General features: G+C 42.9%; 1 protein-coding gene across 1 annotated transcript; it reads right to left on the reverse strand.

Moving 5' to 3' along the window:
• Nucleotides 1–2,069: 2,069 nt before the first annotated feature.
• YIPF4 (Yip1 domain family member 4) lies at nucleotides 2,070–43,519 on the reverse strand. The gene is made up of 6 exons (XM_088474516.1): nucleotides 43,285–43,519; nucleotides 30,829–30,982; nucleotides 26,811–26,982; nucleotides 25,693–25,770; nucleotides 14,027–14,140; nucleotides 2,070–4,129 (listed from the first exon to the last, which is right to left on the reverse strand). Exons 1-6 carry the CDS (start codon nucleotides 43,364–43,366, stop codon nucleotides 3,992–3,994), a joined length of 738 nt encoding a protein of 245 aa, XP_088330642.1. The 5' UTR covers nucleotides 43,367–43,519; the 3' UTR covers nucleotides 2,070–3,991.
• Between the last annotated feature and the right edge of the window lie 28,570 nt (nucleotides 43,520–72,089).

The following is a 72,089-nucleotide window of genomic DNA, read 5'->3' on the forward strand; positions in this document are numbered from 1 at the left end:
CCTGAATCACGCAGTCTCTTCTGAACAGTTGATGTTGAGATTTGTCTGCTACTTGAACTCTGTGAAGACTTTATGAGGTCTCTAATCTGAGGTGCTGTTAAGTAGCGGTTTCTGAGGCTGGTAATGCTAATGAACTTATCCTCTGCAGCAGAGGTAACTCTTGGTCTTCCTTTCCTGGGGCAGTCCTCAAGAGAGCCAGTTTCATCATAGCGTTTGATGGTTATTGCAACTGCACTTGAGGATCCATTCAAAGTTATTGAAATTTTCCGTATCGACTGACCTTCTTGTCTTAAAGTAATGATGGACTGTTGTTTCTCTTTACTGGGTAGAGTGGTGCCATAACATTGATTACAACAGTAGTCAAATAGTGGTGTCCACTGTGTACTAACCCTACCTCTGCACAACACAACTGATGATCTCAAACACATTAAGAAGGCAAGTAATTCCACAGATTGACTCTTAACAAGGCACACCTGTTAATTCAAAACCATTCCAGGAGACTACCTCATGAAGCTGATTGAGAGAATGCCAAGAGTGTGCAAAGCTGTTATCAAAGCAAAAGGGGGCTACTTTGAGGAATCTAAAATATAAAACACATTTTGGTTTGCAACATAAATCCATGAGTGCTCTTTTATAGTTTTGATGTCCTCAGTATTAACCCATGTTGAATATTTAAATAAACAAAAACCATTGAATGAGAAGGTATGTCCAAACTTTTGAGTATATGTGTGTGTATATATATATATATATATATATATATATATATATATATATATATATATATATATATATATATATATACATATACATATATACACATACACACACACACTCTCTCTCAATGTGAGATTTACCAAGGTGCCACTTGGCAGAAAACTTTGTGCATTTTTTTTTTTTCATTCTGGCACCCTCCACCTGTTACAACCTGTGCAGTTCCTCTTTCCTGCCTGGGGTGTCGCTCTCTACTCTGGTTCTTGCAGCACACTCAGCTGATGCAACAGACTGCTAAGATACAGACCAGAGCAGACAGCAACAACCCAGACAGGAAAGAGGAACTACATGGGTTGTGACAGGTACAGGGTTCTAGAATTAACACAATATAAAATCTCAGTTTCCAAACATATGACTGCAACTGGCTGAATGGTGACTCATTCTCAGTACATCATGTATATAACTGATACGTTTTCATTTAAACCGTGGGTCACACCCACAGGTCTTCAACCTTTGGCCCTCCAGCTGCTGTGGAACTACACATCCCAGCATGCCCTGCCACCGTTTTGATATAACAGCATGCTAAAACTGTGGCAGGGCATCCTGGGATCTGTAGTTCCACAGCAGCTGGAGGGCCAAAAGTTGAAGACCCATGCACTACAGTGTCACTTCCATGTCAAACCTTTTCAAATCCATTTCCCACTGATAACACAGACAGCGTCTTGCTTACTCAACTATTCGCTTTAAACAGCATTGTCTACAAACAGATGTGTCATCAATTGACTAGTCAATGACACAAGAAGAATATGTTTCTCCAATAAACCGGCCCCTCAGCGTAGATGCTGAGAGCAAGCAAAACTTAAATGATTGTGAAAAAAAAAAAATTGCTTTGTAAACAATTATAGAATATGAAGAAATATTTTTTTAGTGGCAAAAAAAATAAAATTAGTCCACTATTAGGAATATACATTGACAAAAGTTTAGAAAACTTATACTTTTTTTTAGGGGTCGATCTAATTAGGTGCGAGATACTCGCAGCCGTGATTAAGTACGGCTGTATGCCGCACTTACTGTACCTCCGGACTTGCACATTTCTGTTCGCAGCCCAATAGGGCTGCGAGCAAAAATGTGCGAGTTTGATGCGAGATTGGGCCGCGAGATGTGAATTGCTGCTTCTATGCCGTTTTAACTGCAATTCGCTCCCTTCGCACCTAATTGGATTGACTCCTTAGACTCCTGGTAGTGGTAAAGTAGCACGCCATTTACAAAAATATTGCACTGTAATTCGAATACAGACTTGTGAAAGTTATAAGACATGATTAATACACACTGTAGTAAAAAATCAATACAAATGCATGTTTATTCTCTGCAGTTTATTTTTTGCATTGAATCAGAAATTAAATCTGTAAAAAAACTTCCATATGTAACAGCAGAATTAAAGAAATGATGGGCATCACATTAAAAATTGTTACATCGGTGGAGAGCCATCGAATTCATAAATATTTATTTACCATATCTACAGAATTGTTTGAATATTTAAAAAAAAAAAGAAAATCTCATCTTTAACCACCAAAGAATACACCGTTCCACATGCATTGCACTTGAATTTAAGGGTAATTAGGTCTAATTTTTGATCAGAGCAGCACTGTAATATTTTTTATGATAGGAAAAAGGACAACTTTATATTTGAAAGAAAAATCAATAGCATTAACATGGAATAATGTAAGTGGTGAAATATAAGAAACTTCATGTTTGGAGAGTGTAAAATACTTCAGAGACTTCTGAACATTGTGACAAGCACAAAACGATCATCATTAACTTCTAGTTTCACTGCTCAAGAATGATAAAGCACTCATCAGTGCCAAATGAAAGATTTCAGGTATAGGATCTTTTATCCAGAAACCTGGTAAACATGTACTTACAAAAACCACAAATCATGAAAAAAATATTTTTGCTGCTGTTCTGTGGTTCCGATTACAAAACGATTGTTTCTAGATACTATGAGGAGTGTCGCCAAGCATCTGAACAAGGAGTAAAATAGTAAGGCAAGGTGGGGAAATATGGGGGGGTCTTTATAAAAGGTGTCGGAGTAGATTTTAAGAATGGTGCTCCAAACTACTTAAAGACACCTTAACCGGAAACCCAAGAAAGATGGATAACTGGTCTCATGCCTATGTATGCTTTCTAAGAGTCTACGAAAAGCAAATCCTCATGATGTACTTATCTCAGTACAGGTATACTAATCCACAATAATGACAGAAACAAGGTAGTTGAGTATAGATTTATATGTACTTGGTAGTTGCTTACTAATCTTGTATGATTGCATCTTACTAGACCTAGAAGTTGCTGGTACTGGAACCATGCATAGTTCAGCAACTGCTCCTTAAGGTTTTTTTTGTCCAGCACAAGTGGATGTTTCTTTAGGCTGACACATCCCCAATCATGAAAATCTGACCACTCCAACATTTGGAGAGGTTCTTCAGGTTTCTTGTTTAAACAAAGAATTTAGGTGGGACAAAACCTGTGTGAAATTATTCCTAAAATAAAATAGAATTAGCCTTCTTAATAAGACAATAGATTTTGACACATTTTGTTAAAATAAAAACATCTAAAACTGAACAATTCATACACTGTACATTTTGAGGGTGATAAAAACCCTCACATGATAGAGGAACAGACTAAAATACCATGTAGGTCTACCATCCCATAAAGAGTACTAAAGTGACTTTTAAGTTTGGTACTAGGGGACACATGGGTGTCTATATCTTATTATTTCATATTAAATAGGCTTGTCTGTGCAATTTCAATCAATTTCAACAAGTAGATTTCTACACATAGACATAAAGAACAGTCATGGGCTGTAGCTATATATAGTGCATATACAAAACACCAGGTGAGGTATCACAACCCACCAACCATATGAAAAACAGATCCATTAAATGCATCTTTCTTGGAAGATGTTCAATAAATTTCAGCTGAAGACAAAAAAAAAAAAAAAAAAAAAAGCCGAATGTTTTCATTTTTATTTAAAAAAACAAACAAACAAAAAAAAGCAACACATTAGAGTTTTAAATTTACTTTGATCCCTTCCATGCCAGATGGGCCTACCCCATATTGCCATATAGAGTGAGCCCCTTACACAGAGCTTGAGAGGTAATATATACACATGGGCGTAATACACACCAATGATTTGTAAAGGAGCTCTACGATAAGAGTCTCCTCTCACCAACCCATCCGGCTTTATACTTAACCAAATGAACGAAGCATCTGCGAAATGCCATCACACTCCAGTGTACAAAGATAAAAAATAAATGTACAATAAAAAGATGGGGTAAATTAGGAGGGGCTTCTTTGTCTTGAATTCTTCTCCGGCTAATAAAGATGCAGCACTGTAGGCAGCCCAGAACACACCAAAAAGCTGCAAGGAACAATAATACACATTAGGATAATATGCCCCAAGATTGACTTTCAGTTAAAAAAAAACCACACACACACACACACACACTAGTACTGGCATAACACAAACTACACAGAAAAAAAAATAATAATAGGATCAAGTAGTTCCTAACTCTTAATGCTGTTTTTATTACAGAAAGTCCATACATACCAATCCTGAAATCGCACAATATAGCCCTGTTTGGTGCGCCATTACCAATAAATTTGTAATAAGAAAAACAGTTTTTGCGAGTTCATCTGGGAGACAATTACAACCCTCACATTATGCCCTAAGGAGCCAATAGAATTAATTCTAAACTTAAAGCCCATAAGAAATCCTTCCACACAAAAACCCTCAAAACAGAACAACACGGATTTAAAGGAGAGTACCAAAAAATGGTTCTCCATGACACTTGCACCTTGTGTTCAAAGCTACCACTAGAGAAAAGTATGCTCAGCCAAAAGGATGGTCTTTGCAATGCAGATAGAACCAAATTAAGAGCCTGATTCAGACCTGCTCGCGAGCGCTGTGCGCTCACAAGTGGGTCGATGGTGGCCCAGTGCGCATGCGCGAGACCAGGATAGCGACGGGCAAACCATTGCTCCGGGTCTCGTACCAAAGGGGGCGTGCTGTCGATGTTGAGTGGGCGGGCCGGGGGATGTTGGTGGGCGGGCCGGGGGAGTGGCTGCCCACCATGGGAACGCCTAGCGTCTGGGGCCGGCGCCACTGACATCACAAGTGATGTCAGTGGGAGTGCTTTCGGCTCTGTTAGAGCCGAAAGCACTCTAGGGCTTGCGGCAACGAGACCCTACCACAAGGGTCTCGTCGCAAGCCCGATGGTCTTGACCATCGCGACCATCTTCCTGGCCACTTGCTATAGCTGTGGGTGGTCACCCACAGCTATGCGAGCAGCCAGGAGGCTGCTTTAAAAAAACAGAAGGCTGGCCCTGATTCAGAGAGAGCGCTCTGTCAGAGCATCCTAAGATCCCAAAGCATCCACAGTGGAACATAAAGTAGTTGGACATGCCACACACCTTGAAGGAACATTTGAATACCCGGAATGGAAGTAAATTTCATTTTAAATAAAATAGAGAGAGCAGACACTTGTATGGGTAAACCCACAGGGCTCAAATCACCTTCTAAGCCATCTTCCAAAAATGACAGAATGTAAGCCAACTTTAACGCCGAGATGTGTATCTACTTCCATTTGCACTAGGAGATGCATATCTACAAGACTCTGTGGTAGTTGTTTGAATATACCAGTTTCCTTGGACTTATCAGTTGAATGACCAGATCAGAAAACCCCTTAGTCCAGAGGATCATGCCTTTAACAGTCAGGTTTTAAAACCCAACCAAGCGAAATCTTGATAGAAGAAGAGACCTTTACTTAGAAGACTTGCTCATCTGGGTAGTGTCCACAAAGGTTCTACCGCCAAAAGTAGTACATTGGCGTTCCTTTACGGCAAATCCGGAGCCACTAGATTACAGGGGCCTTTCTACACCTTAACCTTCATCAGGACACAAGTAATCATTGGAACTGGTAGGAAAAAAATAAATAAATACCTTGAGGGGTGTGGCCACAGCTGCAATGGAGTAGGAAGCTACTTGCTGGAGCTCCCTGACCAATTATCCTGACATGCCATACTGAACCCAGATACCTGGCTGTCTGTTGGTGTGTAGCACTTCTTCAATGTGCTGACACTGTTGGGAGTGTCCTGAAGCTGCTTAGACTGAGTGGTGAGCCTGTGCAGAATCCCTCTCCTCTCCCCTGCCAGAGTTCTCACAGTCATACTTGTGGTGCTGCCCATCTCCTTCCTCCTGCTGTTTACTGCTGGTAGTGCAGAACAACCAGCTCCCTCTCCTTGTTATCAAACATTGCAGTTGGAATATAACTACAGAGCTGCCTGACTTTTATCCCGTCTTCATGTATTTATTATTGGCAGCATTAAAAACAAAACAAAAACAAACAACTTTGCTCCTTCTGCCCTTCACACTGTGCTGCTATATACTAAGGTGCTTGCTTCCTCTCCCCACTTACTGTGAACACTGTTGGCAGCACAGTGCACAAGTACATGCTACAGTTGTGACCCACGATCAGTGTGTTCACATACAGTCTATATAGGACTGCTACCTCTTCTTGCCCTCCTGTGCTGAATCTTTGTTTATATCTCCTAATAATATGGGGATGCTTGGGCTTCTTGCTGCTAAGCTGGACAAATATGCATGCTTCTATGCCCCACAGTCACCCCCTGTGGGTGCTGCCCAAGGCCCCTCTTCACCCCCTGCTTCTAAATCTTCTGGCTCTATGAAATTTCTACACCTGAAGCAGATTCTAGAAGCTGTCACCTCCTCCGAAAAGAGTGTCTGATAAAATGGAGAAGGTACAACTGGATCTTTCGTTATTATGCCAAGATCTTCAAAGAGTTGAAGAACGGGTTGGGGAGGCTGAGACACGCATCTCCACACTGGAGGACTCTCACTCTTTTTTAAAGGAACAGGTAACCACCTTGGCAACTCAGAGGATTGCCATGCACAGTAAAATTTTGGATATGGAAGGCTGCTGAGGGCAGAACAACGTGCGCTTTGTTGGTCTTCCTGAAAAAAGGTTATGCCCAAGAGGATTTTCTGGTGAATTGCTGGTTGAAACTTTTGGCTGTGTACCTTTTATTTCTCAACTTGCTGTGGAAAAAGCACATTGCATACCTACTAGGCATCTCCCACCGGGCGCTCCTCCACGTACATCGCAAAGTTTCTACATTAACAAGATCAGGACACAGTGCTTCGACTGGCCCATACTGAGGGTCCACTGGAGCGAAAATGAGTCTCTTTCGTCCCTGAATATGTGATGGAGGTCCAGAAGGACAGGGCCCAGTTTCTTCCTATAAAACGACATCTTCATGAATTGAACTTGCCATATGCTAGGTTGTTCCCATCCAAACTTTGTGTGGTAGTTAATGGTGAAGCCAAGATTTTTGCGACCCCAAAAGAAGCATCAGCATGGTTAGATCAATACGCACCAGGAAGAGGGGTACTCGCTGCGGACTGATCCTCTGACTCTGCTTTGGAATACTTTTGCATCTTTGGATGGTGGAGCTGGATTACGGGTTTCGTTGTCTTCTTGCATACGAAGCTCAAATATTTCTCTATTGCCTCCGATTGTATACAGCAGTATATATTATGCAAACCAGTATTCGCAAATACGCGCTATAGCGCGTTTTACCCGGGATTGAGTAGTGGGGACTCACTTTTAAGAAGAAGCCGGGTCCCCGGGGTCGTGCTGTGCTGTGGCCAATCCCTGACAGCTGGCTGCAACACAGCGCATCCCCCTTAGAAAGACAACGCTGCCTGTTAGAGCAGCCAATGAGAGTCAGATAGACTCATTTGCTGTTGCTGTAGAAAGCCACGCTGGGATCAAGTGTCTGATCTCAGCATCGGCAGAGCATCTGTGCCCGGCTCTGCGACAGTGTGTTTATTCTAGGGATGTGCAGGCTCGGTTTTACTCGGATTTACTCGGTTCTTATCGCCACTTTACCGCAAATTCGGATTTATTATATTGGCTATCCAAAACACATGATAGGCGATAGCCAATAAAATGCTGTTTAAAGATCCGAGTAAAACCGAACCCGCGCACCCCTAGTTTATTCCCAGAGCCGGGTAAGCCTATGCGATTTTAGCTGGATTTGTGACTGTAGTTCCGTACCCATGTCCATTCTTTGTGTTTCAAACAATTCTCCTCTTGTTGTTCATCCTCAGTAGTGGCTTCTTCGCAGCAATACGACCATGAAGGCCTGATTCATGCAGTCTCTTCTGAACAGTTGATGTTGAGATTTGTCTGCTACTTGAACTCTGAAGACTTTGGGTCTCATTCAGACCCTGTCGCAAGCACCGATACGCTCGCAACCAGGTCGATTGTCCCCACAGAGCATGCGCACGACGGAGCCGGCTCAGTCATGCGCGAGACCCGGCTAGTGACGGGCGCTCCGTCGCTAGGGGTCTCGTAGCAGATGGGGCGAGCTGTCGATGTTGAGTGACAGCTCGCCCCGTTTGCTGGGCGGGCCAGGGACGTGCCCGGCCAAATGGAGGCATTCCAGTCGGAACTCTTGCCGTTTGGGGGCGGCCCCACTGACATCATACAGAGCAGGAAGTTCCCTGGGGCTTACGAGAGCCCAGACCCAACCTTAGGGTCTGGTCGTAAGCCTCGATGGTCGCGATGGTGATGACCATCGCGACCATCACCCTGATCACAAGCTAAGCTGTGGGTGGTAACCCACAGCTTAGCTTGCGACCTGGAGGCAGCACTTCAAAACAAGAAGTGCCCGCCCTCATTCAGAATGAGCGATCGCTTCTTGGGATCGACTCTGGTCTCTAATCTGAGGTGCTGTTAAGTACCGGTTTCTGAGGCTGGTAACTCTAATGAACTTATCCTCTGCAGCAGAGGTAACTCTTGGTCTTCCTTTCCTGGGGCAGTCCTCATGAGAGCCAGTTTCATCATAGCGTTTGATGGTTATTGCAACTGCACTTGAGGATCCATTCAAAGTTATTGAAATTTTCTGTATCGACTGACCCTTTACTGGGTTGAGTGGTGCCATAAAACTGATTACAACAGTAGTCAAATAGTGGTGTCCACTGTGTACTAACCCTACCTCTGCACAACACAACTGATGATCTCAAACACATTAAGAAGGCAAGTAATTCCACAGATTGACTCTTGACAAGGCACACCTGTTAATCCAAAACCATTCCAGGAGACTACCTCATGAAGCGGATTGAGAGAATGCCAAGAGTGTGCAAAGCTGTCATCAAAGCAAAAGGGGGCTACTTTGTGGAATCTAAAATATAAAACATATTTTGATTTGTTTAACACTTTTTTATTTACAACATAATTCCATATGTGTTCTTTCACAGTTTTGATGTATTCAGTATTAATTTATAGTTGAAAATAATTTAAATTAGCAAAAACCATTGAATGAGAAGGTGTGTCCAAACTTTTGACTGGTACTGTAGATATAGTCTCTCTAATATGCTCCAATAACACAAGCAACTCAGAGCCGTGGCCTAACCCATCAGAGGCCCTTATCTAAATTATCTGCTTTAGTCATCATGGCTGAGAAATGTAAAGGCAATAGCGAGGCTCCTGTAGCCGGAAAACTTGAGGGTAGCTTCAACCTTACTATGAATGCTGTCTCCAAGAGTAGACGAATTAGAAAATGGAATAGTCAGTGTCTTAGATAGGCAAACATTGGGAGTATCCACTGGCTGGGGAAATATTCCCTTCTAGTCCTATCTGCAGCTGAAAGCGGTTAAAATGATGCTAGTTTTCTTGAGACCTGAAACCTTTTATTGTGATATAGCCACATCTCCCTTAAATTTTTCAACTGAGGGGAAGAAGATAGATAATCACGTTTCTTTTTTCCTTTTAAAGAAATATCAGGAGACTGAAATTCCTCACTACCTTTAATGTTAAGCACCCATTTCATGGCATGAACTATAGCTTCTACACCAATAGTACTGCAGAGGTCTTCAACTGCCACTGTGGACAGTCTGGTGGATAGTAATACTCAATCTTGTAAGCTGCATCTGTTAAGGTAGAGCTCCCAGAGCTGCTTACCTGAATTGATCTGGTGCGTGTCTCGTAACCGATAGGAAAAGGAGCACCTCTGAAGTGAAATTCAAGGCTCCTTTGTGAGGTCCTGGACTGTTGGCTGGTGTATAGAGGCAGAGGAGCCAGACTTGAGAGATTAATTTGAAAGTGCCAGTGTCCTCCACTGGCAGAAGAACTATTAGCCACGTGACAAGTAACAGGTATGAGCTATAAAGGAGTTCCATAAAGTACCAAACACATGACAGAACAGCAAGAATGTAAGTAACACAACCCTCTTCCTTTTGCTTATAGCATGAATAGAGGGAAAACATAAAATTATATCTAACATACAGTGGCTTTTCTCCCCGCGGTGTCACCCGGTGCGGGGAGGGACGATGTGCACGCGGTGCAGCGCCGGAAAGGGGGCATGGCCACATACACGGGTGTGGTCTTGTGGTAAGGGGGTGTGGTCAAACCCCCGTACTGAGTGGCAGGGGGGGTTGCCGGAGGTGTGAAGTGCCCTGTGCCGACCGGCTCCCTCACAGTTGTCAGGAGCCGGGTGTTGCACTTAATTATACAGTGCAGCACCCAGCTCCTGTCACGGAGGAGTCTGCACCTTGGTGTCACCCCTCGGCGGGTGACACCCGGGTGCGGTCCGCACCCCCCTTGGGACGCCACTGCTAACATACATCCATCAGCCATAACATTAAAACCACTGACAGGTGAAGTGAATAACACTGATTATCACATTACAATGGCACCTGTAAAGAGGTGGAATATATTAAGTAGCAAGTGAACAGTCAGTTCTTGAAGGTGAGGTGTTGGAAGCAGGAAAAAATGGGCAAGCGTATGGCTCTGAGCGACTTTATCAAGGGCCAAATTGTGATAGCTTTTTTTTTTCAGAGCTTCTCCAAAACGGCAGGTCTTAAGGGGTGTTCCCGATATCTAGTGCTTAGTACCTACCAAAAGTGGTCCAAGAAATATCAACCGGTGAACCGGCGACAGGGTCATGAGTGCCAAAGGCTCATTGATGCGCGTGGGAAGCGAAGCATAGCCTGTCTCATCCGATCCCACAAAGAGCTACAAAATTGCTGAAAAAGTTAATGCTGGCTATGATAGAAATTTGTCAGAACACACAGAGCATTGCAGCCTGCTGCGTAGCCACAGACTGCCTATGCCAGGGGTGGCCAACCTGCGTCTCTCAAACCGCATGCAGCTCTTTTGGTTTTGAGATGCGGCTCCCTTACCCCGATTCAGAGGCCAGTGTTCCCAGTGATGCAGTGCACGGGCGACATCATGACGTCACCTGCAATGTGAGGAATCTGTCCTGTGTGTCTGCTGGATCTAGTTAGATCCAGTCAAAGGCAGCGGCAGCCAGCGTCGTCAGGCAAGTACTGGGCTGGGGGAACTGCATAAGAGGCAGAAATATAGGGGGGGGGCACTGCATAAGGGGCACTATTGCCTGAGAGCCAGTGGGAGGATGATGACTGCATTCATGCTTATGGAGGCAGAGTGGGGCTGTTGAGATAGCTCCTGGGGGAAGGGGGGGGGTGGCTGGAGTGATACATGAGGGGCCATTGCAGTGGCATGGGGGTCTGTAATGACACATGTGGGCTGGAATGGCTGGGGAGGGGGGGCTGGAGTGACACATGGAGAAGCTGAAGTGTGTATTACGTGAATCTTGCTTTTTCAATTTATTTTATGTGGTTCTGGGTTTCAAAATGTAATTTAAGTGGATGTGGTTTTTTAAACATTTTGTGTCGCTCTGGCTTTTTCAATGCATTTTATGTGGAATTAGTTTCTAAAACATTTTATGTGGATCTGGCCTTTTCAATTTATTTTATGTGGTTCTGGATTTCAAAATGTATTTATGTGGATGTGGTTTTTAAAATGTATTTTATATGGATCTGGCTTGTTTCAGTGTATTTAGGAGAAGGTGGCTTTTTCAATGCTTTCTATATTGCTCTGGCTTTTTCTTTCACTTCAAGTCACCTCCACGGCGAATGTGTGCGTGCACTAACAGCGTGAACTACTGTGAAGGCAGAATAACGTGACGTCCTGAGGAACCCTTTCTAGACTTGACACTGCAGCAATGTAAGAGCTGTGGTTGTTTTTTTAAGTTTTTTTTTTTTTTTGAAGAAGAAGAAGAAGCTGCTGACTGACGTTAAGACGGAGAAACGCGTAGAAGGCTGCACGGCGGCAAGCTGTGAGTGTGATCACACTGCCTATGTTGGTTATTACACCGGACATCAGCACTTAAAGCTATTAACGCTTTGGACACTGTGCGAGGACAAACCTCCGTGTATCAGAGGAAAAAGTCCCGACCTTCAAAACGTGAGTGTACCACGTATTTGTTGTAGTAACTTACTGCTGATCGGATCCATGCCTTGGTCTCCATACAATTAGGAGGAGTTTATACATTGGAGCTTATTTTCAACGGAATTGCTTACATTGCCATGCTTTATGTCAATTGACATTCTACTAGACTATTCAGTCTGCTACACAAAGGGACCTTGAAACGCTGGCAGTATAAAACCAAAAATATTGCAGGTCCTGAATAATCCTGGGACACTAACGTTTTAAAAATCGGATATATCCTGACCATTGAATGTGTTAATATGCTCATTTTCTTTTCCTGTGTCAGATATTTTTTCTTGTGTCATATTGTTTTATTTTTTATGGTCAACTGCATTGTAGGTACGTCTAATATTGATACAATTGTATCATAGTGCTATTTTAGCAATGTGATGATTATCAGATAGTGTCAATATGATAAAGAATTAAATCCTACTATCTCATTAGCATACTTCGGGTTTTAGATTGGTCTTTTGGGCATCAATATAGGTCATCTATCTCTGGTAGTATATATATTTACAAGTTTTAGTTTAATTTTTTAATAAATATTGATTTCTTTTAGATATTAAGACAGCGCTTAATTATTCTCTCTTTTGTTTCTGTTGTATATTTGCCAGGTAAGGTATAACCTATCCTGAAATTGAAGCAGCAGTCTTACTGAAGTGAAACCAGCTGTGTGATTTATTGATTATTTCCAGCGCTAGATTGTGTGTTTCTCTGTCCTTTTATGTGGAAGTGTATTTTATGCTGAAGTGGCTTTTTCAGTGTATTGTATTTCGATCTGGCTTCTTTCAGTGTATTTTATGTGGATTTGCCTTGTTTCAGTGTATTTTATGTCGATCTGGCTTATATGTTCAATGTGCTGGGCTCGCCCCCAGCGTGACTAAAAACGGGGGTTGTGACACAAGGTCATGCTCCTGCAAATGTCATGCCAAAGACGTGCGCACAAAAATGAAGCGTGGCCTTGTGACGGCTCTTAAATTTTACTACAGATAATTTTTGGCTCTTTCCCTCTGACTGGTTGGCCACCCCTGGCCTATGCTAACCCCTGTCCACTGTCAAAAGCGCCTACAATGGGCACATGAGCATAAGACCTGGACCATGGAGCAATGGAAGGTAGTGGCCTGGTCTGATGAAGCCCATTTTCTTTTTCATCATGTGGATGGCCAGGTACGTATGCGTGGTTTACTTGGGATAGAGATGACACCAGGATGCACTATGGAAAGAAGGCAAGCCAACAGAGGCAGTGTGATGCTCTGGGCAATGTTCTGCTGGGAAACCTGCCACTAAACATTGTTGCAGACCAAGTACACCTCTTCATAGCAATGGTATTCCCTGAGGCAGTGGCCTCTTTTAGCAGGATAATGCACCAGGCAACACTGCAAAGATTGTTCAGGAATGGCTTGAGGAACATGATAAAGAGTTCAAGGTGTTAACCTGGTATCCATATTCCCCAGATCTCGATCCAAATTGAGCATCTGTTGGATGTACTGGAAAAAACAAGTACGAACTATGAGGCCCTACCTTCCAAAATATAACATCTTGGTGCCAGATACCACAGGACTCCTTTATAGGTCTTGTGGCGTCCACGCCTCAAATGAGTCAGAGCTGTTATTGCTCCTTGAGGGAGGGACCTACACAATATTAGGCAGGTGGTTTTAATGTTATGGTGGATGGGTGTATACAATCACTTATTCAATAAACAATTAGGAAAAGTGAAATGTTGAGGTTGCAGTGCCTTTCATGCTAACTTCAAAGTAGACCTTTGTTTATCTCAAGCATATCCACATTTCTTTACCATTGTTCATTCATCTGCATAAGCGTGTGGTTTGCCCCGAGCATCTACTAGTCTTTCTCCAAACATACAGTATCTTCTAAAGTAATATAACATTTCAGAAAATAACCTGTAGCGAGAGAAACCTATATATAGATGTATAACTTACCTTTATTACTGTAGAAACAATTTCAAATGGTCGAACCACTAGAAGAGCAGGGGCAATAACAATTAATGGAAGCAGGGAGTATCCTATAACACCAAGAACCTGTCCATAAGCCACCTGTAATATAGGACAATGAAGGGTGTTTCAAAAAAAATTAGTTGAAATAATACATTTAGATAATATCATAAAGTCCTCTTCAGAGGGAAACAGTATATTTTTTCCAGATATTTAAAAATATAAAAATTACCACATGTAGTTATGCCACCAAAATGTATTTCCTCCAGTTCAACCCCTACTTGCCTGTCTTTCCCTAATTACAGATACCTCTCAGTAACAAGCACAGTTACTTGTACCATTGTGAAAGCTTGCTAAAAACAAGTACAGTGTTAGAAAATAATTCCTTCATATTCCTTAAAACTAAAGTACCAGGATGCTTTTAAGACCACAAATTCAAGATTGTATGTATGATAAAGGGAAATTCCCATCACACCTAACTGATCTTTTTTTTCTGAATAGTTATTACTCTATTGTAGTATTGTGCTAACTAAATAACAAGGACTAAATCACAATTGCTGGCTGTATTAGATACAACTGCACAAAAATATGAGATATGGTAAGAACTTACCCTTGTTATCTCTATTTCTACGAAGTCCATAGGGTTCCACAGGATACCTTGGGGTATAGGTGATGACGTCAGTCTTCAGGCACCACAGAGTTAAAGTTTTCAGCCTCCCAGGATGCATCTGGGTCCCTCTCCTATACCCCGCCCCCAGGCCAAGGCATCTCCGTTACGTCACAAGCCATTGGCCGGAGGAGGAGAAGAAAGAGAGAAAAGAAAAAAATCTGGACACTCACAAGAATCACATTCTCACCATAGGGAGACGGAAAAACCGGTGACCAGAATAAAGCCCATCTGCAGTACAGGTGCGACAGGATGGGAGTCCTGTGGAACCCTATGGACTTCGTAGAAATAGAGATAACAAGGGTAAGTTCTTACCATATCTCATATTTTCTACTTCAGGGTCCATAGGGTATCCACAGGATACCTTTGGGATGTCCCAAAGCAGTATCCTTTAAGGGTGGGGACGCTCCTGTGCTGAGAGGAGAATCCGCCGCCCGAAGGAAGCATCCTGAGAGGCAAAGGTGTCAAAAGCGTAATACCTCACAAAAGGTATGGACAGAAGACTACGTACCAGCCTTGCAGATCTGAACTGCAGAGGCACCACGTCTAGCTGCCCACGAAGGGCCCACAGACATAGTGGAATGAGCCCTCACCAAGGAGGGAACTGGAAGACCTTCATGAAGATAAGCTTCTGAAATAGCCATACGAATCCAGCCTGCCAAAGTCTACTTTGAAGCAGGCCAACCCTTTTTACGGAAGCCATAGAGGACAAACAAGGCGTCCGACTTCCTAAAAGTGCGGTCAACAAATTCTCAATGCCCGCACAACATCCCAAGTGGCGTCACCCACTGAAAGTCCAGGTGAATTGAAAGCCGGCACAACAATTTCTTCATTGATGTGAACACTGGATACCACTTTGGGAAGGAATCCCGGACGAGTGCGAAGCACCGCCCTATTCCTCTGAAAAATCAGCAAAGGGGGTCTACAAGAGAAAGCCCCTAAATCCGAAACCCTTCTGGCCGAGGCAATGGCCCGAAGGAATATGGTTTTAGCTGTAAGCCATTTGAAGTCCACTGAGCCCAGTGTTTCAAACGGAGGACCCTGGAGAACTCTGAGGACCACAGCCAAATCCTAAGGCGCCACCGGTGGAACAAAAGGTGGCTGAATGCGAAGAACACCTTGCATAAAAGGTGCGCACATCAGAGAGCGCAGCAATCCTATGATGAAACCAGACTGACAGGGCAGACACCTGCACTTTCAGAAAAGCCAGACGAAGCCCATGATCCAGTCCAGCCTGTAGGAAAGCCAACACCCTAGACAGGCAGAACTCCCTAGGGGAATACCCTCTAGGTCTACACCACCGGAAGAAAGTATGCCACACACGATGGTAGATTCTTGCTGAGGAAGGTTTACGAGCTCTTAGCATGGTTTGCACCACAGAGCCAGAAAACCCTCTGGACTTTAGCATGACCGTTTGAACAGCCACGCCGGCAAAGACAAGGACCCCATGACAGCAGTTCCGGTCGAAATGGTAACCTCAGAGGAACGTCTACTGACAGACTCTGGGGGTCGGAAAACCAGTGCCGTCTGGGCCACTCGGGAGCTATCAACAGTAGCGTACCTCCTTCTCGTTTGAATTTCCATATTACCCGCGGAAGAAGGGAAAACGGAGAGAAAAGGTAGGCAAACTGGAACGTCCACTGGACGGACAGAGCATCCACCAGAGACGCCTTTTCATCTCTTGTTCGAAACCCGTACACCGGCAACTTGTTGTTGTGTCGGGACGCCATAAGGTCTATCTCTGGAAGACCCCACTTGCCCACCAGAATCTGAAAGACATCCTGGTGCAAAGACCACTCTCCCGAATGCACGTCCTGCCTGCTGAGAAAATCCGCTTCCCAGTTGAGGACTCCCGGGATGAACACTGCTGATATTGCCAGGAGATTGCGCTCCGCCCAGACCAGAATTCGGGACACTTCTGCGAGTGCTGCCCGACTGTGGGTTCCTCCTTGTGTGTTTAAATAGGCCACTGTGGTGGCGTTGTCCGACTGGACCTGCACAGGGTGACCCTGGAGAACCGGCTGCGCCAGCTGGAGAGCTCTGAACACCGCACGGAGTTCCAAGATGTTTAGTGGAAGCTCCGCTTCTGCCCGAGTCCACCTGCCCTGAAACAAGTGTGGACCCGTGACAGCTCCCCAGCCCCGGAGACTGGCGTCCGTTGTTAACAGGACCCAGTTCGCCAGACAGAACGGACGACCCTTGTTGAGGTGGGTCGTCTGCAACCACTAGGTTCGAGACAGGCGAACCTCCGGAGTGAGCACTATTGTCTGGGACCTGAGACACTGATGCAATCCATTCCACCTGGACAGGATCAATAGCTGCAGAGGTCTGGAGTGAAATTGGGCATACTCCACCATGTCGAATACCGACACCATTGAGCCCAATAACCTCATTGCCGAGTGATTCGACACTCGACGACACTGCAGACAACTGCGCACCCTCAACTGCAGAGCCAGGATCTTTTCCCCCGTCACAAAGATCCACTGCTGCCTGGAGTCCAAGGCGGCCCCGAGGTGCAGGATCCTCTGAGACGGGGTGAGAGTGGACTTCTGCCAGTTTATCAACCAGCCGTGACGTTGCAGTACCGCTATCGTCAGATCCAGATGGTGTAAAAGAACCTCTGGAGACCCTGCTATCAATAGGAGGTCGTCCAGATAAGGCAACAGTCGGACTCCCTGCGTCCGCAGGAGAGCCGCCATGACCACGACCTTGGCGAATACCCGTGGAGCAGTCACCAGGCCAAAAGGCAGCTTCTGTGCAGATTGCAAATCTGAGGAACTGCTGATGGCGCAAAAAAAAAAAAAGGGAAATGAAGGTAAGCGTCCTGGATGTCCAATGACACCATGTAGTCCCCAGGGTCCAGTGCCAGAATAATGGACCGCAGGGTCTCGATCCGAAACCAAGGCCCCTTCAATGACTTGTTGAGGGCCTTTTAGGTTGAGCATTGGACGGTAAGACCCATTGGGTTTCTGCACCAAAAATAGATTGGAATAGAAACCCTGGCCCCTCTGGGAAATTGGAACATGCACTATAACTCCGGCCTGGAGCATAGTGTGCAAAACCTTCCGCAGTTCCGAAGCTTTGCTCCGGTCTAGCGGAAGGCTTGTGGTATAAAAAAAAAAAAAACGGAATGGAGGCCTGTGCCGAAAGGAGAGGGCATACCCGTGAAAGACCACCTTCTGAACACAAGTGTCCGTCGTAACTCTCGACCAGCACTGGTCGAACTGAAGCAGGCGCCCCCCCCCCTATGGGGTCCCCCAAAGGGAGGCACGGACCGTCAGGCCGTAGGTTTGTCATCTGACCTAGGGGCCGGACGTCTGGTACTCTAGGCCTGTTTCCTGGGCTTGGACGATTTCTTGGTCCCAGCCTGTCGTGGAAAGGACTGTGCTTTAGGCCTACCTTGGACCCTGTGAGGCCGAAAGGACGACATACCAGCACTTGAATGCATCGTAGCAGACGGGAGACATGCAGATTTTGCTGCTGCCAACGTAGCTACTATTTTGTCCAGATCTGGACCAAATAGGACCTCTTCATTGAAAGGCAGACCTTCTAATTCCTTTTTTGGAATCAGCATCCGCCTTCCAAGAACGCAACCATAAGGTGCGACAAGCAGCCACAGCTGCAGAGGAAATCCTAGAGGTGAGCATACAAATATCTAAGGCTGCTTCATTGATGTAAGTGGCCGAGTCTCGGAGAATGCCCACCAACTCGGCCTGTTCAGCCGAACAGTCAGAGTCCAAAGACGCCTCCAAACTATCCGCCCAGCGCTCCATAGCTCTGGCTACCCAACACACGGCCATAGCCGGTCTGGATGCTCCCCCTGCCAGGGCATAAACGGATTTGAGGCAGATCTCCACCCTGCGGTCTGTGACATCCTTCAAGGATGACAGCAAAGGCATAGGCCACGTGGGACTTCTGACTAGGCGTGTGACGTGAATCCACCTGCGGAGGGGATTCCCACTTAGAAAAGTAATTGTCCGCAAACGTATAAGCCACGGCTAAGCACCTCTGGGGCTTATACCATTTTCCTGGATTTTTCCACGCCTTCTCTAAATGATCCACTTTGATCAGAAAGAGGGAATACCGAAGCCTCGCCCTTAATATCCTTAAAAAAGGCATATTTGGATTTGCCACCGGAGGATCCTCATCCTCAATAACTAAAGCCGTGCGGACTGCCCGAATAAGACCAGGGATATACACCTTGGACTTAGCGTCCGGCTCTTTGGTACGGAGAGGTTCTTTGTCAGATAGATCCAGAATCTCCCCATAATCAGACATCACGTCGTCATCCTCATAAGGAGCAGACAGAGACGCCACCGGCCGCTTATGAGGCCGCAACACAGACTCCCCTTGTAAAACATCGGACAAATGCTGAACCGATGTATGCAGGGTATTAACCCACGCAGACACCTGAGGAACCTGGTGAGGGGAATTGGGGAGACTGTGGGGTACCATCAGTTGTCTCGGGAAACCCTGCATGGGTGATGACACCACTGACTGCTGGGACAGACCCGTCTGGGTAAACACAGGTGGAGGAGCTAGCTGGCCCACAAGGGTTGTAAGCGCCTTAGCGAAACAAGCCCAGGGAGGTTCCTGTACTGGAGCCGTGACCATAATTGGCCGTGGCAGTGCCAGGCACTGGCTACATAGCCCCTCCGCGTTACCCTCCCCCTCCGCTATCGGTACATTACATTTAGTACACGAGCTGGAGAGGAAAATCAGTCTCAGACATGATGGTAAAGTATGTGACACTCACACCTATACTATTGGTATAGTGTGAAAAACGCCCTGCACTCCGCGCACCGCAAGGGCTTTGAGCAGAGCAAGATCAGGGACAGTTATATGGCTGACAGTAGAAAGTGAAAGTACAGACAGCAGGGCTAGCAGTTGAGTCACATACAATGCAGAAGAAACAAATCCCTGCACTATCAGCGCTGATCTTCAACTACTCAGACCCTCAGGCTGGTAGGACTCAGCGCTGCATACACTGACCTCTGGCAAACGGAGGAGAGGTATACTGGGGGACCCAGACCGCAATGCCACCGCTCACAGGCTTCCAGCAGCGTTCACCATGCTTTAAAGATGGCCACCGAGGAGCAGAGGATGAAGGAGGCCGGCCTGGGGGAGGAGCACTGACACACTATGGCCAATCAGCCTAAGCAGAGAGGCTGTGTTCAGCAGGGAAGGCGCCGGCTGTGAGACAGGGAAAGCGCGCTCCCCTGGCATGCATTTAACCCCTGGGACGCCGCAGCGCATGCCGCTCAGCAGCGGCCCGCTGTCCCAGGGGGTTGTGGAAGCGCAGGTTGGTCGCCTGGCTCCACGCAGCAGCCAGTCCCCAGGGAGCGCCCTGCCTGGGGACTCAGGACCATGTGACCAGCGGGGACCCACCGCGGGACCCCGCTGCTTACCTGCATCCCCTTGGATCCGGCCATGGTCCAAAACATCTGGGGGCACAGCTAGCCGTGACCCCAGATGTTTACCAGCATCCCCGGATCGGTACCGGCATTCTGGTACCGGCGGGGTGTAGGGGAGACAGCATGGAAGTCAGTACTGACTGTCCATGCTGTACTCGCAGATGTGCAGCCAGCGCCGCCTTTAAAAGAAACTTCAGGGGCTCTTCATAGCCCCCCTCTGCACAGTGCCTCAGACTCCGGCCAGGCACCGACAAAAACTGAGATGCCTTGGCCCGGGGGCGGGGTATAGGAGAGGGACCCAGATGCATCCTGGGAGGCTGAAAACTTTAACTCTGTGGTGCCTGAAGACTGACGTCATCACCTATACCCCAAGGTATCCTGTGGATACCCTATGGACCCTGAAGTAGAAATGATTTCTTTAGACAGGATGAAAGTAAAAAGTCCCTTTTATATGCATGTGCCAGTTGCAGTGTGAAATGTCGATATTCCAATTGACATGATCAGAATGTGGACATTCATAATGTTGACATGTTATGTGAACATGCATAAAGTCAATATGGCATTTTTTACAGTGTTTGAGTTCTAACCTCAGCCTAAACCTAACCCTTAAGGCACACTACCACTAGATGACAGGCAAAAGACTGCACGATTACAACATTGTAACGAGCAGTCGTTCAGTGAACGCACATCAATCAACTGCAATGTTGAACCTGACGATATCGTTATGTTGTACAACATATTTGTACAATGATAGATATCTAAACGACCAGCGGGAGCGCGCATTGCTGGTTGTTTTAGACATTTTTGAAACAATCTGCAAACGATTATCGAACGATCGAACGATATAGTTATCCGTCAATTTAATAGTCTAGTGGATGTGTGCCTTAACACTGACAATCCTAACAATATCATTCTGAATGTGGGCATAATGGACTACCTGCCCATCTGCCTGTAGGACTACAGTTGTTTGTCCAAGAAGCAGACGCATATCTAACAAGTGCCATAAGGGAACTTCGACATGTTAGCTTTGTTGGAAATGGCAGAAATAACAGTATAAATATATCAGTATTAGGCAATTACAAGGATAGTTCCAGGGGTTTATAGAAGAGGTGATCTCAGATCAATATGCTAATAAAATGACATTCCAGAACAGATTCAAAATATTAGGAGAATACTACAATAGATTATTCAGAGATTTCCGCAGATTGAGCGATTGTTTGCCATTGCATCGCGATTACGATCCTACAGAGGAACCAATCGCAAAGTGAGTGACAGGTAGTCAGCGTTTGGTATAAAAGATAAACAGTAATTAGATAGACAACAGATGTTAGACAGGCAGTAGGTCGACAAGGACAAGAGGTCAACAAAAAATCTGGACAACGCAAAAATGGTAGACATGATTTTTTTTGTTGGTTTTATAACCCTAAGCTTTACCCCAACCCTCTCCTTGGTGCCTAAGCCTAACCATCCCTTCTACTGCCTAACCGTAAGGTAAATGCCTAACCTTCCAGTAAGTGCCTAACCCTCACAAAAGAAAAATAATAATTTGTTGACCTTTTGTCCGTGCCGACCTTTTGGCATATTTTAACAACTGCGATCCATTAGAGAATGCAGTTAGAATTGCATAAATCTCGTAATCGGGCCCAAAGCTTCCAGACACTGGAACTGGATAGCATCTCCACCATTGGGATTGCAGCAGATAGGTGAATGAAAGGTAGCGCAGTCAGATTGCAATTTAATTATACTACTGGATCTATAGAAGCTATTAATTTATATTCAATCCAAGTCTTACCAGCAGTTAAGATTATCAAAAATTTTTAAATAATGTAATATGTCAGAATTACACAAAAAAGGCCTTTTTCAGGGAACAAGTAATGGGTTAAGAACGTAAAGCTGTTCTGCAGCAAGGAAAAAAAAAAAGGCTTGCCTGGGCCATGAAGTACTGCCAATGGGCTACTGAAGGCTGGAAGAACATCTTTTGGACAGATGAATCAAAACTTTAAAATGTAGGTTCATCATTGAGAGATTTTGTATGCCATCAAGTAGGCAAAAGGATGGTTTCCCAGTGTGTGAGGTTTATTTCCATTGTAGAAAGCAGTGCACACCACAAGTTTTTACAAAAGTTCTACCTGCAAAAGGTGGCCATTTTGAAAAGGTAAACATTTAGATTCAATTTTGTTAAACAAAGCGATTCTAGGACACTCGCTGCATTCTTTCTACAATGGAAATCAAATATTGTTTAGGAAGTTCTTACCAATACTGTTGCAGAAGTTCCCGTAAATGTGTTGCACTTGTAGGTTACTTTGCTTTCACCCTTCTGTCCAGTTCATCCCAAACCAGCTCGATGGGGTTTAAGTCTAGGGACAGTGCTGGCCATTCCATGAATGAAGCCTACCATCTTGTTCTTTTTTTCCCTCAATTGTAGTACTGACATAGCCTGTAGGTATATTTTGGGTCATTATCTTCCTGTAGGATTAACCATTGACCAACAGGCGTAGACTGAAGGGTTTCGCATGGCGCTGCAAAGTGCTGTGGTCGCCCATTTGGTTCAGGGTACCAAATCACCCACTTGGGATACAGCAAAAGAGTCCCAGACCATCACATTTACTCCTCCATATTTGACAGTTGGTGTCACGGGTCCTTATATGCTAAGACAAGTTGTTGCTTCCTTGCGTGTTAAAGTGCAGACTTTATCAAAACATTGGGGTTTGTTATTAAAATCTTTACCCTTTTAAATTTTGGCCTTAAATGTGCCAGGAAGTGGCGGCTTTGCTTATTAAATATATCCCACACACTATGGAACCATCCTTTCAACTACTCAACAGCATATAAAAAAAAAACTGTGCATGATTAATCAAAATGTTAGGTTCATCGGTCCATGAGACCTTCTAGTCTTCAGTAGTTCACTGGTGGTGAGTCATAGCCCAGACAAGCTTCAGTTTTATTGCTGCGAAACAGCTATAAGATCTAAATAATAGTAACCAAACAGCAACGGATCTTAAACAAAGAAAAAAAAAAAAAAAAAAAGAAGACAGCAGTTTATAGTGTAGAACAGTGGTTCCCAAACTGTGCACCGTGGCAGGCGGTGGCCTAAAGAGGCCGGCCAGTGTATATACAAATCTCCCCCCCCCCCCTCCAGAGGCCGAGATATTAATACATTTCTGCGTTATTATTTCCTGCATTACAAGTGCCACAAAAGTATATCTGCCCACTTATTCTCTAAGTACCTGGAATTACAGGATACCAAAAAAATAAATGAGAAAAAAAAAAAAAAAGCTATATATATATATATATATATATATATATATATATATATATATATATATATATATATATATATATATATATATATATATATATATATATATATATATATATATATATATATATATATACACACACACACACACACACACACACATATACACACACACATACATATACACACACACACATGCATACATACATATCAGAGCCTTTTATTGTGTACAAAATTCAAAAATATTGTGTAACAAAAGCAACATTAAAACAAATATAACTTCACCAAACTCTTCCCTCGTGCCATATGACGTAAAAAGGATTAGTGAAGGAGGACACAAATATTTGATATGGGCAACTGCATCATTTGGTTGATTTTCCTTAAAACCAATTTTTCATATATTCTTTACAACTTTAATCCACATCGAAATTTGCCTACCTATACTTTTTGATTATTGGAACTATTTATTTATGAAAGGTCACTGAACATGGGCAGATTCAATGAAGTATCAAGCTCTGTTAGAGCCACGCGCTGTACACATTAGAAACAACTACAGGAGGGAAAACCTTGCTCTTTTTTTACATCAACCCTATGGAGTGCACGCAAATAAAGTGTGGTTATAATAGCACACCAAACTATTTTGTAGTCTGTGGACGCTCATTTTAAGGGAATAGGAAATACTTTACTGGAAGTAGCAGCAGACATTTAATTGAGGTTATTAGTTTAGATTTACCAGTACAGAATACACCCGCGCACGCAGGGGGAGTTTCCGAGTCCCTGGAAACCCCCCCTGTCCGACTCGGCGAGCAGCGCTGCTTAACAAATGTTATTTTTAATTTTTTTTTTAAGACATACTGACACTGCCTGGGCTGGCTGTAGGGGGAGCTGCAGCGCGCAAGCCCCTCCCAGCCAGTTCCCAGGCCAGGCACCGTGACGTCGGCAGCACCTCTCATGCCGCCCTGGACACTGTCAGCGGCGCGCTGTGTGGACTACGTCAGGCTCCGGAGCTGTTGAGTGCGGCCGCAAGACGTAGGTGGCCGCCGGATGCAGGGGGGGATAATGTTTAATTGTTTAAGCTACTGCTATGTCAGGGGAGCGCCGGGGATCTTGCGGGCGGGCAGGCGGGTGGCGGGGGCTGGGAGTCCTAGTAATATTTTTTTTGAATGGTGCCATTTTCTACAGCGCAGGAGGGGGGGGGGCGTGCAGGCGACGGTGTGGTGTGTAGCGCAGAGAGGAGAGGCACGGGCGGCAGGGCAGCCAGGAGGGGTTCATGATATAATGTATTAAACATTACATTCGACTGCTCCATGTATGCGGTGGGGTGATGAAGGGGGGAGGATAATATTTATTACATTATGCCAGCTGTCTTCTGTATGTTATTCCAGGGGGGGTGGGGGAATGGGAATAGCAGACAGATGGCATAAACTAATAAATATTATCCTCCCATCCCCCCACCCCTGGGGACAGCCTGGCATAATCTAATAAATATTATCCCCCCTGGCCCACCCCTGGGAATAGCATAACATATCAGGTCAGATCTGCAGCACAGACAATGTACAGGGACTGCCGACACTGACATAACAAATGGGCAGGCAAATTGAAATGCCCGCCCAGTTCTGATGTCAGCACAGACATATACAGTATAGCAGCTGATTGGTAAGTGTGTGTATAGTTTACCAATCAGCCGCTCTGACAGTGGATAGCTCTGTCGACCAAACCGTCATCTAAATGCGTTCCCAGCATTATTTTCATAGAATATAAGGGTGGGTTAGTAGAGTTTTACGACATGGATTTATTTTTTACATTAATCTACAACTTTTTATGCCTCTTTTTAATTCAACATGTTATTAAATTTAAATATCTTGTACATTTCTATTTCTATTATTTATTTTATTTACTCTGCACAGAAATTAAGCATTTGGAAACCCCCCTCTAGAATTCCTGCGTTTGCCCCTGAGAATAGAAGCTTGATATTTTATTTGAAGTTCATAAGAGTCAATACACTTTCCTGATATTGGACTGGTACAATATCCAGACGGACAAGGAGGCAGTCACTAAAAAGTGAAAAGACCCCTATATGAAAGTGTGCTCAGTCAAACCATCTACCCTTTCAACTAGTGCAATCTGCACTCTACGTTGTTGTGAGCTTGCTAGGGCAGTTCTGCAGTTAATGCCTGAATTCCAAGGAGGTAAACAGTTTATGATGTAGAAGTATAAAAAAATTCAAATTAAAAATTGAAAAAGTGAAATTTGCCGAATTTACAAAAATATACTGATATAATTATATATATATTAAAAACAAAAAGTAACTTACATCTCCTCCAAGTACCCTTGCAAGTAGGAAGATGGTCAATGATCCAAATATCCAAATGGTTATGATCCAGGACACAACCTTTCACAAATAAAGCAACACATTAGCAGTTTACTAACTGCATATGAAGTATTACATAAACGCATCTGGTAAATAGGGTTTGAGACTATTCTTACAGAGTACATATGCTATGCAATTTAGTGTGGCTACTTACTATAAAACATGCAAATAATACCAGCGCCAAATATTTTTTTTTACTATCTATTATTGGCAGAAAAATTAAATATATGAAAGTATATTAACTGATTATTACTGATTAAAATAGGTTATTAGAAATTGCACTATTCAGTCACTTATTTAATAAAGACAGAATATATAAATAGCCCACAAATATCCCATGCAATATATAGCACTTTTAGTATGAAAGTATAGCGACAATTGTCCTACTAATAAAAACATATCTATTCAGAAACTAAGATTAATACATAGTTTACAGACTACATGCAGAAAGCAATTACAGATTCTGCGGCTACTGAATTATCCATAAAAGAGATACATTTGCGCACTTTCCAAATCTTCTGCAGCTTCAGCAGCAAGAATGAATACCAAATACAAAACCAGGCATGTTCTATATTTAGTAATATTGCCCCTCCTATAAATGCAGTAGCTTTGAAAAGGGCTGCTCAGTAAATTTACCCCACGGCCTCTAATAGGTGCTCGACAGATCAATTCAGTTGATCCTCCAATCAGGCACAAATGCTGCGGGCGCCCAGATTTCTGCTGGTGAGCACAAAGCTGTGAAAAGCCCAGCTTTTGGGCACCCAAATGTCATTCTCACCAAGACTCTATATGGATTTATCTGCTTTACGCGGCTAAACCAGGTACATTTGGGCTCCAAAAGTGAGACACCCGCGGCACTAGTGCCCAATCGGAGCAACAATTGAATTGCTCCGTTGGGTGCCCATTACTAGCGGGCACGCAAAAAACTGAAAATAAATTGCAATTATTATTAGATTTATCTGTCATATGAGATTAGGTTTTGAAAATTCTAGGAATTAGTGATGTTATAGATATGCCTACACATACACAATAAGTTTTTTTTTACGTGAACATTCTCTTACTCTGAATTGGCCATACAGAGAGATCATTGAAAAGAACAGGACAACGGCTAGTGGTCCCCAGAAGTCAGGGTTGTCTCGTACTACTTGTCTGTTGAACCCAAGGGATGGCATTGGCATCAGAACACAGCGTAATTTGTAGTAAATATCCTTAAGATCAATGTCCAACTCCTCCCTAAAAAAATAAATTAAACATTTTTATTTTTATTTTTTTAAATCCAGTCGCCGGTATTGGGCAAGATTCTGAGGTGGGGGTGCTATGTTACACTGCAGGTGGGGCAACTTTAAAATGTGCACTGATATAGATGCGAGAGCAGTGTCCAATCTCAAATCTAAATTGCTGTATAAAAACAAAAACTGCCCAGCATTTGTGGGCTACATGCAAAGCAGTCAGTATTTACCCTGTATGCAAAAATACCTGTATTTGCACCCACTGAATTGGAACATGATTTGTCTAGGTGCTTTGTTACTTGCTCCTTTTTGCTTTACTCCCAACTCAGAACCAGGCCCATAATGTTTTATCATAACGCAGCACAGTTTGCTACAAATAAGAACCATTGGGAAACAACACAGGCATACATTTATGACAATATAAAGTAAGCCTAATTCCTAAAGCCTATCTAGTCATAGTCCAGAAGAAGATAAAAAAATATGTATATTATTATCAATATAGGACAAGATGCACCCTAGCAGGTTCCATACAAAAGGTAGACCATGAAAAAGGTTGACAATGATTTGATCAACACAAAAAGGTCAATGTGGAAGAAAGTCGGCAGTACAAACTATCATTTTTTTTTTAGGGTTAGGGTGAAGATTAAGGTTAGAAAAATAAAATAAATTTTTTTTTTAATTTGTTGACATTTTCTGTGTCGACCATTTCCATGTTTATCTTTGTACTGTAACTTTTTCCATGGCGACCTTTTGTATCAAACCCACCCTAGCAGCTAGATTATGTCAGAACAGTACAGATCAGTGGTTCCTAAACTTTTCTGAATCATGGCGCCCTAGAGTATCAGTATTTTTCCATGGCACCCCTGGGCCAAAAGTTTTCTTATTGAGAAATTCTGCAAAAATGTAAATGAAGTAAATTGTGCTTATAGGTCACACTTAGGTTCAGTTATGTGGTGGTTGACAGGGCTGCACTTATTTTTGTCCACATTGTTTGATTGGCAGTCATTAGTACTGGTTTTGCCCATCACACTGACTAAAAATCATTTTATTTGGTACTGGACCACCAAGCCGAGGCACCCCTGCAACTACCCTGAGGCACCCCAGGGTGCCACGGCACACAGTTTGGGAACCACTGGTATAGATAATTACGAGGTATGTAAAACATCTGAAAGAAGTGTCAAAAAATTTGAGCATGCACACTAGGTCTTTTAGGAAATAATTAAATTATTGACCCAAAATCAGGAGTAGCCACATGAGACATTGACATTTGTGCTACAGGTTATTGGAATTTGACATCACAGTGAGGTAGTGTCTTTTACAGAGTTATTCTTTCATATGGAGCAGTGTTGTATGCACGCTCCCGTGGTCGCATTCAACGTAGTCAGGTTTGATATGCTGCACATCAAACCTGATGATATGCATGTGGTGCCACGCATGTTAATGAAGGACGGAACGAGTGATCGTTCAGGCCTTCATTAATCGCTGCAGTCTACACTGGCAAACATGCAATGTCCAGGGTGTCCCTGGACCTCTACACGATTTCCGGTCGCACAAGTGTGTACCCAGCATTAGAGATAGGCCCAGCCTTTTTAATGTAAAGTTATTGAGTATTTGAAGAACGGTGATAATTTGGTGATCAGAGCTGCTGCAAGAGTAGTGTCCTGTTAGACAATTTAATATAGGAATGTGTTATAACCCAAATTAGCCGATAGCAAGACCTAAAGCTGCATTAGCCACCAGTTCAAGTTTTGAATGTAACACAAATGACACAGTAATGTAAAAGGGGCTTGCCAATGGGTGGGTCTTTTCTGAGTGTGTTTAAACAGTGCTATCTGTAGACATTTATAACACAACTTATTAACTATAAACCCTTGATCATTACACGATATTTAATAAAGTCCTTTTAACATCTATTCTTTGTATCCCAGAAATTATTATAGCAACACCAGATGTCAAAAGTTTTTAAACAAGGATACCATGCAGACTAAAATGCTTTTAAACTGCGCTCCATAGTACAGCCCACTTGCTTCCATTAACTGAATCATTTAAAAAATAAAATTCTACCAGCTGTACAGAATCTTAATTTTAGTTTCATCTTTCTACCAGTTCACCTATTATGCCCTTTGTAGGGCCAGATGTCCTGATGGACACCAACTACTGCGCTGTGCAAATCCTTATTTTACACTTCCAGGGTAATCCAATCCTCCCTCTACTACAGGGGTTGTCAACCACGGTCCTCAAGGCACACTAATAGTCCAGATTTTAAGGATAACCATACTTGAGCACAGTTGTGTTAATTAGTACCTTAGTTATTTTGATTTAACCGACTGTGCTCAATCATGGATAACACTAAAACCTGGACTGTTAGTGTGCCTTGAGGACAGAGGTTGGGAAACACTGCTCTATCATCTCCGGACTATAGGCCTGATTCGGTATGGATCGCAACTGCGATCGCAGATGCGTAATTGCACGCAATGAAGCTGCAATAATATGCTAATGTCTGCCACCGCTTAGCCAGCATAGAGACGCCCACTACTGCTTTCTCACGTCCAGAAAACCTTGCAGTCCTGCGCATACATCGGTAACATCGTCCAGTTACACACAATTACAGCAGGTCTGACCTGTGAAATTGGCCTGGTGGCTTACCATGTATTTGCAAAATATAGGCAACAAATCTCTGAATTTCTATTACCATGTGATTTCAAAGTATTGTTGCAGGTACAAATAAGTGTGCTGAAGGACACCCCCTTTCTGGGGGGGGCATTCAAACATACAGGCACGCCTGCATTTCTGCAACCACTACCTCGTCACCACCCCCAAACGCTCACAGCCTGTCACACACACTGCGATGGATTCCAGACTGCGTGCGTAATCAATGCGATCACAGCACATGCACAGTGCGGTAAATGCACAGAACACAGCAATCGGACGATCTGCATATGCGGCTACAATTGCGATCCATGCTGGATCAGGCCCTATATACTGAAAATGTTATATATTTATCGGTCAGTGTGTATGTTTACATTCGTGGTTTTTGTGTTGGTCAGAACTTTTTAATTTATTGGGCGGAATTCAATTGTTTTCGCGGCCCGAATCTCCCGTCTAAAGTGACAGGATATCGCGGGCAGCTATACAATTGTCCAAGATTTTCATGCTGATCGCGCCCATAGAGGTCAGGTTTAGCCGCGTAAAGCAGCTAAACCCGACCAAAGTGCTGGGTGCGATCGCGAAAAGTGATGTTTGGGCGCCCAAACATGTCACTTTTCGCACATTGCAGCTCTCATCCCCAGGGGCTGCGAGCTGAAATGTAGCGCTGGCAGCTCATCGTGCCCGACAGGAGCAAGAATTGAATAGCTCCGTCGGGCGCGATAGGGGCTGGAAAGAATTGAATTCCGTCCATTAAGTTTATTTTTTATCTAGTTATTCAACTGAGTGCTTCTGTTACGAGTACTTTGGCTCTTGGAATTAACATTACACAAAACATCAGACTAACAGGCAGTGCATAGTTCTGCATATTTGTTCCAATAAACATAAATCACAATGCATTTTTTCAGTGCATATAAGTTCCAAATAAATGTTCTGTATAACTGCCCACTGTTAACCTAGACCGTGCTAAAGCTGCCCACTTATGCAGCGATATTGTGGCAGCTACCACTTGTGTCGATATTGCAGTAATGTGCAAACCCAAAAACAAGGCCAATATTAAGCCAATTACAGATCAGAAAATTCCATGCAAACAGACAAGTCTCATATGTATCTAGCATGCCTAATGCACACAGCTGGCATAATATTTTTAATCCATTAATCCATAGCTAAATGCCAAAGCATTATAGACTGAGAAAACACTTACAAAAGAGGTTTATTGTCTTCAGGATCATTTTCTTCTACTTCTAGCAGCCATCCATAACCTCTCTGACGAAGAAACGTGGTGGCTGTTGATTCTTTCGTAAAGTCTCCACCAAGATTTAATTTCACATCTGGAGCCGCTATAGAGCCACTAAGATCTATGGATAAAAACAAATGAAAAAAGGTGAGAACCTAAAAACTTTAGTTCACTGAACAAGTAAAAAAAAAAAAAAAAAAAAAAAAAACCACACCATTTACTGTTTTTCACATTTTAGAATATTAGTAAAAGTCATGCAAGCATGAAACAAATGGAATTATGCAGTGATACAAATCAAAACTACAAAATACAATTAGATTTTTTTTCAAAGCTGGCCACCCATTGCCCTGAAAACAGCATGCTAGGTGTCCTCTGAACCAAACTCATGGAGGTAGCCACCTGAGATGCTCTTCCAGCAGTCTTTAAGGAGATAGATAGAGAGATAGATAGAGAGATAGATAGATAAATTTATCTATCTATCTATCTATATATACATACATACATACATACATACATACATACACACATACACAGACCGAGCACTTGTTGGCTGCTTTTCCATCACTCTGATTCAGCACGCCATCACTTTCCTTCTTTGTGAAATATTTTTTTCACAGCCTACAGATGCGCTTTGGGTTTTTGCCCTATTTGTGGGTAGGGGGCAATGGCCTCGCTAAGTGCAAACCAGATTGGATGGCGTGTTGCTGCAGAATGCGATGGTAGCCATGCTAGGTCAGTGTGCCTTTAATTCTAAATAAAAGCGACAGTGTCACCAAAAGAACCCCAACACTTCATGGCGGGAACATCATCTGCTCAACTTCTGTGTCCACACAAAGTTACTCATCAGACTAAGAGCCGTATTCAATTTGAGCAGACCAGCAATACTTTTCCGCCTCCCAGACTTTTCGCCTAGATCACGTGTTTTGTAGGCGAAAAAGTATCGCGCGCGTGCCTGCTTTACCCCATATTCAATTTAAAAGTACGCGAAAACGGGACCCGGCGAAACTTAAACAAGCGGAAAGTTATGTCAGATTTGGGGAAATCAGCCTGACACCCCCCCAAAAGATGATCTGACATGGGGGTTCCCCATGGTACCCCCTGATTTGGCTTGCTGAAGGTACTTGGTGTTTTTAAATGGGCTCAATAGCTGCTAAATAGCATTTTTTTAAGTGGCTCAGAATAGTATTCTGGAGGTTTTTTTGCAGAAAATAACTTATGCAAGCAAATTTGGGGTACTTGAAAATGGGGGTCAGCATATTTTAAAGTTGCTAAAGTTAAGTTGAAAAAAACGTGAAAAATCCACCTGCCGCAAGCTCTAGCAATGTAAAAAACACATGGGTCATACTTGGGGATCCCCCCAGAGTCAAGTTCGCTAGTTTTGATCTTTGTCCCTCAAGGATTTTTTTTTTTTTTTTTGCCCCCAAATTCAAAGTGATTTTTTTGGGGTGTCCTTAAGTGTTTCTTGACGCAGTTTACCTTTGGGGGACTGTCTGAAGGCTGCATGGGGTTTCCAGCGACGTTGCATTGCAAAACCCCAATTCTGCACTTTTTTCCACCTTCTATTCATAGGCGAAACTTTTCCGCCTATTACATTGCATTGACTTTCCGCCTAGTCCGAAAGTCTTTCAAATTGAATACGGAGTAAACTCAAAACAGACGAAAAATGACGTCATCGGCGAAAAGCTTCTGCCAAAAACACGCGAAAACTGATTTTTTGCCTCAAATTGAATACGGCCCTAAAAAGGACAGATTTGTACTGGTCTGAAGTCCACTGCCTGTGTTCCTTGACCCAAGCAAGTTTCTTATTACTTCCCTTCAGTAGTGATTTCTTTGCAGCAATTCTACCATGGAGGCCTAAGGTGCCCATCCACTTGTAGATGCGTGGACGACGGCATGATTACGACATCGTAATCGTGCCGTCGTCTCCCTAGGGGTCAAATGCATACACTGAACTTCCAGTGTATGCACATTAATCATCCCCCTAACATGGGCAATCTGACGACGGTCGTCAGGTTAACCGTCATGTTCGGGCGATGATAGATGTTGGAAACAAGCAGTGGGCGCGCGCCTCGCTGGTCGTTTTAGACATTTAAATGCCCGATTTGCAGCCGATAACTGAGCGATTGCACGATTATGATGTCGCAATCGTGCAATCGCTCAGTATTATCGGCAAGTGGATGGGCACCTTTAGTCACTCAGGACCTCATTCAGAGGAGATTGCTCTCTCTGAATGAGGGCGGGCGCTTCTTGTTTTTGGTGCGGCCTCCTTGTCGCAAGCTAAGCTGTGGGTTACCACCCACAGCTTAGCTAGCGACCAGGGTGACGGTTGCGATGGTGATCACCATCGCGACCAGACCCTAAGGTTGGGTCTGGGCACTCGCAGGCCCCAGTGAGCTTTCTGCTCTGATGGAGCAGGAAGCTCCCCACTGACATCACTGGTGTCAGTGTGGCCGCCCACAAAACAGTAGGTGTTAGTTAAGGAACGCCTCAGTTTTCCAAAACCACCCCCCCGGCCCGCCTACAAAAAGGGGCGAGCTGTTGATAAACATCGACAGCCGCCCCTTTTGTAGTGAGCTCCGGAGCGAGAGTTTCTCCCTCGCTCCGGGGCTTGCGCACGCGCAGTGCGGCCGCTGCGTGTACGCAGGGCTACCCATCGACACGGCTGCGAGCACATCGGTGCTTGCGACCAGGTATGAATGACCCCCTCAGTCTCCTCTGACCAGCTGACGTTGAAATGTATCTGCTCCTTGAACACACTGGAATATTTATTTTAATCTCTACTCGGAGGGGCTATTAAAAGGCAATTCTGAGTCTGATGACTAAAACTCACCCTTTCCTATGCAATCCATGTAGGGGCCTGTTTCATTATAGCACTTTATTGTTTTTGACACTGCAGTTAAAGAAACATTCAGTTGCAATTTTCCAAACTGACCTTTATTTCTTAATGTAATGATGGACTGTTTAGTTTTGTTAAATTTAGTTCTTGCCACATCATAGACTACTACACATCCATTAAAGATGGGTTTCTATCAAAAAGGGAGATGTAGAACCTACTTTATAACACAACTGAATGGCATGAGACATTTACGAGCAAATTAACTTACAAAGGCACCAATTTACTATGTGTACCTTTGAAATCATTGTGGTTCAACATTCCCCACATCTAAAGTTTAAACTAAAAACCATAAAGTCATTATCTTTACTAGTGATATCGGTCTAAGAAATTAATTTGAATCATTTAAAGCTGAAGCCTTTAGTTTAAAAGTATGTTTCACATGGTCTACAATACATTATATACATACACCACTGTCCAAAACATGTGAAAATCACATCCATATGCACTTGTTGAATATCTCGTTCCAAAACCATGGCTATTTACATAGATCTGGTCACCACTTTGCTGCTGTAATAGCCTCCACTCTTCTGAAAAGGTTTACTTCTAAATTTTGGAAGATGACTGCGGAACTTGCAACTATTTAGCCACAATAGCATTAGTGAGGCCGGGCACTGATGTTGGACAATTAAGTCAGGCGCTTGACCTGCATTTAAATTAATTTCAAAGGTGTCCGACGGGTTCTGGGCAGACCAGTGAATTTCCTGTACACCAAGCCATTTTTGTCTTTCTCCAAATTGTAGTCAAAGTTGGAAACACATCTTTACAATGGCTTTGGGGTTGATTCAATTATCACTGTGGGAATGTAGCTTCTGGGTAGCGCCCAGAGCTATTCAATTACAAGTGACTAACCCTTAACTTGGATTTCTGCTCACACCTTCCTGAGGTTTACGTGTGCGGTAAATGCATCGTACCAGGCACTTGATCTGAGAGATGCAGCTTACAGAGACTAAACCAGAGTACACAATATACAATGTATCGGACGATATATTGTTCTAGCACTGAGCAGAACACGACAATGCTATAGCTATGTGGCATATTATGGGCACTAAAACTTAGTATTATATATATGTAATATTTAAACTTATTATGTTAACACCCCTCATTTCCCACTTGGTTCCCCTCAAACCACTCCACATAGCTCAACAATGACCCTCAAACCACCCCTCCATAACCAAATGCCCCATAGGCCACACCAAATACACCATCTATGTACCTCAGACCACCCACAGACCCCTTCGATTAGTTGGATACGTACAGGCAGGAACTGGTATGGTACAATGTACACAATAAAACAGTGCCTGATTGGAGAGTAGCTCAGGTATGGTGTGCATGCCAGTAGAGCGGGAAAAAAAAAAATACTGAGCGTCAGAGGGGGAAGTGCAGATTTCAGGCGCAGGGAGCACTGATAAAGGGCAAAACCACCAGCGGCTAGGTGTTACAATCCAGCTCTGCATTGTGGCTGTGGAGAACAGGAGAGAAGGCACTTAGGCTAGCCCAATCAGAGCTATGCAGTGACACAGGGTCTCAGGTGCAGTCAGAGACACACATGCCTTATGCTGGGCATACACGGCCAGATAAAATGTCTCAGACCGACAGACATTTTATCTGGCAGCCTGCCAGCCGCAGATGTTGCCGGCATACACTGAGATTTCTCTCACAGTATCAGCCCGACATCTGCGCTCCGCCCCCGGGGGAGGAGACATTTCCCTGTTCCTTGAAGGAACACAGGAAATGTCTATCGGCCACGGCTGGGCATACACTGCCCGATGCGGCCGACAGTTTACCAGTAAATATCGCATCGGACGGGCATGCTGGACAATCCGGCACGCCCGACTGAGCAATATTTAACTCTCGGTCGCCCCCCCCCATACGCTACAATTATCGGGGCGATCCGCCGCTATCAGGCGGATCGCCCCGATAATTGTAGAGTGTATGGCCAGCTTTAGCTTTGACACACTGAAGGAGGAGTGGCCATGGCTCAGCAGAATCCTGAGCTCGAATTTCATACAACTCAACCTCTGCGCTAATTAAATATAAAGAGAGCAAACATGACAGAAAAATTGTTTTTACAAAATCATTTTATACTTAATCAAACATATATTTTATATCCTAAATAATCAATTTGACCGGTAAAGGAATATAATAAAAAAAACATCAATATATCAAATAGATGGCAATATTGTACAAAAATTCATATGTTGTATGAGGTAAAGAATTTGTACTCTTGATGTATCTAGAGGAGGTGGATCCTGAATGATCCGGTATATACCAGTTTAAAAGATAATCAATGGTTAAAGTCCACACTTGCAATATATCTCAAGTCCCATTTTCATTCGTTGTTCATCACTAGTATACCATGTATATTTATACAAAGTATTTAATTGTTCCAGAGAAAACCTCTTGCATTTATAAGTAAAAAAAAAGACATGGAGGATGTGCAGTAAAATCACTTCTCCGGCAGGAGATAACTAGCAGCAGCTGTATGTGTCACTTGTAGTAACCGCACGGAGCGGACATAAATATAGTGAAGGGAGGCACTGCTCCAGCAGGAGATATAGGGACCGCGACTACCTTTCAAATGCACAGAGTCCCGTAGATCGCGTCTATATCCCAGCCTCAACCTAAATATCGTAGCTACATGCAGCTGCACAATACAGCGTCCGTCTCTCTGGGTCTCCATAGATGTATGCAGGTAACCAAGGGTATCAAATCGGGTCCAATATCCCGGGCTGACGCGTTTCGCACTGCTACTTGGGGGCTTTTTCAAAAGCGCTTGGGATACTCTTTCTTTCCCAAATTGCATAGAGCTCTTCTCAGGTAAGACATTCCCATGGCGCAAAGGAGGTGCTTACTGTGCTGCTTGCAGACAGGACTGAAGATCAAGAAAGCATTGTGCCAGTGCTTCCCTGACTAAACCACAGCCCAACACCTCATAGTGCTCTTTAATATGGTGGTGCGCTTTTCTTCTGTAGGGTGCCGCACCCTGCTAAATATAAAAAAAAAGCCTAGCAGGAACTCTACAACAAAATAGAAATGAGCTGGCCTACTACCCCCCTTGCCCCCAGTTTTTCAAAATATTGATAAACGTGGGTCTTCAAAAAGTTTACTATACATCACTCTCTTTTAGCAAACAAATGGCATTTTGCTACAGTTAATCAGAGGAACTGGCTGTATACTTTGAAAGTATCCTTAAAGTCAGAGCATACTAGTGTTGCATAAATGCTGTTATTTATAAACAAAAATAAATGCCCCTTAACTGGTGGTGTCCTGATCAGTTCAGTTGTTACTCAGATTCTGCTAGTGCTCTATACTGGTGACAGTTGCCAACACAAGTTTTTTTTCTTAAAATTTGGGAGAATATGAGCAATCTGAAGCCAGGGCTTCTAAAACATACATCTTCTGCCAGATTTGTGAACAAGCTTTCAAACTCTTGTACACTGAAGTGCCAAAATAGATGCCAAATATCATGTAGGACCCACCGTAGCCCGGCAAAGTTCAGGAACTCGACATGGCATCTATTCCACAAGTGGACGGACGACCTCTGGAGAGATGTTGACCCATGCCATCTAAATAGCTTTCCACAGCTCCCTGATATTTGTAGTTGCAGGATCTTGGGTGTGCATGGACTTATCCACCACATCCCATAAATGCTCGATTGGGTTCATGTCGGGAAAACGTGGTGGCCACACCATTCGTCCGAACTCTTCAGAATGCTCCTCGAACCAATTCGGGACAACTTGGGAACAATGACTAGGAGCATTATCCTGCTGGAATATTCCATCGTTGTGGAGGTACATGAAGGGCTGCAAATGCTCATCAAGCAATGCAGCATAGTGGTTTCCGGTCAATGACATGTTCAGACGGACTAGCGGACCCAACCCATGCCACGTGAACACACCCCACACCATTATAGAGCTACCACCAGCCTGCATGTTGCCTTGTTGACAACTGGGGTCCATGGCCTCATCGGGTCTGCGCCAAACCCTACCACCCAAAACAACTGGCACCATGACTCATTAGACCACAACACTTTGCCAGTCCTCCACGGTCCAATTAGCAGCATCACGAGTCCCGGTGAGGCGCTGTGTCTGGTGTCGTAGTGTCAACAAGGGCACTCTGGTAGGTCTTCTGCTCTCATATCCCATGGAAGCTAAAGAATGGTGCACTGACCTGCTGGATATGGATCTAGTACCTCCTGCATTGAATGTGGATGTGATTTGAGCTTGTCTATTACCACAATTCTGGCCAGACACCGCTGGTCATGATCATTAATTACCCGTGGTTGGCCACTGTGCTGTCCACGGAGGGTGGTAATGCCTTCCAAGAAGTATTCCCAGTACACACGTAACACCGTAGATCGAGGAATGCTGAATGTCCGCACAACTTTGGAAATGAAATGTCACATCCATCAAGCACCCACTATCATTCCTAGTTCAAACTCCGATAATTCACGTTGCCTTGCCATGAGCACCCTAGCCGGTGTTCAAACTGACTCAAGAGATGTCAGATTACAAATTTAGTAGGTCTGGGCATTCGCAATACGTCACAGTGCAGCGGCACCACATACCATTACCTTTACATATTGCTATCCGATGAATTTTGGCACTTCAGTGTAAATCTACGTAAAGTAAACAATGGACTATAACAAAATTTGTCACGAATCTGTCTAGTTTGCACCTTTTGCCTGTAGACTTACCCTTGCCAACTGTCTCCATGGACTTGTATGTGCTCTGATCATGCTGGCTGCAGCACTTCTCCCTGCATTCCTTCCACAGTGATTATTTCACCTGGGTCCTTTCCTGTCCGTAAACACTGCTAGCCCTGATTGGAATCACAGGTGTAGTTCTGACTCAGTGCTGCAGAGATGAATACTCCCTCTGCATGTTGTGCTTTCCACCACTCAGAATGCTACTGCCAGACCACCTGTCCATATCCACCAATTGCAGCCAGACCCAGGGTATATATAGCCTCCCCTGATAGCATTCTGGGCCTGAACACCTCGTTACTTCCGTGGTGTATGGTTCGTGCTGTTCTGTGTTCTAGTGTATCCCCGATTCCTGCTAACAGCAACCCCTGGTGCAATCCAGAAAACCTGCTACAGCAACCCTGTTGCAATCCAGAAAACCTGCTACAGCAATTATGAGGACCTGCTAGCATCAGCTATAGCGAGTTCCTGTGCTCCTGACCTTAGCCCTGTGCTCTTGTAGCCCTACTCCTGGTTGGTCCCTGGCACCCTGCAAACTTGCATCGTGCTTCCTCCTGTGGATCAACTCCTGTTCCTTCTACCTACCCACTCCCTCCCTGAACCTAAATCCCAAACCTAACCATTCCTTCCTGAACCTGTAATTCCCAATTATCCTATCCAGCCTGCACCTGAGTTCCAACCTTTGTCACAGCATTTCCGGATCACCCTGTTTAACCCTCGTCTCAACATTACCTGATTTCCCTTCAGCCATTGTCTCGTTATTCCAGTCCAGAGTCAAGTTCCTGTCATATCAGTTTTATCCACGTTGTTCCAGTCCAGAGTCAAGTTCCTAGTTCATCAGTTCAACTCAACAAGTCTTCCTGCCGGTCCCAGTCCGGTACCTCCACGTTCCTGTCATCTACCATCAAAGGCAGTTTTCACTGCTACACAAATCTTGCAAATAGAGCCATTTACGTCATCTGTGGTTCCAGTAATGCCGGTCTCCGTTGAATCCCGATCACCACCTGAGACAGGTAACTCGCAGACACCATTTGTGACAAAATTAACTTAAAGTGGATTGTTGTTCATCATATACTAGTTTGGTTGGATGAATTATTATTATTTGAATGCCATAACCAATACAGAAAACATAACAAGCAAGTGACACATTGGAAAATGTTAATATTGGTACTGTATAAAATATTGGTAATGTATATTTAATACTTCTGAAATTTAGCCCTACATTATTGCAACACCATGGAGATTGGACAAAGGCAATAGAAAAATATTTTCGAAGGAAAACATTGGACAAATACATCAGAAATAGAGGAGCCACTGTGAACCTAGGTTCCTCCAGGTGTATACCAGTGTTAGTGACTCCACATAACAGCCTTTGCTTCCAGGAGAGCAGCATAGGTAACCTCATGTACTATTTATTAGCCTTTATTTATAGAGCGCAAACATATTACACGGCTCTTTATAGAGAAATGTTTTAATCCGGTGAAGCAAATAGTTTAAACTGTAGCTTGAACAAACATGAACATACCAGTATGATCTTAGTGTTTGGGAGTAAACTTAAACACATGAGTGAACATACAGCACATGAACATAAAAAATCCACAATGATGGTGTCCTGGTCATAACAGAGCGTATGTGACAAGCGATACCGCCCAACATTTAGACAAATGGAATCAAAACAAAATAAACTTCCACTTTTAGGTGAAAATCTGCCTATTTCAAAGTCTGCAAAACCGGACAGTCGTGCCAAAATCAGGCCAGTTGGGATGTATGCGCAACTGCATGTGCCTCAACAATATCCTTTGAGTCCAACAATACAGCAGATGGCACTCCTATAGAATATGAGCACTAGTGACTTTACATAACTCACTGTAAACAGTATACTAACCAGTATTCTCCATAAACTACATCCAGACTCCTTCACACCAAACTTTCTTACATTAAAGGCAACAACAGGTCCCATGGGGACATCAGTACACTGAACAAAAGCACTTGTGGTCAAGAATTAATTTAATACCAACAGAAGCTATGGGCAGGTGCCAGTTACAGAAAATAAGTAATTCAGTACCAATTCCTTTGTTCAAAAGCACTTTTTGTTTTTTTAGTGCAGTCAATCAATCTGGTAAAAATTAATATCCAGCTCTTCTCTTCATAACTAAAATAGTTATACATTAACATATTTATGTGTAAAGAATCCGTTAATAGTGGGGGTTTTTTCATGTAGACTGTGTGAAAAAAGTATGCAACAAAAAACAAAAATGATGCTTTCTGCATGCACAAACTTCTGGGATATCACACAAAAGTTTGTAAACAGACAAATCAGCACTGTGCTCTAAAATTTAGAATGTTAGCTCTCACAAGCAGGGCCCTCTTCCCTCATGTGCTTCTACTTCTACTTTCTCCTACTCCTTACTCCCCACAAGGCCATCTAACACTTGATTGCTGACTCCCTGCTGCTTAATTTGAGTGTTATGATCATCACTATTGCAGCAATGTGTACCAACCATGTCCTTGCCCTGCATTGTACGGTAAGTCACTGTTTTCTTGCTCACTTATTTGTTTATGTACTTTGTTAGGCGCTGCAGAACACTTGTGGCATCATATAAAGGATAATAATAAAATTTCATTCGCTACTACATTCCTTGAAATAACAGTAATGCAGTGGTAAAAAGCCTAAGGGGTCAACCCTATTGCACACCATGTACTTGCAGGTGCAAATCATCGCGACAAAGGCTGCGCTTGACGGCAGCCCGAAGTCGCCTAAAAGTGCTCCCAGCCTCATACGGCTCCAAGCAAAATTAAGCAAATTCAGGCTCAGAGTGGGCCACAAAGGGTGTGAGGTGCGGTGCTGGCATTTTAACGCCGTTTCAACTGCAAATCGCACCCTTCGCATGGAATAGGATTGACCCCTAAAATAGAACACAAGCATGAAGAAATATTAGACACATATATAAAATATACATACATAGACACACATTTGTTTTCTTATATTCAAATAGTTTGAATATACCATACACTTCCAAAAAATTATATAGGATGATGAAAATGTTTTCTTTTCATTTTTCTTGCAATATCTGTGCAGCGGCACATCAGATACAACTGAATTTAAAGAAAAAAAACCTTGATCACAGCGCAGACCATTACAGTATGTGAAATCTGGCTCTCATCAAGTTTTTAAACCAAAAAAAAAGTTTGCTCTCCACATGACAAACTTCAAAGTCAAACACACACTTACTGCAGGTAATTGTTATATATGGCAATTAGGAGACATTTCAGAATCCCTCCTTTATTAATCTTATCTTAATCTATATAGCGTCAACATAATGCAGATGGGTCACATACATGGAGTTTGCAACTTAAGGCGATCCACTGTTCTGACGATTGGCAAGTGCACACACACACTTGCCAATTGTCGGTCTGATGTGTCGTGCCTGACATCACAACTGGGCAGGCATTTACATGTAAATGCCTACCCAGTTGTGGTCAGTCACCGGCAGCCTCTGCAGCAAGTGTACGGGAGCGTGGCTGACCACCCATACACACACAACATGATGAGCTAATAGATCTGTAGATGTATCGGCCATGCTGCACAGTCGACACTATATTTCTGTGAACTGTGTCATTCACAGATAATATCTTCTGTACACAATGGGCGACGCACACACGATATATCAGCCGTTCAATTGAACTGCCGATATGTCGGCCAGTGTGTACCCAGCTTTAGCCTAGCCAAGCTTCCTGCCAGAGAGGTTAAAATATACAACTTATTCATATCAGCGACAAAAGTACAATGTACATAGCATTTCATGTACTTCTGAACTGTTAATCTGAGTAAAAAAAAAAACTTTAAATAAACAGATCCAAAAGCAAGCGATCGTGCCATGCCTTGTGCCACGTATAGTTATGCTTAATCTTCGACTTTATACCAATTCCTTTGTGACAAAAGTACTAGTCTCACGTGCCTGGTACACTATGAACAACTTTGTGTTAAGCTACAATACGAATAAGGCAAAAATAGAAGAAAAAATATAAAATCGCTATCCGTGGCGAAGCAACCAAGTTCTCGCCAAACGTCTGGTGAATGACGACACATCTATACACAGCAATCCAACAAATGTGTTACCGATACAATACAGACACACTTCCCTTAATTAATATTCAAAAACAAGGACTCGTGAACAGTACAGAGAAGAAACCCTGGGGTATATTTACTAAAGTGGAGTTGTTGCCAATAGCAACCAATCAGATTCTAGCTACTATCTTCTAGAAGGTGCTAGTTAAATGTTAAGTAGCATCCGATTGGTTGCTATGGGCAACATCTCCACTTCTAAAAACTCTCACTTTAGTAAATACACCCCCGTGTTCTGTTGGCTTTATACTAAATTCCAATGTCTGTCCACCATTTACTACACCATTACATAAAATAAGTCCACTTCAAGCAAACCATACACAATATTAGTGATCAGTAACACAAAACACATTATGTGTGACTGTTACCACTATGCTACATAGTAAACCCCCATTCAGGGTCTAGTTAAAGGACAATGGAATACTGTATGCTGGCGCTATACAAGTGTTACCAAACGGTAATTATACCACCTTTACACAGCAGCAAGTGCCCCACAGACATCCTAATAATGTGCCACACACACAGGCATTCACTACCCTTAGCTGTCACTACCAGCCCCTTCCCAAGAGCCCACTACTATGGGCAATGACGTATGTTGGGCCCAGCAGATGACATACAGAGCCCTCCTATGGGGACAGTAACGTGTGATGACGCCACATAGGTGTCAGAGACGCCCGCTCCCAGACTAGGCCTCACCGTTCCCCTCGGTAGAAGACACGAAGGTGAAGTCCCCGGGGTTGTTACTATGCGGGTGAACAGTCGGGCCCGGCGGCTGCATCCTCCTGCTGCTGCTGCCTGCGGTGAGGATGTTGCTGTCGGCGGTGACGTCTCAGGCAAGCTCCAAACTTTCTACGTGGGGAGGCAGTACACACTGACGTCATGGACGTGGCCCCGCCTTGTTGTGTGACGTCACAGCTCAGGGAGCAGCAAGCGTGAGAGCAGAGTGGTTTCTGTAAATACTGACTCCGCCCTCTTCGCCACGCAGCGTAAGCGGACGGCTGTCATCCGGGTTCTGGAGTTTACCTTTACAGCTCGGATTGTGTTGTTTTCTCATATTGCTGATAAAGTTTTATTGGTGAAAAAAAGTTTCATAATAGCAACCATGGAAGATGAGAATGTTGTTTTACTCCGACCACTCAGGGAGCTAGCTGGTGGGGAGGAGCTATCAGAGGCACGATTATTATTTAATCAAATGTAGTTTGGCAATGGATTATGTGAAGTTAATGTGTCACATTGGCACAGTTATATGAAGCTGCTGTTTAAGTAGAAGTTATATATGCAGTGTGATGCACACAGGAAAACACATTTATATGGAAATATACCCCATAAATGCTGCATACAAATATGGTCTGACTCCTCTTACCTGATTTACAGCAAAAATTTAATTATTTAATGCGCATGTATGGCAAAATAAATACCATTTAACTGTCCTTAAGGTGCATACACACACGGTCAGATTTGTCAGATGTGTCAATTGAACGATTTGATCAACTATTTGAACTATGAACGATTTTTGACTGCATTAAAATGACTGAAATCGTCCAAAACTGACTGCTAGAATGAACAGTATCACACATAATATAAAATCTCAGTTTCTAAACATATGACTGCACACCTACTACAATGTCGCTTCCATGTCAAACCTTTTCAAATCCATTTCCCACTGATAACACAGACAGTGTCTTGCTTACTCAACTATGGGTGTGGGTAAAAGCCGGAAACATAGTAAATGCATTGAAAAAGCCGGAAACCATGAAAAGTGTATTGAAAAAGCCGGAAACCATAGTAAATGTATTGAAAAAGCCGGAAACCATATAAAGTGCATTGAAAAAATCTGGAAATCATATTAAGGACCATATCCAATTAGCTATGAAAGCTGCGGTTTGTCGAAAAGTTTACACTTGTGCAAACTTTTCACCAAAAATGCGTATCATGCTATCTTATTAGCCGCAGCTTTTTTTTTTTAAGGCAAATGCCACATCACGTCTTTTGTAATAGAATTGCCGAAAACCTGCATATGCAATAGCGGAGAAAAGTGACACATTCGAGTGAAGGGTGCAAAAAGTTTGCACACGCGAATACATTACCTAATAGAATTTCTGTCTTTTCCAATTCATTTACTATGATTTCCAGCTTTTCTAATACATTTACTATGGATTTCCAGCTTTTCCAATACATTTACTATAGAATTCCAGCTTTTCTAATACATTTACTATGGATTTCAAGCTTTTCTAATACATTTACTATGATTTCCGGCTTTTCTAATACACTTACTATGATTTCCAGCTTTTCTAATACACTTACTATGATTTCCGGCTTTTCTAATACATTTACTATGATTTCCAGCTTTTCTAATACACTTACTATGGATTTCCGGCTTTTTCAATACATGTAATATGATTTCCGGCTTTTCTAATACGCTTACTATGGATTTCCGGCTTTTCTAATACATTTACTATGTTTCCGGCTTTTACCCTCTTCCCTCAACTATTCGCTTTAAACAGCATTGTCTACAAACAGAAGTATCAATTGACTAGTCAATGACACATGAAGAACATTTTCTCCAATAAACCGGCCCCTCAGTGTAGATGCTGAGAGCAAGCAAAACTTAATTATTGTGAAAATAATCTGCTTTGTAAACAATTATAGAATATGAAAAAATATATTTTTTTTAATGGCAAAAAAATATTCCACTATTCGGAATATACAGTGCCTTGCAAAAGTATTCACCCCCTTGGCTTTTTACCTTTTTTGTTACATTACAACCTGTTATTTATTTATTCAATCTGAATTTTATTTGATGGATCTGCACAAAATAGTCTAATTTGGTGAAGTGAAATGAGAAAAATATATATAAAGAATCTTTATAAATAAAATTCTGAAAATTGGCATGTGCATATGTAATCACCCCCTTTGCTATGAAGCCCCTCAAAAGTTCTGGTGCAACCAATTACCTTCAGTAGTCACATAATTAGTGAAATTAAGTCCACCTGTGTGAAATCTAAGTGTCACATGATCTGTCAGTATAAAAACACACCTTTTTCTGAAAGGCCCCAGAGGCTGCAACACCACTAAGCAAGAGGCATCACACCATGAAGACCAAGGAGCTCTCCAAACAAGTCAGGGACAAAGTTGTGAGAAGTATAATTCTGGGTTGTGTTATAAAAAAAATATCCAAATCTTTGATGATCCCCTGGAGCACCATCAAATCAATCATCATCAAATGGAAAGAACATTTTACCACAACAAACCTGCCAAGAGAGGGCCACCCACCAAAACTCACAGACTGGGCAAGGAGGGCATTAATCAGAGAGGCAGCGCAGAGACTAAAGGTAACCTTGAAGGAGCTGCAGAGTTCCACAGCAGAGACTGGTGTATCTGTGCATGTGACCACAATAAGCCGTACACTCCATTGAGCTGGTCTTTATGGAAGAGTGGCCAGAAAAAAGCCATTACTTAGTGATAAAAATAAGAAGACACGATATGAGTTTGCCAAAAGGCATGTGGGCGACTCCCCAAATGTATGGAGGAAGGTGCTCTGGTCAGATGAGACTAAAATTGAGCTTTTCAGCCACCAAGGAAAACGCTATGTCTTGTGCAAACCCAACACATCCCATCACCCCAAGAACACCATCCCCACAGTGAAACATGGTGGTGGCAGCATCATGCTGTGGGGATGTTTTTCAGCTGCAGGGACTGGGAAACTGATTAGAGTCGAGGGAAAGATGGATGGTGCTAAATACAGGAATATTCTTGAGCAAAACCTGTTTCAGTCTGCCTGTGATTTGAGACTGGGAAGGAAGTTCACCTTCCAGCAGGACAATGTCCCGAAGCATACTGCTAAAGCAACACTCGAGTGGTTTAAGGGGAAACATTTAAATGTGTTGGAATGGCCTAGTCAAAGCCCAGATCCCAATCCAATAGAGAATCTGTGGTCAGACTTGAAGATTACTGTTCACAAGCGGGAACCATCCAACATGAAGGAGCTGGAGCAGTTTTACCTTGAGGAATGGGCAAAAATCCCAGGGGCAAGATGTGGCAAGCGCATATAGACTTATCAAAAGTGACTTTCAGCTGTAATTGCCGCAAAAGGTGGCTCGACAAAGTACTGACTTTAGGGGGGTGAATAGTTATGCACGCTGAAGTTTTCTGTTATGTTGTCCTAAATGTTGTTTGATTCACAATATAGAAAACACACAACTTCACAGTTGTAGGCATGTTCTGTGAATGAAATGATGCACACCTTCAAACAATCAATTTTAATTCCAAGTTGTGAGGCAACAAAACATGAAAAATGCAAAGGGGTTGAATACTTTTGCAAGGCACTGTATATAATAACTGTATCACTGCCTTCATAATATGCCTCCACCTGTTCTCAGCTGTACAATATACCTCCCACTATTCTCAGCTATATAATACCTGTATCACTGCCCAGGGGCGCCGAGAGGAGGGGGGAGTGGGTACAATTTACCCGGGCCCGGGCTTCCAGAGGTGCCCGACGGGGGCCTGGGTCTGGCGCCGCCCCCCCCCCCTCACTTCCTCCCTCCCTCCCTCCCTCCCTCCCTCTGCAGCAGCCCAGCACACAGCGTGTGCTGGGCTGCAGTGGGAGATTGCTTGTGGCTGCTAAGCAGAAGCCACAGCAATCTCCTATGTCTGAAGGGGGGAGCGATCACACTGATCGTGCCCCCCACTGGCTTTGCGCCGGCATGAGGGGCTCACAGCGCCCCCTTCCCGGTGCGCAGCGACGCTTCGTGGCGCTGCAAAACACAACTTTTTTTTCCAGGGGTCATGGCCACGCCTTCTGCAATTAGGCCACGTCCCCCTCTTTACCGGGGCCCCGCGTGGCTCTCTACGCCCCTGTCACTGCCTTCATACTATACCTCACCCTGTCTGCAGCTGTACTATACCTGTGTCACTGGCTGTACAATATACCTCCTGCTATCCCCAGCTATATAATACCAGTATCACTGCCTCATAATATAGCTCCCCTTGTTCCCAGCTGTACTAATAATGTATCACTGGCTGTATAATATACCTCCCACTATCCCCAGCTATATAATACCTATATCACTGCCTTCATAATATAGCTCCCCTTGTTCCCAGCTGTACTAATAATGTATCACTGGCTGTATAATATACCTCCTGCTATCCCCAGCTATATAATACCAGTATCACTGCCTCATAATATAGCTCCCCTTGTTCCCAGCTGTACTAATAATGTATCACTGGCTGTACAATATACCTCCTGCTATCCCCAGCTATATAATACCTATATCACTGCCTCATAATATAGCTCCCCTTGTTCCCAGCTGTACTAATAATGTATCACTGGCTGTATAATATACCTGCCACTATCCCCAGCTATATAATACCTATATTACTGCCTTCATAATATAGCTCCCCTTGTTCCCAGCTGTACTATAAATGTATCACTGGCTGTATAATATACCTGCCACTATCCCCAGCTATATAATACCTATATTACTGCCTTCATAATATAGCTCCCCTTGTTCCCATCTGTACTATAAATGTATCACTGGCTGTATAATATACCTCCTGCTATCCCCAGCTATATAATACCAGTATCACTGCCTCATAATATAGCTCCCCTTGTTTCCAGCTGTACTATAAATGTATCACTGGCTGTATAATATAACCAGCCCCCCTGACCCCCCCCCCCCTCCCCCAGATGTAGTGCAACTGTATCACTGCCTCTTTCCCCGGAAGTCCCACACCTTAGGACCCCAAAGCACCTATTGTCACTCATTACTGATCTTACCTAAGCAAAGTCGCAGGAAGGAGGTATACCACATAAGCTTGTAGCCAGCACATACCACACATTTTCCCAATGTTTCCACTTTGGGATTTGACTTCCTCGTCAGATAGAATGACATATTCAGTCTTGTTATTTACTGTAGTTAGTTTTGTTAGCTCTCCTGTTATGTAATTACCACAAAAGTTTAAGAAACAAATTTGCCAGAGAATTAATGGGGCAGAAGTGGATTGGGATGGAAATCCAGCCTAAGAAATTTCTGGTAGCAGCCCTAATGGGGGCGGGGTCTATGGAGGGGGTGGGATACTCCCTCATAGGGTTTGATTTTGAATCAGACGCAGTGGCGGCCTTCCTTGTGTCTTTTGATGCAGTTGCATCGGCAATTTTATGCTGAACCCGCTGCAAAGCTTTTTCTTGGTGTACATCCGTGCAAGGACTGAGGCGCCCACTGTGAGGGCTTGATCCAATTAGCCGGTGCGAGCCTTCGCGGCAATGACCGCACTTTTCGACAGCCCTGATTCGCAGAAAATTGCTTGCAGCCCCATAGTGTTCCGAGCAAAATTCAGCGAATTCGGGCTCGAAGCTGGCTGCAAAGGGTGCGAGGTGCCGGTCTGTTGCCGGCGTTTTAACGCCGTTACAACGGCAATTCGCACCCTTTGCATGGAATACGATTGTGTCTACAGACATGCAATCATAATTTGTTCATCTTTAGACACCACCATTGGTCGCACCATTGAAACTTTCACCATCCCTGTGCTAAGTGCAGATCATCCAATGGCCTCCAATGTGAGCAATTCACCATCTCTGGGCCTGATTCAGTTATGGGAATAGAGTAAGATAGAGTAAGTAACTATGTACCTGGACAAACCATGTTGCAATGCAAAGGGGGTGCAAATAAACGCTAGTGAATGAGGACACATCTGTAAACTAAACCCCCAGAGTTCATGTAAAATGTTTAATATTCTGTTATTATTCTTACATTTGTGTGAAACAGAGGTGTTTTTAGCATAATGAGTCTAATTAAGGATATGGGCATATTTGCACCTAGACCTGGCTAAGGTACACTACCGTTCAAAAGTTTGGGGTCACCCAGACAATTTTATGTTTTACATGAAAACTGACTTTTATTTATCAAATGAGTTGCAAAATGAATAGAACATATAGTCAAGACATTGGCAAGGTTAGAAATAATGATTTTTATTTGAAATAATAATTTTGTCCTTCAAACTTTGCTTTCGTCAAAGCAGCAAGTACAGCATTGCAGACCTTTGGCATTCTAATTTGTTGAGGTAATTTGAAGAAATGTCACCCCACGCTTCCTGAAGCACCTCCCACAAGTTGGATTGGCTTGATGGGCAAGCTGCTCCCACAACAGCTCAATGGGGTTGAGATCTGGTGACTGCGCTGGCCACTCCATTACAGACAGAATACCAGCTGCCTGTTTCTTCCCTAAATAGTTCTTGCATAATTTGGAGGTGTGCTTTGGGTCATTGTCCTGTTGGAGGAGGAAATTGGCTCCAATCAAGCGCTGTCCACAGGGTATGGCATGGCGTCGCAAAATGGAGTGATAGCCATCCTTATTCAAAATCCCTTTTACCTTGTACAAATCTCCCACTTCACCAGCACCAAAGCAGCCCCAGACCATCACATTACCTCCACCATGCTTGACAGATGGCGTAAGGCAGTCTTCCAGCATCTTTTCACTTGTTCTGCATCTCACAAATGTTCTTCTGTGTGATCCAAACGCCCCAAACTTCGATTCGTCTGTCCATAACACTTTTTTCCAATATTCCTTTGTCCAATGTCTGTGTTTTTTTGCCCATATTCATCTTTTCCTTTTATTGGCCAGTCTCAGATATGGCTTTTTCTTTGCCACTCTGCCTAGAAGTCCAGCATCCCGGAGTCGCCTCTTCACTGTAGACGTTGACACTGGTGTTTTGCGGGTACCATTTTAATGAAGCTATCAGTTGAGGACTTGTGAGGTGTCTATTTCTCAAACTAGAGACTCTAATGTACTTGTCTTCTTGCACAGGTGTGCACCGGGGCCACCCACTTCTCTTTCTTCTCTGGTTAGAGCCTGTTTGTGCTGTTATCTGAAGGGAGCAGTACACACCGTTGTAGGAAATGTTCAGTTTCTTGGCAATTTCTCACATGGAATAGCCTTCATTTCTAAGAACAAGAATAGACTGTCGAGTTTCACATGAAAGTTCTCTTTTTCTGGCCATTTGGAGAGTATAATCGAACCCACAAATGTGATGCTCCAGATACTCAACTTTTCACCTGAGCAGGTGAAAAGGAAGCAAGGTAGGAACATTTTTATTTTAAGGTAAAAATGTTGGGACTTGCTTCAGAACCCCTAGGACACCTCTCCTAATGACTAATTATGCATTTGAAATGTTTCAATTAGCTTAATTCGGCCAATAACTACATGTCATTTTTGGGGTTAAAATTATGGCCTCAAATAACCCCAAAATAAGTTTAATGAAATGAACAACAACAAAAAAATATATATATTTTTTTAATTACCCCAAAAGCATCTTTTTTTCTACTTTTTTTTTCTTTAATTTTCCATTTAATTCCTTTGTAATTAAACAAAATTTTGTCGGTCTTTACATTATTTTACTTTAAAAAAAAAATGCGCAAATCAGCCATTTGACACTGTTTAAAAGCATACAGTACTTTCCTTACAGTCTTCTATATGATTCTGCTAACAAAGTTGTCACTTAGTTTCCCTGTTTGGTTTTTGGACAAAATTTGCACACTCACTGCAAGTAGTGCGAATTGGGATTTCTAATTGAATTGTGCGTATTTCGGTTGCGTTCTTGAAGGTGAAGTGTGCAAATTATAAGGAGAAGTGTGCAAGTTTATCACCTTTGGCCCTCCCAAAGCACTCAACAGAATAATCCTGAAGAGCAACAGTTGCAATATTTTGTCCTTCTGCCTCTTATTATGGACAACATGTGGAAATAGGAGGGAACATTACAGAAGAAAATGTTGATTGTCGGAGTGCCCCACCTGAAGCTCCTCTATAACCATGAGACTACAACACACTGGGGGTGATTCAGCTTAGGACGGAATTGCAAAGCTGCATGCAGGCAGCTTTGCTATTCTGTCCTTGATAATATGCAAATGCAGCAGGAGGTGTATGACACCCCCTGCTGCATTTGCGATCCCAGCACTGTGACAGAGGTTGCACGTTGGGATCATGATAGTGGACGGTGAAGGGCCATCGACCAGCTGAGTAAGCCTCAGCTTACTCAACCTGGCCGGGTTGTGAGGTCAGGAAACTGCGTCCGTGGAAGCAGCCCCTGGCCTTGCCATTACCGGAAATCGGCGCGGACACGCTCCCGTTTCTGGAAACGCCGGCCGGTCCCGCCCCCGCACCGCTCCTTAAATGCCTCTGCCTGTCAATCAGGCAGAGGCATAGTAGGGGCTGCGTGTGATCATCTCTTCTCTCTCTCTCTCTCTCTCTCTATATATTTAGACACTAAAAACAAATATAAATCACTATTTGGGACAGTACTCAATTTCTATAGCTTCCCAACAGCTCAACACATATTGTGGGCCTATAGCCTTTTTTAGAAATACATTTAGAAACAGTATATATTTAATGTATCACTTACCTTTATACATTATAGAATGTACTAGTGGGAACCACAGTTATTGTCATTTGAAGCCCCCATTTGGGGCTTGTACTACAGCCCTTTAGAAAGTTTAGATGCTAATATTATCTTGTGCTAGAGACAACTAGATGCAGATTTGCAGAGCAAAATGAGTATGATTTACAGTTGAATGGTAGCAGCAAATATAGCACATTTATGCCCATATGCAGGACTTGAGATACTTTCTGGTCAGCAACAGTAGCTTATGGGCCTATCTTAAACATGCTCCCATGTTGGAAAACATTTCATTTAAGTGCAACAAACACATTCGCTATAGGTATTAATTAAACTATAAAAAACTCTAATTCCGCAGAAACAAGTCCATGTTCACATTACTTTACATTGCTTAAACACGCTCACACTAGCATAACCTGCCTAAGCAACAATGAAAGCACCATTCAAACAAGCATTTGCAAATAGCCAATCACAAGTGGTTCGCTAGTGTTAGCGACTGTCATCATTCACATTTACTATTTGCAAATGTCCTGGACCACCGGCAAATAATAAGGCTTTCCCATATGAATATGCATCTCTCTCCCTGTCTGCATCTTACTTGGCATGCACTACAATGCTCCTGTCCACACATCCAGATATAGGGTACCGTAAAAGGAAGAATCTCACAAATCTCCACTGTTCTAGACATGCGTATGATGAACTCATGCAAGATACAGGGCCTGATTCTGCAAGGAACGCAATTGCAAAGCTGCACACAGGCATATGACGCGATTTGTGTTGAAATTCGTCATAGCCACGCCCACTGCTTTATAATGCTGTAATCTATACATTGTACAGCGAGGGCATGGCCAAAATCGTGCCACCACACCCCCCACACTGCCTTCTTTACCACGCCCCCCCCACACGTTCCACCACCAATGTAGCACCGCACACCCCGTTGTGCAGGGACAGCCAGAAAGTCGTCTCTGAATCACAATGCAAAATGTTACCTCTAATCTGAGGAGGGAAACTTTGGGGCATGATATGCAGGATCCACAGTAACAGAGCAGAGGTCTGTAAAAACAAAATCATCCCGGTGGTCAGTGAAGAGCGAAGTTCCAGTCCTTTGCATGTCTCATCAAGGTAACCAAAATACAGGGTATGCGGTTGACTGGTCACCATTAAGAAAGTCAAAACAGTTTGAATGTCGACAGAAGATCGACATGGTCATTAGATCGACCATCAATATGTAGACATGGTTAAATGGTCAACACATTTAAAAGGTCCACATGTAACATGCTCACACAAAAATGTCAACATGTTTTTTATGACTTTTAGGGTTTGGTTTAGGGTGAGGCTAAAATAAAACGGTCAACATTTTGTTTTGACATGTGAAATGTTGACTTTTTTAATGTCTTGACCATTTAACCAATGTCGACCTAAATACATGTCTGCATATTGTTGGTCGACCTAATGACCATGTCAACCTTTTGACTGTCGACATTCATAACCTAAAGGTTCACATTGACCTTCAGACTGTCGACCAGTCATACCAAACCCCATTAAAGTTTTGCAAATGTGTCTTTAAGCAAAGGTAAAGTAATTTGTTTACAGGAGTCTATTGGTTTTCCCCTCGGCATATAAATGAAATTGGAAAAAGCACTATCAATTTGAGTACATCAGTCTTATATGTTAAGGCGTAGTATAGTACAAAATTTGTGAGTAGCTATCCATTATACCTACCAGAGGTGGAAGAAAAAGTCCTTAAAAAAAGGACTGAAATTTGCACTGACCAACCAACTAGATTCATTTAATTTTTATATTGACTTGCAAAAATTCATACGCAAGTTAACAATAAAAAAGTTTTTTATTAATAAAAATGAGGAAGGAGATAAGTTAGAGGAAACTAGAGGTCCATCTGGATCCTCTTTCAAACCAAAATCTTCTTTTTACCCTTCATATCAGAAGGACGGTGTTATAGATTGTTTTAGCAAAATGGTTTTATAAGATGTAGAAGTGATTTTAAAAAAGAAAAAGAAAAAAATTTAATTCAACAAAAAAGGAATGGACAGCATTAAAATCTTTGAAAGATGATAATAACCTGGTTATTAAACCAGCCGATAAGGGTGGCGGGGTGGTCCTTATGAATAAGACAGACTATATATAAGAAATTGATAAACAATTAACAGATGGTGTAACATATAAAAAAAATAAATCAGATCCAACAAACAAAATAATGAAGGATCTGAAAGTATTCACAGATAAAGCATTATCAAATAGTGTATTAAATAAACCTGAATATGAATATATAAACATATTAAACTCATCAATACCAACAATATATGTTTTACGAAAGTTGCACAAGGACCCCCTCCACCCTCTAGGCAGACCGATTATATCGGGAACAAATAGCATTACATCTAATCTGTCATCTGTTATTGGCCATTATCTTCAACCACTCGTTAAATCTACAAAAGATTATTTGAAGGATTCGAGTGTTGTACTTGAAAAATTAAAAAATATGGAATGGAAAAATGGAAATATTCGGGTTAGTGCAGATGTTCCCACACTTTATACCATCAGAGAAATGGAAAAATGTCTCCAAGCAGTGTCCTATTTCCTAAATGGATCGGATTATTCTACTGAGCTGAAACAATTTATTTTAGATGGAATAAAATTTATTTTAACTAATAATCATTTTTATTTAAATGGTTTTTACTATTTACAACTAGTTGGTACTGCAATGGGCACCAGGTTTGCCCCAAGTTATGCCAATTTATTTATGGCGTTCTGGGAGGACTCAACCATCTGGCCAGACGGTAGACTTGGGGCGGACCTGGTGTCATGGCAGCATTTTATAGATGATGTGTTTTTTATTTGGCAGGGCACTGAAAGTGAATTGATTAATTTTTTGTAAGCTTTTAAATAATAACCACTCTAATATAAAATTTTCTTTAATTAAAAGTCATATTGAAGTATCCTTTTTAAAGACAATAATATATGCACTCAAGTTTTTAGGAAAGCCACTGACTCGAATGCCTATATCGATAGGTCAAGCCAGCATCATCACAATTGGCTTGACGGGATCCCATATGGTCAATTTTTAGGTGTAAAATGAAATTGCACAGAACCTGAAATATCTAATGAACAAATGGAATTAATGAGTAAACGCTTTTTAGATAAAGGATATACAAAGGAATGTATTCGTGATGCTAAACAAAGTAAATGCAATTGATTGTGCTGAATTATTACAATGTAAAAAGGAAACTTTAAACAATTGAAAACAAAAGGATACATTACAATGGTCCTTTATTAGTGGTTTTAATTATCAGAATAAAGAGGTAGAAAATGTTTTCCGCAAACACTAGAAAATTTTGAGAAAGGATCCAGTGACTGGCAATAAGAATTCAACAAAACCATCTTTTATCTATAGACGAGCTCTGTATATTAAAGACAAAATTGTGAGAAGTGCTTTAGAAGACCAGAGAAGAAGTAGCTTAAGAAGTCAAGGTTTTCACCGATGTAAAATATGCCATACTGTTAAGGGTCAAAGTAAAATAAAGGAGTTTGAGGTCAAAGGACAAAAATACACTATAAAAGAGTTCATAACATGTAACTCAAAAAACATTGTGTATGCCCTTGAGTGTAACTGTGGTTTTGTATATTTTGGCAAAACTAGTAGGTGTCTCAAATTAAGGTTGGCGGAACACCTATATAATATTAAAAGAGGCCTAGAAATGCATACTGTTTCTGCACATTTTAAAAATGTACATAATTCAAATACTCATGAAATGAAAGCGTTCTGGGGGATAGAACAAATTAATCCAACATGGAAAGAGAAAAATATGGCAACAAGAGTAGCAAAATCTGAGTTGCGTTTTATATATAAGCTATAGACTCGAGTCCCCCATGGTCTTAATAGTGACTTTGAAATTAAGTGTTTTTTATAAATTAACACGTCTTTTAAGAAACCTCTCTTAGTCTCTTGTTTATATATTTAGTCACTCCAAATGGATTTGTTTTTACCTTTAATTATTGATGAATATAATGTATATGTGTTTTTTATGTATATTTATCTTTTTATGTTTTATGTATCCCCGGACCCTGAGAAATCCTACAAAAAGTGTACTTCATAGGTGCTTTCTTCATTTATATTGAAGTCACATTATTCAATTAATGTGACTATTTAGAATATAATGTGAATTTTATGTTGTTTGTATAATATGTAAACCACTGAATATATGAAACTTATGAGCGTCATTCCCGTTGTTTGACTTCTGGTTTGACGTGACATCCGGTGACAGACTTCCTGGTATGCGCTCCACACCTGGAGGGCATTATAACATCAGGTGACATACTGCCTGGTATGCGCTCCACACGTGGAATGCATGACAACATCCGGTGACGGATTTCCGTTTATGGCGATAGCTGGAGAACCGGCTGTACCTATGTCCTGTGGCTACTTAAGGTAATTCAAAGGGGTATATAAAGGGGATTTAGTCTGCTGTATCCAAATGCTGAGGAAGAACCATCCATGGTTTGAGAAGCGTTAAGCAAAGGATACAAAGACATCACCGTCAGTGGCTGAATGCTGGACACCCTGTTTAGGAGCTCCATTGCAGGTTTCCGGACCTACCATAGAAGACTCCGCCTGTTCCAACTTTTGAGGGATATCCTGGCTGTGCCCTGTTTACAGTGAACTACCAAAGAGTTTACCATATGGTGATATTTTTGTGTTCAAATGTGAGTGCAATTTGAACTAATGTTATTGTTTCTTTATGGCAAAATTGCACTATTAGTTTCTCTCTTCTTGTATTGAGATATTAAGTATCTGGAAGGAACAGATTACTTACCGATTACATCAGCTGAAAAATAGAGATGTTTTTTCATGAACTTATTACAGAAATTGTGTCTTGAAGTCCAAAAGGAAGAGCTCCCTTTAGGTGTGGATTTGATTTTATCTAAGCGCCAGTATGTGACACAATTTGTGTGTTTTGTAGATTGTTCTAAAGCTTGGTGAAGGCTTTTTTCTGTGCCACATAGGCAGCTAATGATAAATTGTTTTGCGCACTCTAGATCCATTATAAGTAAGACAACCACACTGATAGAGTCAAAGGCAACAAACCATCAATCGCTTAGCGCTTCAAACATATCTGTAATAAGTACTTAGGGATAATTATACTCTGATATTTTATGTGTTGACTACAAATAGGCATATTTAAAGGTTTTCACCTAATATTCACAATACCTCAGATTTACAGCAATTCATTTTATAAGAAAAGCAGAAACAAAAAGCTGTGCTAAAGGAGGGGTTATAATCAAATGTGTCCAATGAAACTCCAATTCACAAATAAAAAAAATACACAGATTATAAAACACATTAGCAACAAAAAGTTTACATACATCTTCTGTCATATATATTGCACCAATATAGTATCAGCTGATTAATAAAGATAAGTATAATGATTTGTGGATGTGATACTATGGGGATACAAGGGGTATATTTACTAAAGTGAGAGTTTTTAAAAGTGGGGATGTTGCCAAGCAACCAGATTCAACTTAACATTTATCTAGCACCTTCTAGAAGATAATAGCTAGAATCTGATTGGTTGCTACAGGCAACTTCTCCACTTATAAAAACCGGCACTTTAGTAAAAATACCTCTATGTGTTTATTTATTCTTGAGATAGACTAGTTTATGTTTGCCTTTTACTCTCCTCTGTTATTTGACTCCTGTACATATATTGATCATTGCTTTATGTACATGTTCATATTATTTGCTATTTTTATTTTATATGGAGGTGTAATTGGGATTTTTTTTTATTTACTTGTATGCTTTTTGAAAATTCAATAAAATAAACTTAAAAAAATTTGTATAATTCAGGAGCAATATACAATCTGCATCTATTAAACAAACATAATTGACTACACAAGTCCATTGTGAATATAAAAACAGATCTAGAGTGATATACAATGATTCACGATCCATATCGAGATTGTATTGTGTTTATAGGTTTACTGATGTTATATGTTTACGGATCCAATTCAAACAACATAATACGAATATTTTTTTCTTATATTGTATATAATACAAAAGCTTTGTACTATTATATCTGGTACTTTTTGTACCTCTATATACTGTATATTATTCAGATGTTTATATACTCAAAAAATGTGAAAATCTCTTTTGACATTGTATTCTGTCTATTATTTTCAATAAAAACATTCTTGAAAAAAAAATAAAAACAGATCCAGAACTCTCCAAATGAATTGGGTACCTGTCTCACTAGAATGTATGCAAGTCCCCACAATTTTTCACAAAAGCATAAAATGCAAGCACGTGTAGTTATTAGTAAAAGGTTTGTTAGTTTCCTAACTCGTGCTTCTTGCCACTATCATTTCCAAGTTATGTCATGGAGATGACATCGGGTGCTTTCGTCTACCTTTGTTGACTTTCTCAAAGAAATATGTCCCGGCATGGGAAGGAAATTATCTCACAATGCATGGCACTTAATTTGAAGTGTCAGATGAGTAGACTGAAGAATAGTTATATGGGAAATCTTGCTCCTATTGATGATATTGGGCAGGAAAGAGTTTGAGTAGGAATGCCAGACTTTTAGACCACAGAAGAGGTGACAAAATGATCAGCTGCTCTAGAATCCACACAGGATGACAAGGAAGCTGAACCCTCGGGTAAGTGGAGAATAATGGTGGTAACAAAGCTGGTACCAGTGTTTATGAAGAGAGAAAAGGAATGTGAATCTAACTTGACTTCTCCAGAACCAGTTAGGCTTTGTTGTTTCCCAGTGTCACAATCAGATAGTAATAATGTTCCTCTTATCGCAATATGGTCCCCTATTTAGAAGCTGCGCAATAGTTCTGAGGTGGATCTTATACACAGGTAGAAAAGAGGTAACTGTTTAAGATAAAGCTAAGACAAGTGCAGTATTCAATTCAAGTTTGGTACCAGGGAAATCAGATCTATCAGAGTCTAGACCACAAACCTGGTCAGTACAAAAGGTTAACAGATTACTCAGGGTTCAGAATAAAAGATGGGTCAGTACACAAGGTTTCAGTTATCTCTAAGCCAGATATTAAATCCAAATCAATATACTGATGAACAAACAAGCAGGAACAACTTTTAGAGCAGTATCTGGGATAGATCTTAATCACCTAGTGCCAGGAGATTTCCCTTTTAAAAGGGAAGGGGTGTGTCAAAAACCAAACACACCTTGGATTTTGACATACCCCTTGGGCTTGTTTTGCCCATGTGTGTTTTGCAGATCCCAATGATAGGAGCTACGTCTCCAGCTGCAACTCTGGGTAATGCTGTCAAATGCTTGGGATACAGAATACCTGGCCATTCTCTTAAAGCAGGGATGGGGAACCTCAGGCCTGGGGGCCGTATAAGGCCCCCGGAGTAATTTGGTTTGGCCCTCTGAGCTTTTTTCTGCTAGCCTCATCTCGATAGCAGGGTGCCTAGAATGGTGCCCTGCAGCCAGAATCTATGCAGCAGTACCGCCTGGAGCATCCTTAGGATGCTTCAGATGGTCACACCGCTACCCTTACAGCTCCCCGGAGCATCATGAGGATGCTCCAGGCATTTCTGTAATCACTGGCGATTGTGGCCCCGTCACCGTGTGACATAAAATGGAGGGGACGTGGCCTGCACCAGGTCCGCAAATAACGTCAGAAAAAAGGTTCCCCACCGCTGTCTTAAAGAATAGGCTATTTACTCAAAGACATGCAGGTTTTACATGACAGACCACAGAATGTGACACCCAGAAATTAAGCCAAGCTCCATTCAAATGCCCAGGCTTGGCATAGCTTGGGGACTCTTGTTCTCTCTCCGAACCATATAGCCACCTTGATACAAAAAAAATTAGGTCTAAAGAAAGTGGAAACTGTTTTTCTTTTTAAATAATTTTTTTTTGGTATGCAGAAAGACAAAAAAATATAAGTGCAAACATGTGTATCCATCACATAGTATTACATGAAGTACACTGGAAAAAATACATTGTCTAAACTAAATTGTCTAAACAAAGAAAAAAGAAATACAAAAGGAAGTGCAATGGCCAACATACAAATTACCTAGAGTTAGGTAATTTGTTAGCAATAAAGGAAAAATATTTAATTTAGAAGCCTGTTCCATGAAATTCTGGAGTTGGGAGGAGTTTATCCGTACAGTAGATGTTTTAATTGGTCTCCTAGGGGGCCATTAAAATCAAAGCGAATTGAATAGTGCCGGGAGCGAGCTCCTGGAGCTATTCAATTCAGTGCGCTGTGTGGTCGGAGAATGTCGGTTATCGTGCCTTAACAAGGGTGTTAAGGCGCGTTGACTGGCATTCTCTGACCAAATTGCCGTAGTGCGCGGCTGTTAGCGCCACACTAAGAAGAAAAACAGCTGCGCGCCCGGCACTTTGGTCGGATTTCTCCTCGCATCTCCAGGGGGGTGCGAGAAAAAATCCTTAGCCCGCCCCAGTGGCAAACGCAGGATTTCTAGAGGGGGGTTTCCAAATGCCTGATTTTAGAGTGAGTGTGGCCAGTCCATGAAGAGGGTAGAATTAGCACTTAACCAGCTTTAATATGCATCATACAAAGTGTATTGTGTGTCATAATTCCAGCATATACAGGACCAGAGATCACAGTAAGCCACTAAATGCGGTAGTAGGTCCATCCTGCCTGAGCTGTATGTTTGTATTTTAGATGTGGGCACCATTCCAGAGTATTAGAGCAAGTCCGGGAGCCTGGAGGAGCAGCAGAAGAACCTAGCACTGCCATGGACATATATGTACATATTGGGCTCTATAGCAGCACATCCCTAACAGTAACAATGAATGTTTTCCAGATCTCCTAGTTGATACACAGGTTATTTATTACTGACTGATACATGTTAAAAGATCCACAGGTAGTGTTAATTATTTCATTTGTGATAGTGAGAATAACATGCAGCACTTGTACAATTCTATTATATTACCATTTCTATTGTAGTCATGGTGTGGGCTGGGGAGGGGGGTTTCCAGGCAGACGGAACCCCCCCCTGCGTTTGCCTATGCGCCCAAACAGCACACTGAATTGAATAGCTCCGGGAGCTCGCTTCAGGCGCTATTCAATTCACGTTGAATTGAATCGCCCCTCTAGAATGTTTATGAGCCTTCTGTTGTGCTGGTTGTTGGGATAAAGTTACAGTATGATGTATGTTTCTGATTTGTTTCTGGTTTGTTTGTTTCTGATTTTCAAAAAACATGACAAGATCTCAGAAATCCTCGTTCCATGTTTGGATCATTTTGATTGTAAAGGGCAGATTGAGATTTATTCATGCATATGATGTAATTGATATAGGTTCTCCAAATCAGAATGTTATTGTAGCATTGGTCGTACCACAATTTTATTTTTCCTACTACAACAACATTGATAAGTTTGAGTAGCGGGGGGGCTGGGGTGGAGGGGATTTAGGTTATCTGGTTTGGAATAGTCCCTTTCAAGCTAAAAGTAATTAAGATGAATAATTAATTTTGAAATTTCCTCCATGAAGTCTGTTTGGTCTTGTGGGAGCACTATTCCGTAGTGAGGGCCTGATTCAACATGCACTGCTGAACACAGATTCCCGATGATCAGGAATCTGCGCAGGTGCCTGATCCGTACCGCGTATGTACAGTACGGGTCCTGTGTGTTCGCACGCAGACTGGCAGCAGACTGGCAGTGAATGACAGTCTGCTGCCATTTGTGGGCAGGGAGGGGGCAGCGACGGCCTGTGTTGCCGCCGTTGGGGGGAGGGAAGAGGCCAGTATGTCCGTCGGCTGGTGGAGATTTCCTAACCTCTTACTCTCATCTGCGGCAGCTGGCTTCCTTGACCCCATGGGTCACTTAGCCGACCGATGTTCTCGCAGCTCGGATAAGTAATGCATGCAGGAGGTGTGATGCCTCCTGCTGCCTTACCGTAATTGCAAGAGCGGAATTGAAAAGCTGCTTACGTGCAGCTTTGCATTTCCGTCCTAAGCTGAATCAGGCCCTGAGGTAGGATTTTATTGCTTCTGCATCCTATTTTATAATTAATAATAGTGCATAGTGACATCACATCTTTTGGGACAGACAACCAGCTTGCCTCCAACTGACCCCATGCAGTGGCATCCCTCCCCTCAGTGTCACCTGGTGCGGGGAGGGACATTGTGAGCGCGGTCCAGCCGCATGCGCCCCGAAAAGGGGGCGTGACCTCGTGCGGCCCGATCCCTCTCCCGTTTTTTTAATATTACTGCGAGGGGGTGCAGGGTGTGCTGACTGCATTGTGTTGCAGTGCTGGCTCCCTCACAGTGCCAGGAGCCGGGTGCTGCACTTAATACTGCAGTGAAGCACCCGGCTCCTGTCACTGTGAGGGAGTCTGCACCTTGGTGTCACCCCTCAGCGGGTGACACCCGGGTGCGGCCCGCACCCCCCTTGTGACGCCACTGGTCCCATGTCTCAGTCTTTCTAGTTCCTGCAGGACACCTCACTGAGTTGCACATGGGTATGGCCACACTACTTTTTAAAATTCTAGGGGGCAGAACCCAAATTCTGCTAACAGACTTCCCCATGTGCATTCAGACTTTCCCCACATGCCCCTTGAATGCCCATGAGAAATACCCACATGCCTGTAAACGTCCTCACAGATCTACCTACATGGAACCAGACCTCCCAATAAACCCCTTAAGTGCTCATTGGAATTTCCCAGATACCATACCACTGCACATGCCTCTTAAATGCCCATCAGATAGCTCCACATGCCCTCAGACCTACCCACATCCCTTTTACATGCCCATCAGATCCCTCCCACCCCCCCTCACACACACATGCTCCTATTTCAGTACATTTCAAGTATGTAAATAGTTATATATAAAACATGCATTTAAATATTGTATATGGCATCATTGTAAACTTGTACCTGTTGGCACCTCATAAAAATGCTAAGGTTATAGTAACTAATAGCTAAGATGTACCTTAAAAAAGTAGAGAACATAAGATTTTCATATAATTAAGGGCTTATTTGTTAAGTCCAAAAATGCTGTAAATTTTCTGATAAAACATCTGTTTTCAGTGTATTGATGCATTCTTGGGATTCGGGGCTTTTTAACATGCTCGCGAGCAGGATATGCATGTTTACTAGCAGAGCTGGGTCCAAACCCAAAAATAAAGTTACCACTTTCATATTTAGCATTCGCCATCACTTACTCTTATTGGAATCCATGTCCCAGCGTCTTAAGGTGATTATACACTGTCTATAAAACTCACCATCAGACAGACTGTTTGTCTGACATGCTGAAAACATCCAATATCGTTGCCATACACTCAGATTTATAAACTCAGTCGAGTGATTATCTCATAGGCGTGTGCAAACACAGGGCAACAGGCCTCCCCTCCTGAGACATAGACTATGACAGCCTCCCCTCTGCCTTCCACATCACCCCCAAGGTCCGGCCAGCTTGGAAGCCATTCTCATCTAACCGACTCTTCCTGCTGTTTGCCTCCAGCCCTGGTGTGTGACACCAGCATCTACTCGCTTTGCTCTGGTGCAGTACCATCCTCTCCATGCTCCCACGCACTCACAAGCTGTCACCCCTACCCTGGGAATGTGCATCAGGATCTGCACCTTTTGTGACAACAATACACTGGGCAGCAGCTGTGTGTGTGCTGCTGGAGGCTGGAGATAGGTTCTCGGGTCTCATATACGCATTTTCATTTGGCTTACAGGGGAATTCTGACGATATCTGAGCACATCGGATCTGTCAGGCATGCTGGAAGATTTTTCATGGCTGACAGACTCATAATTGGTGCTCGGTTGCTTCCATACACTTGACTATGCAATTATTGGCCAGATCAGCTAATTATCAGTTGATCAGGCAAATAAATGCACAGTGTATGACCACCTTAAAGCTAGGTACAGACTACAAGATTATCTGTCCAATCTGGCTGGTTGGAACGATAATCTGATCATGTAAAAGGGGGCATGACTTAACAAAAAGGGGCATGGCTGTTATGGACTGGGATTTTTGTGGACCCGGGGTGGAAACAGAAGTGGAAGCAGGAACAGATTTAAATTGGAAAGTTGGTTATTTTATATGGATATTAGTAAACATGAAAATATACAGATAGTAACTAGAGCCTCAATGTAAATAAACTTAGAACTGGGGTATGTGGATGATAGGTCACTGTAGTGGGAGAGAACAAAATCAATGTCCAGAAAAGTGACAGAGATGTCTAAAGTGAAATGCAGAAATTATGCAAATATGGCTGAATGAGATATCCTGAGATCCTGTAGAATGACTTGAATGTAATATCCTGATATGCTGTAGAATGGCTTGAATGAGATATCCTTGATGAATGGCTGAACAAGGGTTTAACGACAGGTTCAGAACACAGGAGTGGGTACCCTGTGGGAAACAGGGCAGTCACCACCGGACTGGATGCTGTGGGACTGGTCAGAGCGGGGCTGGGAGATCTGTGCTAGCCGATTAGCTGACAGGAGGCAGAGGTAGCATCGGAACAGGAACAAGGCTTAGGAGCACAGGGAACTCTCTCACAGCAAGCTGTGAAACACATTGCACTGGCAACTACAGGGAGCTCCAAACCCCCTTAAGTATCCAGCAGCAGAGCGTGAGTGGCTGAGAGAGATGACCTAATGCATCAGGATAGGCCCACTATGTCACATGACCTGAGGCTAGATGGCCACGCCCAGACACCCGCAGCACGGCGATGCTGATAGCCTTACCCCTGCCAGCAGGACTCACAGACATCAGACCCCCGCACGCACCCAGCTCCAGTCTCCAAGTACCAGCTCCCCCACCGGAAGGGCCATGCCACAGCGTCCACACTGGTAAGCACTGCAGGCTCCTGGGAAGAGATGCCCTGGTCATAACAGTACCCCCCTCCTTTTGGGTGGCCTCAGGACACTCCTTTGGCTTCCCAGGATGGGTCAACTGAAACTTACAGATAAGTATAGGAGCGTGGATGTCTTCGGCCCTGGTCCAACAACGTTCTTCCGGACCATAGCCTTTCCAATCCAGCAGATACTGCAAGTGACCATGATGAATGCGGGAATCCAGTACCTTTGCCACCTCAAATTCCACCCCCTTTTCAGTTTCGACTTTAGGAGGAGTAGGAAGCACGTGAAGGAATTTGTTGAGGATCAAAGGCTTGAGCAAAGATATATGGAAGGAGTTGGGTATTTTTAAGTATGGAGGGAGTTGTAAACAATAGGAGACTGGATTAATAACTTCTAAGATCGAGAATAGTCCAATGAACCGAGGGCCGAATTTCATAGATGGTACCTGAACACGTAGATTACGGGTGGAGAGCCACACTTGATCCCCTACCTGCATCTTAGGAACCACTCTACATTTTCTGTCAGCTTGTTTTTTGTATTGCAGTGAAGTCTTACTAAGGGCAGTCTGAACTTGAGACCAAATCAAAGAGAAGTTCCGCACAGTAGTATCCACTGCAGGCACATCAAAAGCAGGCAAGCTTCTAAATTCGGGAACCCTCGGATGATGACCATAGACCACAAAGAAGGGAGATTGTCCAGAGGAAGAATGGTAGGATGCGTTGTGCGCAAATTCAGCCCAGGGGAGAGACTCAGACCAATTGTCCTTGGATGAGGACATGAAGATTCTTAAGAAAGATTCGAGGTCCTGGTTCACCCTCTCAGTGGAACCATTTGAGGATGATAAGCTGTGGAAAAGTTACGTTTAACCTGCAATATGGAGCAGAGAGCCCTCCAAAATTTTGCCACAAACTGAACCTCCCGGTCTGATACAATTTCTGTTGGAAGTCCATGCAACCTAGCAACCTAAATATGTGATGCACAAATAGATGAGCCAAGTCAAGAGCAGATGGTAACTTCTTGAGTGGAATATAGTGGACCATTTTTGAGAAACGATCCACTACCACCCAGATGATGGTATACCTATTGGAAGGAGGCAGATCCGCTACAAAATCCATGGACAAGTGTGTCCATGGGCGAGATGGTACAGGAAGAGGCATCAATTCACCAGCCGGAGCAAGTCGAGGGGATTTGTGTTGAGCACACTGGGTACAAGATGACACAAACTCATTCATTGCTGGCCACCAATATGACCTTTGCAGGAACTCCATGGTTTTACGGATGCTGGAGTGACCAGCAAAGCGGGAAGAGTGAGCCCAGGTCAACAGTTGTTTCCGCAATTCCGGGGCCACAAAGGTCCTTCTAGTGGGAGGATGAAATTGGACAGTGGCAAAGACTTTAGATTCTAATACAGGTGTATCTCGTAGCATGTCTAAGTCATTATCAGCGGAAAATTAGCGTGACAGCGCATCTGCTTTTTGTTTAAGGACTCCTGGGCGGTATGTTAGGGTAAAGGAGAAATGAGCAAAAAAGATGGCCCAGCGAGACAGGCAAGGACTAATACATTGTATGTTTTTCAGGAAAAGAAGATTGCGATGATCGGTGAAGACGGTAAAGGGAAACTTGGCGCCCTCTAAGAGGTACTGCCATTCCTCCAAGGCCAGTTTCACAGCCAGTAGCTCCTGTTCGCCAATGGCATCATTTTTTTCTGCAGGGGAGAACTTCCTCGAGTAGAACCCACAGGGATGGATCCTATTGTCTTCAAATCTTTGAGATAGAACAGCCCCTACTGCCGCAGATGAGGCATCTACCTCCAATAAAAAAAGGCCTGTTGGTATCTGGTTGTCGCAATACTGGTGCTGAAATGAAAGCTTGTTTAAGTAGCTGGAAAGCAGTCTCCGCCTCAGGAGGCAAAAATGAAGGATTGGCACCTTTCCGGTGTAAGGCCGTGATGGGAGCCATTAACGAGGAGAAGCCTTTAATGAAGCGTCTGTAGTAATTGGAGAAGCCAAGGAGTCCCTGGATGGCTTTCAGAGATGTCGGCTGGGACCAATCTAGTATAGCCTGGACCTTCTTGGGGTCCATTTCCAACCCAGATCCGCAGATGATATACCCCAAGAAGGGGATTCTTGGGACACTGAAGACACACTTCTCCACTTTACAGTATAGGTGGTTCTTCCTCAACCGGGACAAAACTTGTTTAACATGATACCGGTGTTCAACGGGAGAAGAAACAAATTAAAATGTCATCTAAATAGACCACAACCGAGACATATAGAAGATCTCTAAAGATCTCATTGACAAATCCCTGGAAAACTGCAGGTGCGTTGCAAAGCCCGAATGGCATGACCAGATACTCGAAGTGACCATCACGTGTATTGAACGCAGTTTTCCACTCGTCACCTGCACGATTTTGGATGAGATTATAGGCACCTCTGGAGGTCCAACTTAGAGAATATGGTGGATCCTTTGACTCTGTCAAATAGTTCAGTAATTTATGGAAGAGGGTATCTGTTCTTAACTGTGATGTCATTGAGACCCCTGTAATCAATTCCTGTTCGGAGGCCTCTTAGAAACCCTCACGGGCAGGAGATGTAAAAGGTCGGATGAATCCTTTTTCCAAACTCTCTTTAATGTATTCCGACATGGCAACGGTCTCGGGCAACGACAAAGGATAAGCGCGGCCACGAGGGGGCGTCTTTCCAGGCATCAATTTGATTGGACAGTCCCATTCCTTGTGAGGAGGTAAGACATTAGCAGAAATTAGGCGGTCACTATTATCGCCTTGCTGTGCTGGCCTAACAAGCACCCCGTCTTGATCAGAGGGCTGCTGTCCATGTGGGTGGTTATCATCATACTGTCATGATGATGTACCAATTTTTATGTGGAAGTCTGGGGCTGTTGTCCCATCTGCCCCATTAATCTAATAATAGACAAACAAACAGTTTTGAGCTCCAAATTTGTTTTCTTCTAAGATCACACATGCTGCATGTTTACAGTCAACCCCTAGATGGTAGTATTTCCCTGTAATGATTCCTGACAGCCAATTACACTGTAGAATTAAATATAGATTATAAAGCAACATTTAATTTTCAATATTTTTTGCAGTATATTTAAAATAATTGTTGTGTACATATGGACGTACAAAGGCTTTTTTTTAATCCTAGTAAAATTGAGTTAATTATTTTGTGAAAATTTGATTTTGATCCATTATTAGGGCTGGTATTTAAATATGAGTGTTCTCCCTATCCCTGTTCTTTAGAAACTTTACCTGGGATGCTTTCTTCATTATAGACAACATTTGTTGAGTGTTGTATGTTCAGTTATAATACGTCACAAAATTTATTCAGGGAAAAGACAACAAAATATATTTTGGCGCAAACTATGGGCCTGATTCTACATGGATCGTAATTGCAAAGCTGCACGCAGGCTATAGATATGATGTATGCACGCAGGCAACTTTTCAATTGCGATCCTTGCAGATATGGTAATGCAGCAGGAGTCATCACACCCCCTATGCATTACTTATCCGAGCTGCGTTGTCCAACGCTGCATCGGATAATCTGCGTAACATCGTCCGGCTGCGGTGAGCCATGTGGTCCCGCAGACGGCCACCACAGTTTAGAGGAAGAGGCCTGCAAATCTCCGTCAGCCGACGGAGATTCTGGCTTCTTTCCTCCCCCGCAACGGAGGCAACACACCTCTGTTTTGGGAAATGGAGGGCATCGCCGCCCCCTCCCTGCCTACAAACGGCAGCAGACCGTCAATCACTGACAGTCTGCTGCCAGTCTGCGAGCGTGTTAGCAGGACCTATTCTGCACACTCGCAGAATGGGTTCTGCGCCTGCGCAGATTCCTGAACATCGGGAATCTGTGTTCAGCAGTGTACTAACGTGTACTGCTGAATCAGGCCCTATGTCCACAATGTACACAAAATCTGTCCACTGTACACTAAGGGGTATATTCACTACAGTGCAGGTTTTTAGAATGGAGATGTTGCCCATAGCAACTAATCACATTCTACTTAACATTTATCTAGCACCTTCTAGATGGTAATAGCTAGAATCTGATTGGTTGCTATGGGCAACATGTCCACTTCTAAAAACCCGCACTTTAGAATGTATACCCCTAACTGTTCAACCATTCCCACTTTCTGGTGAATTCACACCCTCTTACCTATATGCCACACCCGTATAAACACCTGAATGTTTTGCTGAAAATCAAGACGTTGGGAGATATGGGCACAGTGTCACATTTGCTTGTTTTCTAATCCCTCAGCTTTGTTGCTCTCTTGATAGCATAAAAATTTAACTATTTCAAAATATGTGTTGTAAAAGAGGAAAGAAAATACCATATCTCCCACACATCCAGATTTTATCGGGACTGTCCCGCTTTTTGGGCACTGTTCCACCGTACCATCCACGGGTCACAGTGTCCCGCTGTGGAGGAGGAAGTTAGGAGGCCCCCTCTCACCTGCCGCTCTGCTTAGCAGAGCAAGAGGTGATAGATGACGTGCACATGCGAACGGTGTATCGAAGAGCTGGGCATGCCCCCAGCATTAATAAACTGATGGCATAGCTCGTGGGTACGGCTTCCTATAGACATCTCCTAGAGTATTTTAATATTTGCTGGATGGTATTGCAGAGCCACTTCCTTACAGCAGTGCAAAACCATCCTGACCTGAATCAGACCCTAAATCCGGTGCAAAACGTTGTAGGTTTGATACCATGTTGTTTCTGGGTGTTTAATCACCTATATACATAGGCTGCTTGGAATTATATAGGATTTACAATAGCACTGGTCACTACATATATTTAGGTAGCTTTATATGCTGGTATAGTAGTTGTGTGCAGCATTGTTCTTTTAAAAAATGTTTTTATTGAACACATCACAAATGTTACAGAGTACAAAGGACAATAATAGACAGACTGTCCACATAAGACAATAACAGTAAAGTATAGGTGTATACAAGATCAGTATATAATACACAGTACAAGGTGTACTCTAAACTCAAATAAACAACCAAAGAACAAATTCATAATAAGAAATAGACGATGAAAGCAAATAAAAAATAAAAGGCAAGGGAAATAGGGGGGGGGGGGGGCGGATAAACTCAATCCTCCAAGGGGGCAGCCTCAAACCCATATAGATGACATCTAGCCACTAGACCTGAATAGGCTCATCCTCCAACAACACTCTGGTCTCATACCAACCCATGTGTTGAAAGCAATTTTAACCTGCAGCTGCATTGAGGATGGCAAATTTTCTACATAGCTTTCCCATAATTAAAAAAAAATGTCACCCTAGCTTCCTTATGGAGGGATGCCAGCCAATCCATTTTATCAGTATTTATGGAGCAAGCCCCCAGAAGAGGGTAACCGAGAGCTTCAATTGGAGAATGGAAACTCATGTAGGAAAAATTGCCATAATGCTGAATTCAGTTGAGCAAAATACAAGGGTCAGGCAATTTTAAAAGTGGCCCTTTGTTGCTACCAGATAGAAATCTATCATCAGGTGATTGAGTTGGCTGACTAATAATGCGTCAGCAACAAGAGCTACTTGCTTCTTCACACCAAGCTCTGCTTCCTGTAACTTTGAATGATATCCCACTGCTGCTCTACCACAGTATGGTCCATGCTGAGGCACAATCAAAATGTCATGGTGCTTTTTGATCCCAGGAGAGAATCAATTGATTGGGCTAACTATCACAGACACACCATAACCAGCCAAGCCCATTGGTTGGGAGGGACATAGCTGGCGTTGATGTGTTGGAGAAGGTAGAATTGTGGGAAATGAAGGCGAAGCTAAAGTCAATAAGTAGGCAAACGAAAAAGGTTCTTGAAAGCTCCAGCATAGAAATGAAATTCCAACTTTACTTGAGCAAGAATTATTAGGAGTGAGGGCCTGATCAAAGTTGCTATTGATACCCCTTACTCGCTATACCCAATTGTCGCTCTTATGCGACAAAGTCGCTTAAGAAATAATAGCTTTCCAATCCAATTGTGGTTCCAAAGCACAAAAAGTTATATTATTCAAGGAAAACTATAACGCGCTGTGATCTAAACAATTAGCGCAAAAAGCAAGTAAATACAAGGTACAGCCAATACATACGCTAGCGCTCTGGATTCCAGTTCTCAGTCATCAATCCTGAAGCCTGTGGTCATCTAAGAAGGGAAATGACTTCCCTATGGTTTCTAGAGCACTAGCCTATATACCTTACATGTCACAGCTCTAACAAAGAAACTAGTTGACAGATTTCCATTGGTTCTTGCTCCTGGTCATTCTGGTACGATGCAGGTCATAGGTTAGTTCATACAGTGTCACTAGGGGTATGTCCCAGTTCCTCAGTTTCTCAGAAGTTTCTGGTTTAAACTAGCCAAAGACACTACATACAGAGGTATACATTCTAATCACTAATTCCCTATACTTCATAACTTGCGGACGCATGATGCGATCTCCTTGCCGATAGAACCGGAGATCTGTGAATAAACAAGGATTTAGAATGGTACCAAACATGACTTGTCTATTAGTTTCTGTACCTTAAATATCATATACATTACATTTCACAACATAAGCATTTGCTAATAAAACCTCTAATATCAAGCTTAATGTGAGGGAACCTTTCTATAAGTGCGTGAGTGTGAGAATATTATGTACTTTCTCTAGTATGCGTTGTGTGTCTATGTGTTTTGTGCTTATCTGTATGCTTTGATGTACAGTGCAAATGTGCGTTGTGCATCTTGTATATTTTATATGTATTATCTAATGTGCGTGTAGGTTTTGTTTGGACTTTCAATAATATGCAGTAGCAAAACAGACTCACGATGCTAATAACCAAGTATAGCGTCGTACACAATGGTATCGTGCTGACGATATAATGGCATCGTTAGAGGCAGCGCAAAATGGCGTCACCAGATATTAATTTAATAGATTTGGTCTCAGCCAATCATCCAGCTTTGACAGTCCACCCTTTGATAGCAACCAAAGCGCTATCACACTTTAGTCTTAATCTATTCAGACATACACTATAAAATAATATTTAATGTTATATTATGGGATGGCAAAATTCAGTCATTAAACCATCAATAATGCGCCCCTGGGAGGGACATAAAACTACCCTTATACACACACCGCAGATCTCTAAAGATCATGGGAAAGATGTGGGGATGCACCTAACCTATAAAGGAAGTCTTGAAGGGGATAGGGACTTCATTATTTAAGATGTTTAAAGTAACATTTTAATAATACATTTCATGCATGGCTGAATCTATCCACCTTTC

Source organism: Taudactylus pleione, unplaced genomic scaffold (assembly GCF_031769625.1).
Source record: "Taudactylus pleione unplaced genomic scaffold, aTauple2 ptg000154l, whole genome shotgun sequence".
Taxonomy (NCBI): domain Eukaryota; kingdom Metazoa; phylum Chordata; class Amphibia; order Anura; family Myobatrachidae; genus Taudactylus; species Taudactylus pleione.

Coding starts and splice junctions, on each gene's coding strand:
- YIPF4 (XM_088474516.1), bottom strand. CDS start 43,366: ATGCAGCCGCCGGGCCCGACTGTTCACCCGCATAGTAACAACCCCGGG. Junction 30,983..43,284: donor GTCTTCTACCGAGGGGAACG/GTGAGGCCTAGT, acceptor TTTTATCCATAG/ATCTTAGTGGCTCTATAGCG. Junction 4,130..14,026: donor TTGTTTCTACAGTAATAAAG/GTAAGTTATACA, acceptor TGTTCCTTGCAG/CTTTTTGGTGTGTTCTGGGC.